This window comes from Cervus elaphus, chromosome 20 (assembly GCF_910594005.1).
Source record: "Cervus elaphus chromosome 20, mCerEla1.1, whole genome shotgun sequence".
Taxonomy (NCBI): domain Eukaryota; kingdom Metazoa; phylum Chordata; class Mammalia; order Artiodactyla; family Cervidae; genus Cervus; species Cervus elaphus.
In genome coordinates this window covers 96007341-96079429 of record NC_057834.1, presented here as the reverse complement: position 1 = coordinate 96079429, position 72089 = coordinate 96007341, and the positions used below count along the sequence as shown (strand labels likewise).

At 40.7% G+C, this 72089-nt stretch overlaps 2 protein-coding genes and 1 non-coding gene across 4 annotated transcripts; 2 read left to right on the top strand and 1 right to left on the bottom strand.

Moving 5' to 3' along the window:
• Positions 1-13854: 13854 nt before the first annotated feature.
• Positions 13855-15786, bottom strand: LOC122676781 (MLV-related proviral Env polyprotein-like). The gene is made up of 2 exons (XM_043876359.1): positions 14244-15786; positions 13855-14033 (listed from the first exon to the last, which is right to left on the bottom strand). The coding sequence occupies exons 1-2, from the start codon at positions 15784-15786 to the stop codon at positions 13855-13857; spliced, it is 1722 nt and encodes a 573-aa protein (XP_043732294.1).
• Positions 15787-34381: 18595 nt separating this feature from the next.
• LOC122678451 lies at positions 34382-34488 on the top strand. Its single transcript, XR_006336124.1, has one exon. It is a non-coding gene; the product is annotated as a U6 spliceosomal RNA (small nuclear RNA).
• A 7230-nt stretch (positions 34489-41718) lies between these two features.
• Positions 41719-64357, top strand: CTH (cystathionine gamma-lyase). 2 transcript variants are annotated; one of them, XM_043877686.1, is made up of 12 exons: positions 41721-42063; positions 45531-45612; positions 47366-47461; positions 49593-49702; positions 52133-52264; positions 55922-55979; positions 56434-56511; positions 57622-57774; positions 59250-59371; positions 60647-60699; positions 63372-63510; positions 63793-64357. In XM_043877686.1, the coding sequence occupies exons 1-12, from the start codon at positions 41896-41898 to the stop codon at positions 63817-63819; spliced, it is 1218 nt and encodes a 405-aa protein (XP_043733621.1). In that variant the 5' UTR covers positions 41721-41895; the 3' UTR covers positions 63820-64357. The 2 variants fall into 2 exon arrangements, with proteins under 2 accessions (XP_043733620.1, XP_043733621.1); XM_043877685.1 differs by having other exon boundaries at positions 41719-42063; positions 63372-64357.
• Positions 64358-72089: the final 7732 nt, after the last annotated feature.

Below are 72089 nucleotides of genomic sequence, written 5' to 3'. Positions count from 1 at the left end.
CTATTTGGAACCAGTCTGTTGTTCCATGTCCAGTTCTAACTGTTGCTTCCTGATCTGCATACAGGTTTCTCAAGAGGCAGGTCAGGTGGTCTGGTATTCCCATCTCTTTCAGATTTTCCACAGTTTATTGTGATCCACACAGTCAAAGGCTTTGGCATAGGCACTAAACAAGAAGTAGATATTTTTCTGGAACTCTCATGCTTTTTTGATGATCCAGCACATGTTGGCAATTTGATTTCTGGTTCCTCTGTCTTTCCTAAAACCAGCTTGAACATCTGGAAGTTCACGGTTCATGTACTGCTGAAGTCTGGCTTGGAGAATTTTGAGCATTACTTTACTAGCGTGTGAGATAAGTGCTATTGTGCCGTAGTTTGAGCATTCTTTGGCATTGCCTTTCTTTGGGATTGGAATGAAAACTGACCTTTTCCAGTCCTGTGGCCATGGCTGAGTTTTCCAAATTTGCTGGCATATTGAGTGCAGCACTTTCACAGCATCATCTTTCAGAATTTGAAATAGCTCAACTGGAATTCCATCACCTCCACTAGCTTTGTTCATAGTGATGCTTCTTAAAGCCCACTTGACTTCACATTCCAGGATGTCTGGCTCTAGGTGAGTGATCACACCATCGTGATTATCCGGGTAATGAATATCTTATTTGTACAGTTCTTCTGTGTATTCTTGCCACCTCTTCTTAATATCTTCTGCCTCTGTTAGGTCCATACCATTTCTGTCCTTTATTGAGCCCATCTTTGCATGAAATGTTCCCTTGGTATCTCTAATTTTCTTGAAGAGATCTCTCGTCTTTCCCATTCTGTTGTTTTCCTCTATTTCTTTGCATTGATTGCTGAAGAAGGCTTTCTTATCTCTCCTTGCTATTCTTTGGAACTCTGCATTCAAATGGAAATATCTTTCCTTTTCTCCTTTGTTTTTCGCTTCTCTTCTTTTCACAGCTATTTGTAAGTCTTCCTCAGACAGCTGCTTTGATTTTTTGCATTTCTTTTCCATGGGGATGGTCTTGATCCCTGTCTCCTATACAATGTCACAAACCTCCGTCCATAGTTCATCAAGCACTCTATCAGATCTAGTCCCTTAAATCTATTTCTCACTTCCACTGTATAGTCATAGGGAATCGATTTAGGTCATACCTGAATGGTCTAGTGGTTTTCTCCACTTTCTTCAATTTCAGTCTGAATTTGGCATAAGGAGTTCATGATCTGAGCCACAGTCAGCTCCTGGTCTTGTTTTTGCTGACTGTATAGAGCTTCTCCATCTTTGGCTGCAAAGAGTATAATCAATCTGATTTCAGTATTGACCATCTGGTGATGTCCATGTGTAGACTTCTCCTGTGTTGTTGGAAAAGGGTGTTTGCTATGATCAATGCGTTCTCTTGGCAAAGCTCTATTAGCCTTTGCCTGCTCATTCCGTACTCCAAGGCCAAATTTGCCTGTTACTCCAGGTGTTTCTTGACTTCCTACTTTTGTATTCCAGTCCCCTATAATGAAAAGAACATCTTTTTGGGGTGTTAGTTCTAGAAGGTCTGTAGGTCTTCATAGAACCATTCAATTTTAATTTCTTCAGCATTACTGGTTGGGGCATAGACTTGGATTACTGTGGTATTGAATGGTTTGCCTTGGAAACAAACAGAGATCATTCTGTCGTTTTTGAGATTGCATCTAAGTACTGCATTTTGGACTCTTTTGTTGACCATGATGGCTACTCTATTTCTTCTAAGGCATTCCTGCCCACAGTCATAGGTATAATGGTCATCTGAGTTAAATTCACCCATTCCAGTCCCTTTTAGTTCGCTGATTCCTAGAATGTCAATGTTCTCTCTTGTCATCTCCTGTTTGACCACTTCCAATTTGCCTTGATTCATGGACCTAACATTCTAGCTTCCTATGCAATATTGCTTTTTACAGCATCAGACCTTGCTTCTATCACCAGTCACATCCATAACTGGGTATTGTCTTGGCTTTGGCTCCATCCCTTCATTCTTTCTGGAGTTATTTCTCCACTGATCTCCAGCAGCATATTGGGCACCTACTGACCTGGGGAGTTCCTCTTTCAGTATCCTATCATTTTGCCTTTTCATACTGTTCATGGGGTTCTCAAGGCAAGAATACTGAAGGGGTTTGCCATTCCCTTCTCCAGTGACCACATTCTGTCAGACCTCTCCACCATGACCCGTCCATCTTGGGTGGCCCCACACAGCATGGCTTAGCCACAAGGGAAGCCAAATGCATTATTACCTTAATAAAATAATACAATTATCCTTTACTATGTAAATTTGCTTCTTTGAAAGTTTTCTCTCTCCTGTCATCTGTTTTCTGGATACAATTATTAATTTGACCAGTACTCTTCCTTCAATTCTGATTTTAAGATGCTTCTTAGAGTCTTTGCTGCTCAGCATTTTCCCATTCTCATTTATAGAAAAAAAAAAAAAAAAAAGGTTCATATTGGGAAAGCATTGAAGCAGTTGAAATTGGTGCAAGGAAAAAAAGTATGTGAAACAGGTATCAGGAGGATGCCATCTTCAGACTTCCCTGGTGCTCCAGTGATTAAGACTCTGTGCTTCCAATGCAGGGGTTTGATCTTTGGGGGGAGGGGGGGCAGGAAACTAAGATGTCACATGCCTCACAGCCAAAATTTTTTTGATTTTTTAAAAAAGGATGCCATCTTTATTCTTGCTACTCCCTCTTTATTTATTTCCACCCCTCAAACTTCATAATTTCAACTCTCAGTTAAGTCTTATCCTCACATTGTACTCTTGATACTTCTAAAATAATATCGTCTGGGTTGTTTTGAGGCAATATCAAGAGAAGAAAATTAAGTCAAGTGATCATATAATTATTGAGGATCCCCTATTGCTAAAATCCAACCTACCATGCTTCCCTGACTGTTATGAACATTTGGCCCAAGGAATGCAAAGAGTTACCTTTTGGAGAATGTTGGCTGATAATCAAGAGCCTTCGACAATGGAACATGCCACAATGGATTCACCATAGTCCATGAACTGGTCCCCAATATGACAAGTAAAGAAACCTGTTTTTGTCAGCTTCTTGAGAGTCTGTCCATTTTGCAGGAATGAACTTCAGACAGTGGAAGATAAATGGCTGATAAATCAGAATTCCAATCTAAAATTAATGATGGAGTGGGCTAGGATTACTCAACAGCACACCCCCTGTAGATAAATCTCACACAAAGCCAAAGAAGCAGAAGGCTGCTTGGTGAGCATGGAATCAGAATAAGTGGAGCCAATTATTTGATTCTAATGTTTAGTGGCATTGTGTTTTGTGAGCCTTTTGTGTTCTGTGCTGCAGGAATTAAATTTCTGTCTGTGAGGCAGATGGAGATTTACATGACCTGAGAAGCACCAGCCCATGCCTCACCAGCACACAATGCTTGGATTGCAGTACAAATTTGTGCATTTGTGATTCCTTTTTTTCCTGGAATTTCTGAATGATTAACACTGCTATCCCCTGATCTCATATGCATCCCCTTGTCACTTTTTTCTATGGATATATATTATAACATTTTATGTGATCATTGTCAAGTATAAACCTGGAAGCCATTGTTTCTTTCCCTGACTTTATACATCTCTACTCAAATTCATTATGTGATCATTTCAAATTTTAACTTTCAAATAACTCTGCTTACTTGTAACTGTAATGTTTCTTCCTGGAGGAGGCTCCTCATCATGGTTTCTATATAAGGTTAACACATAAAAGCAAAATATTTTTAATATTTCAGCTCAGGAAATAAGGATTAGGTACAATACTAATGGATGGGATCTATCAGTTGAAATTTTTGTTAGACTTTTTAAACTATTCTTCTCAATGTGTACATAAACACCTACACAATATAGGACAATTACTTTTAGTTCTTGGGCTTCCCAGGTGGCGCTAGTGGTAAAGAACCTGCCTGCCAAGCAGGAGGCATAAGAGATACAAGTTCGATCCCTAGGTCAGGAAGTTTCCCTGGAATAGGAAATGTCAACTCACTCCAGTATTCTTGCCTGGAGAATCAAATGGACAGAGAAGCCTTGTAGGCTATAGCCCACAGGGTTGCAACAAGTTGGACCCGACTGAAACAACTTAGCATGCATGCATGCACACTTAGTTCTTAAAGCTTTTCTAATTTGTTTTAAAATTACCATAGATGATTTTTAAAAGGAGGAAGAAGTGGAGGCAGAGGAGGAAGACAGAAAAGAGAAAAAAGAAGAGGAAAGGAGGCATAAGGAGAACAAGACACTCATCCAGATTAATTTTAAACAAAACGTTATGATATATTGCATCTAGCTCAGATAGTAAAGAATCTGCCTGCAATGCATGACACCTGAGTTTGATCCCTGGATTGGAACGATTCCCTGGAGATCCCCTGGCAACCCACTCCAGTATTATTGCCTAGAGAATTCCATGGACAGAGAAGCCTAGAGTGCTACCATCCATGGGGTCACAAATAGTCAGACACAGCTGAGTGACTGACACTTTTACTTTCACTTATGATATACGTACAGCTCCATTTTGATTAATCAGTCTCTAATTTTTAAACACCATCTAGCTTTTTTGCTTTTCTTTAAACTTATTTTTAATGGGAGGATAATTGCTTGACAATGTTGTGTTGGTTTCTGCCATACAACGATGTGAATCAGTCATAAGTATACCTATGTCTCCTCCCTCTTGAACCTCCCTCCCATGACCTACCCTATCCCATCCTTCTGTATTGTCACAGAGTACCAGATTGAGCTTCCAGTGTTATAAAGCAACTTTCCATTACCTATCTATTTTACATATGGTGATATATATGTTTCAATGTTATTCTCTCAATTCATTCCACCCTCTCCTTCCCCTGCCATGTCCGTAAGTCTGTTCTCTATGTCTGTGTCTCTATTCCTGCCCTGCAAATAAGTTCATCAGTACCATTTTTCTAGATTCTATATATATATATATATATATATATACACATTAATATACAATATTTGTTTTTCTCTTTCTGACTTACTGCACTCTGTATAACAGGTTCTAGGTTTTTCCACCTCCCTGGGAGTGGCTCAAATGTGTTCCTTTTTATGGCTAAGTAATATTCCATTGCATATATGTACCACCTTTGTTTTGTTTCCAATCTGTCACAGACCTGTATTTTGTAAAATATAACAAAAATAAATAGCTATAAAAATTTAAATGTCATACAAAATTTTGTTCTACTCAAAAGATATCAATTTACTCTGTAAAATTTTTATAGTAGTTTCTATTGCTCACATTTCATGTCTAATCTGCAACAAACAGTCTGCCGACAGACACTGCTATGAAGACCACACTTGGAGTAGTGCTATCCTATACTATAGGGTCTCCCCAGGTGGTGTTAGTGGTAAAGAACCTGTCCGCCAACGCAGGTGACCTAAGAAACATGGGTTCAATCACTGGTTCAGGAAGATCTCCTGGAGGAGGAAATGGCAACACCCAAGTATTCTTGCCTGGAGAATCTCATGGACAAAGGATCCTATGGGATTACAGTCCATGGGATCGCAAAGAGTCGGATATGACTGAAGCAACTTAGCGTCCTATACAAAGGGGTTTCCCTGGTAGCTGTGGAGTAAAGAATCCACCTACAATGCAGGAGATGCAGACTCACTGCAAAGATGGAGGCAAAAGGTCTAGAATGGTATCTTTATGCAGTAGAAAGAATGGCTATTATTGTGGATGTCAGTCTGGGCTTCCCAGGTGACTCAGTGGTAAAGAATTTGCCTGCTAATGCAGGAGACACAGGAGTCACGGGTTTGATACCCAGGTTGAAGTGGGAAATGCAACCCACTCCAGTATTCTTGCCTGGAAAATTCCATGGATGGAGGGGCCTGGCAGGCTGGAGTCCATGAGGTCCCAAAGAGTCAGACACGACTGAGCACACGCTCATAGCCCTATGTTTGGGCTTCCCTGTTGGCTCAGATGGTAAAGAATCTGCCTAAAATGGGGGAGACCCAGGTTCGATCCCTAGGTCGGGAAGACCCCTTGGAGATAGGAATGGAAACCCACTCCAGTATTCTTGCCTGGAGAATTCCATGGACAGAAAAGCCTGGTGGGCTACAGTCCTTGGAGTCCCAAAGAGTGGGACATGACTGAGCAGCTAACACATCCACTTTCAAGGTAATAGAAAGGATTTCTCCTTTTGGTTGCTCAGAATAGAATCCCATTGATTGATTCTGTCACTAGCTATGTCCAGGCCTATAAGTCTTTCTCTCCTTGAACAGGCATAAGGCACAATAAATTAGTCACTATGAGTTAATAGAATATATTCATTGTAATGATTGACTTTACTTTTGATTGAAGAATGTATTAACAAGGTATGTAAGGAATAAAGTTTGTTTCTGAGTGCTTAATGAAAATTGTATTTGAGTACATAAAAAGAGTACTGTATTAATAACTGAAGTTAAGCACAGAGTATTTTTAGAGTAGTAAAAAATAGTCTGTACAGTATTATAGTGATGTCAGGGATTTGTCCAAACCCATAGAATATGCAATACTGAGAGTGAATACAAATGTAAAATATGGGTTTAATATAACAAACACACCACTCTGATGAGGATGTTGATAATTTGAGAAGGCTGAACACACATAGTGCAGGAGGTAAATAAAAAATCTCTGAATCTTCCTCTTAATTTTTTAGTGAACCTAAAAGCTCTCTTGAAAATAAAATCTTAAAAAAAAAAAAAAAACAGAAAAAGAAATGATATAGATTTTCTGAATTAATGAGAAAAAAAAGGTTGTTAGCCTTTGCTCCATTTGAAATTTATATGGTTATTTGTAATATTATTTAAGAACTACTGGGTCTTAATGCAATCCTTCAGGAGTCAAGGGTTCAATCCCTGGGTTGGGAAGATCCCCTTGAGAAGGGCATAGCAACCCACCCCAGTATTCTTGCCTGGAGAATTTCATGGACCGAAGAGCCTGGTGGGCTACAACCCACAGGGTTGCAAAGAGTCAGACATCACTGAAGCGACTGAGTACAGCACAACATATCTTATACAAAATAGGGATTATTATTTCCACTTTTCTGTTAAAAAAGAAAACTTGGCTAAATAAAATAATTTACTTAATTTAATCAATGGCAAAGGCCAAATTTGTAACCAAGACTGATTCCAAATTCTGAAGTTGTAAATAAGTATGGTTTCACTGACAATTCTAAAATGGTGCCATTCAATACCATAGTAGCTAACCACGTGTGGCTATTTAAATTTAAATGAATTTTAATTATATAAAATTAACTTCATGTTTTCAGTTCTTCAGTTGTGCTAGTGACATTTCAAATACTGAAAAGCCACATATAGTTGGTTAGTGGCTACTGTATGGAAAAGTACAGACAAAATTCGCATCCTCATAGAAAATACTATTGAACTGTCTTGCTCTAGAATACCAATAATTCCACATTTGTAAGCTACTATTAGACACTTTGGGGTTACCTGCTTGACACACAATTATCCCCTCTTCTTCAAGAAGCTGCCCTCTCCTCAAAACAAGGCAATTTTTATCCTCCTTGAATTTGTCCTACCTCTCCAGTCATGGCTGACTGAACCAGCTGTGGACAATTTACAAAGAAAGAAAGTGAAGTCACTCAGTCACGTCCGACTCTTTGCGATCCCATGGACTGCAGCCCACCAGGCTCCTCCATCCATGGGATTTTCCAGGCAAGAATACTGGAGTGGGTCACTATTTTCTTCTCCAGGAGATCTTTCTGACCCAGGGATTGAACCCAGGTCCCTTGCATTGTAGACAGACGCTTTACCGTCTGAGCCACCAGGGAAGCCTCTTGACAGGTTGCTATAAACCCCTGATAGGGTTTCTACCTTAAGCTGTATTAGATCACTGTGGAACCTCAGCCAAGGCAAACACATGTGTCTTTTATCTTTAGGAGAAGTTGCATGCATCCTAAAGTGATTTACCTTGGTGAAAAGAGAACATTCACAATCTACTAATGTCAATTATTTCTCAAGAGAAAATAAAATAGTAATTAAGGCCTGAAAAGGAGAATTTGACCTAGAGTCCTGTGAAGTATCAGCTTCAAATCAAACAACTGTAGTTGTGTATTAAGACTGAATTGAACTAACATGACAGCCTTGCAGCAGAGCCTGTGGATCAATGGAAGAAAATTGCCAAGGAAGAGGAAACAGTAATGAATTTTGTATCTATAGCTATAGCCAACGTTGAGTTTACCAATCATGTTTACTGTTTACCGATCATGTTTAGGCATTTACATGCATATTTTCTTTGTTATCCAAACAAATTTTTGAATACACCAATTTTGCAAATAAGGGTATAGAGAAAACTGAGATTTACAGAGTGCGAGGGCATAGATCGGGGAAGGCAATGGCAACGCACTCCAGTACTCTTGCCTGGAAAATTCTATGGACGGAGGAGCCTGGTGGGCTGCAGTCCATGGGGTCACGAAGAGTCGGACACGACTGGGCGACTTCACTTTCACTTTTCAGTTTCATGCATTGGAGAAGGAAATGGCAATCCACTCCAGTGTTTTTGCCTGGAGAATCCCAGGGACGGGGGAGCCTGGTGGGCTGCCATCTACGGGGTCGCACCGAGTCGGACACGACTGAAGCGACTTAGCAGCAGCAGCAGGGCATAGTTAAAAGCCTTGGTGGTTGCTGCAACTTCATACAGTAATAAAAGTACTATACAACACCATAAAATATTGAATTAGAAAAATCAATGTGAATTCATAGACTTACAAAGAAATACTGGGCTCTAGTTCTCTACTAAAAGTGATCCAGCAGCAATAGTTGTAGCAGTACTTTTGCCCGCGACAAAAAGCCATGGGCAATCCTAGCAGCCCAGATTTTTATCCATAATGTTATTTTAGGAAAAAATAATAAGATTGAATAGAAAAAAAAAAAAAAAGATTGAATAGAGGGCAGTTGAAAATATTTTATCTATTATTTATTTATCTATCGTTATTAGAAAGCAAGGATGATTTCAAGAATGTCAAGGACATGGTTTAAGGACACAGGTGTCACCTTAAAGGGATTTCCATCCACCAACTTGTAACAATTTGAGCATTAGAAACTCAGTAATGATACTGAAAAAAGAAAGATTAACATACTATGTGCAAAAAGGTATTTTTAATAAGTGTGACTATAATAGTGGGTGTTAAATTATATTGACTTTAATATAAATAGAAAACATTAATATATAGGTGCATTTTCTTTATTCCATTAAGTATGTGTCTATAAAATACAGATAGGTCCTTTTTTCCAAGTATAAGCAAGATACAACATACATTGCTGTTGTTCATTGTTGTTCAGTCACCAAGTCACATCTGACTCTTTGTGACCCCATGGACCGGAGCACGCCATGCTTCCCTGTCCCTCACCATCTCCTGGAGTTTGTCCAAGTTCATGTCCATTAAATCAGTGATGCCATCCAACCATCTTATCCTCTGTCAACTTCTTCTCCTTCTGCCTTCAATATTTGAAGAAAAGACCCAGCATCAGGGTCTTTTCCAATGAGTCAGTTCTTCACATCAGGTGGCCAAAGTATTGGAGCTTTGGGTTTAGTATCAGTCTTTCCAAGAGTAGTCAGGGTTGATTTCCTTTAGGGTTGCTGGTTTGATCTCCTTGCTGTCCAAGGGATTCTCAAGAGTCTTCTCCAGCACCACCCATCAGTATCAATTTTTTGGCACTCTGCCTTCTTTATTGTCTAGCTCTCACATCCGTATATGACAACTAGAAAGACCATAGCCTTCACTAGGGAACTCTCAGTGAACCAAATGCTTCCAGGAAAAAAAAAAAAAAAAAGCAAGCTTCTGTGTCAGAATCAAATGGACTGATAAACTCCATGGGTGATATATTATAACAAAGCAGAAGGTGGATCCAGCAATTGCTCAACACTAGTGGTCATATACATAGTAACCAACTTAAAAAGAATTTAAAAATTTCTTCCAAAATAATGAATTGACAGCTATCCCACTGTAAAAATTAACTGAAAATTTGATCTCTCATCTTCTGGTAAATAAAATCTTTAGGTGTTCTCTAAATAACCATACACAATGAATTATAAATACTCTTCTGATATGACTTAGAAAGTTTCCAATATTTGTATCAGACTAGATCCAGTAACAACAAAACGGCATCATCTCAAAAAGCAGGATGGTTAGTTGCATGTGAACAATGGGGCTGAGGTCAGTTGGTTGAGGCTCAAAATGACTTCCTGCAGACATGTTATTTGATCTTTTTGTATTTTGGTTTCCTTATCTATAAATGGGAGTTGTAACATCTCCAAACAGTTTCTTACCTAGTGGGAGTTATAGTAGTTTCTATATCAATGGTTACTGTGGGAATTAAAGAATGAATATGTGTGATATTGTAGGATTGATGCTACCTGATGTCAAGACTTGATACAGACATAATACCGAAAGAGAATTCCCCAGGTCGGTAGATGCCCAATATGCTATGCTACTGGGGAACAGTGGAGAAATAGCCCCAGAAAGAATGAAGAGACGGAGCCAAAGCAAATACAACACCTATTGTGGATGTGACTGGTGATGGAAGTAAAGTCTATGCTGTAAAGAATAATATTGCATCGGAACCTGGAATGTTAGGTCCATGAATCAAGGTAAATTGGAAGTGGTCAAACAGGAAACGAGTGAACATCAACATTTTAGGAATCAGTGAACTAAAACGGACTGGAATGGGCGAATTTAACTCAGATGACCATTATATCTACTACTGTGGGCAAGAATCCCTCAGAAGAAATGGAGTAGCCTTCATAGTCAACAAAAGAGTCTGAAATGCAGTACTTGGGTACAATCTCAAAAATGAGAGAATTAAAAAAAAAAAAATGACAGAAAGATCTCTATTCATTTCCAAGGCAAACCATTCAATATCACAGTAATCCAAGTCTATGCCCCAACCAGTAATGCTGAAGAAGCTGAAATTGAATGGTTCTATGAAGACCTACAAGACCTTCTAGAACTAACACACAGAAAACAATGTCCTTTTCATTACAGGGCACTGGAATGCAAAAGTAGAAAGTCAAGAGATACCTGGAGTAACAGGCAAATTTGGCCTTGGAGTACAGAATGAAGCAGGGCAAAGGCTAAAAGTATTTTGCTAAGAGAACATACTGGTCATAGCAAACCATCTTCCAACAACACAAGAGAAGACTCTGCACATGGACATCACCAGATGATGAATACCTAAATCAGATTGATTTTATTCTTTGCAGCCAAAGATGAATAAGCTATATAAAGTCAGCAAAAACAAGACCAGAGGCTGACTGTGGCTCAGATCATGAATTGTTTATTACCAAATTCAGACTTAAATTGAAGAAAGTAGAGAAAAACACTAGATCATTCAGATACAACCTAAATTAAATCCCTTACAATTATACAGTGGACATGACAAATAGATTCAAGGGATTAGATCTGACAGATAGAGTGCCTGAAGAACTGTGGATGGAGGTTTGTGAACTGTACAGGAGGCAGTGATCAAGACCATCCCCGAGAAAAAGAAATGCAAAAAGGTAAAATGGCTGTCTGAGGAGGCCTTACAAATAGCTGAGAAATGAAGAGAAGCTAAAAGCAAAGGAGAAAAGGAAAGATATAAGCATCTGAATGCAGAGTTCCAAAGAATAGCAAGGAGAGCTAAGAAAGACTTCCTCAGCAATCAATGCAAAGAAATAGAAGAAAACAATAGAATGGGAAAGACTAGAGATCTCTTCAAGAAAATTAGAGATACCAAGGGAACATTTCATGCAAAGATGGGCTCAATAAAGGACAGAAATGGTATGAACCTAAGAGAAGCAGAAGATATTAAGAAGAGGTGGCAAGAATACACAGAAGAACCATATAAAAAAGATCTTCATGACCCAGGTAACCACGATGGTGTGATCACTCACCTAGAGCCAGACATCCTGGAATATGAAGTCATGTGGGCCTTAGGAAGTGTCACTAGGAACAAGGCTAGTGGAGGTGATGGAATTCCAGTTGAGCTATTTCAAATCCCAAAAAATGATGCTGTGAAAGTGCTGCACTCAATATGCCAGCAAATTTGGAAAACTCAGCCATGGCCACAGGACTGGGAAAGGTCAGTTTTCATTCCAATCCCAAAGAAAGGCAATCCCAAAGAATGCTCAGACTACCACACAATTGCACTCATCTCACACGCTAGCAAAGTAAAGTTCAAAATTCTCTAAGCCAGGTTTCAACAGTATGTAAACTGTGAACTTCCAGATGTTCAAGCTGGATTTAGAAAAGGCAGAGGAACCAGAGATCAAATTGCCAACATCCGTTGGATCATCGAAAAACCAAGAGAGTTCAAGAAAATAATTTACTTCTGCTTCAGTGACTACATCAAAGCCTTTGACTGTGTGCATCACAACAAACTGTGGAAAATTCTGAAAGAGATGGGAATACCAGACCACATGACCTGCTTCCTGAGAAATCTGTATGCAGGTCAAGAAGCAACAGTTACAACTGGACATGGAGCAACAGACTGGGTCCAAATCAGGAAAGGAGTACCTCACAGCTGTATATTGTCACCCTGCTTATTTAACTTATATGTAGAGTACGTCATGCGAAATGCTGGGCTGGATGAAGCACATTTGGAATCAAAATTGATGGGAGAAATATCAATAACCTAAGATACACAGATGACACAGCCCTTATGGCAGAAAGCAAAGAGGAACTAAAGAGCCTCTTGTTGAGAGTGAAAGAGGAGAGTGAAAAAGTTGGCTTAAAACTAAGATCATGGCATCTGGTCCATCAGTTCATGGCAAATAGATGGGGAAACAATAGAAACAGTGAGAGATTTTATTTTGTTGGGCTCCTAAATCACTGCTGATGGTGACTGCAGCTATGAAACAGTGTTTTAAAAGCAGAGACATTACTTTGCCAACAAAGGTCCGTTTAATCAAAGCTATGATTTTGCTCAAGTAGTCATGTATGGATGTGAGACTTGGACTATAAAGAAAGCTTAGCTCCAAAGAATTGATGCTTTTGAACTATGGTGTTAGAGAAGACTGTTGAGAGTCCCTTGGACAGCAAGGAGATTCAACCAGTCCATCCTAAAGGAAATCAGTTCTGAAAATTCATTGGAAGGGCTGATGCTGAAGCCAAAGCTCCAAAACTTTGGCCACCTGATGCGAAGAACTGACTCATTTGAAAAGACCCTGATGCTGGGAAAGATTGAAGGCAAGAAGAAGGGGAGGAGATGCTGGACGGCATCACCGACTCAATGGACATGAGTTTGAATAAGCTCCAGGAGTTGGTGATGGACAGGGAAGCCTGGCGTACTGCAGTCCACGGGGTCGCTAAGAGTCATACATGGCTGTGCGGTAGAACTGAACCGAACTGAACTGGTTTTATTAGGTGATTCATCAGTCTGGCAGCATCCCATCTGCAACTACAAAGGCAAGAGGTGATACAAAATGGAACTCTTAAAAGATGGGTGGGGCAAGATCATTAGAAAAAGAAAAGAAACTGTGATTTGAGGCTGGTGTTAGAAAACGCCGCGGGAGAAAAAAAAGCCGCCTCTAAGGACCGGTGGTAAAGGCCTTTTATTAAGCATCGCTCTCGGGCAGAACTCCCGGGGGCTGGTGAGTGAGGAGACAAAGGGAGTCTGCAAGGTATGAGGGGTGGGGAGGGGTTTTATAGTCCGGGCCGGGCGTCCAGGCCAGGTCTTTTCATATAAGGAAGAAAGCGCGGGCTACAGCGGTGGTCAGTGTCCGAGGGCTCTAAGTTGGTACCTGATTGGACCAGGCTGCAGGGGGCCAGCCCCTGGAAGTTTAGCCAGCCTCCGGAATTTGCCTTGCAGTACTTTCCCGGGGGCATGCCCCAACCTTTCATCCCGGCCTTTTAGTTATAGGACAAGGGGCGCCGGTTCTCTCTGGCTTCTTCCTGCTGAACGGGGGCGGCGAGGGGTAGGGTGTGGCCGGGATGACAGGGAGCGTCTGCCGTTAATTTTGTCACAGAGTGTCCGTTGGAAGCCCTTGGTACTGCTGTTGCAATACCATCAGCTGAACCGTGTTGAGCCGCTGTTTGACGAAGGCCAAGAGCTTATTTAAGAGACAGGGCCTGAAAGTTAAGAGCAACAAGAGGATTATGAGTGGTCCCATTAAGGTCGAGAGCAGGGTGGTCAGCCAGGGGGAGTTTTGGAACCATGATTCGAACCAACCTTGCTGGGCTTCCCGTTCCCTCTTTCTGCGCTCTAGTCCTTCTCTTACTTTAGCCATGGACTCTCTTACTACCCCTGTATGGTCTGCGTAAAAGCAACACTCTTCTTTGAGGGCTGCACAGAGGCCCCCTTGTTGTAAAAAAAATCAGGTCTAGGCCTCGTCTGTTCTGTAACACCACTTCTGACAAAGAGGTTAGGGATTTTTCCAAGGCCATCATAGACTTTTCTATTCGTGCAATGTCTTCATCAATGGCGACTCTCAGGGTGATTAGGCCCTGATGTTGTGTAGTCAGGGAAGCAATGCCCGTGCCCGTTCCGGCCGCCTCCAGGGCGAACAGTGTTGCTAGAGTAATAGCTGTAACGGGCTCCCTCTTATGTCTAGGAGCTGGGGTATCTTGGTCCCAAAAGTTGTAGAGGACCTCTTCTGGGTGGTATGTAATTTTGGGTACTACTACTACCATGACACAGAATTCTCTGCTCTGGTCGAAGACAGCCAAATGGAGACAGGGCGTCAGCCCAGTCCGTGAGCATACCCACCACCCCCCGATTTCGGGAATGACGTAGGTCTTATCGGTGAAGTTGGTGTCATTGTCAGTCTGGGCGCACAGGGTTTGTTTATCTGTAGGAACCGTGCCTAAGCAGGTCCCCGAACCCCATACTTGTTTCATGGTAAGGCCCACCTTGCGGTCTCCCCAAGAGCACTGTGGTGGGTTAGAGAGAGTGGATAAGTTGTAGGTGGCATTTAAACCCACGGCCTCGTAGTAAGGTGGGTGTGAGGTGTAGCAAAGCCAGCAGGATTGAGTCGCATTAGGATTGGAGTGGTTAAGGGCCCCGTAGATTTCTTTGATCAAGGCCCACAGGGGTTCTTGGGTTTCTGGTGGGTCTGTCTGGGTTAGCTGAAGAGAGGGGGTAGGGGTAGGCGAGGTCACAACATTTGAGGCATTTGTCCCTTGTGGTGAGGGGCGGGGGGGTGTAATAATCTGGTTGGGTCCCATAACATGGGTCTGGGCGGGTTGTAGGACTTGCTGAACATACAATGTTGCACTATTGCTTCCCGTACCATAGGTATCATATATCACTACCCCCCAGGACAGCCCGGAAATCCATCTATTTTCAGTCCGTCCCTGCTGTGTGAATGATAGTCGGATCTGGTCGCTGCATTGCCCTGGGTTGGAGGGTCGTCCCTGCCAATCTGATTTTGGAAGAGGACCCGTGAAGGACATATTGATCAGGTCTGGCCTGGTCACCGACCACTTCCGATACCCATCATTGGAAGTGACACAGCCCCAGGATTTACAGTAGCGGCTCACCATTCCCCCACAGGTTTTTATGTTTTCTCGCTGATGTCCCAGGCAGGCATAAAACCCGAGAGACCTGACCCTACACTTGGAGTATCCTGATTGTTTGATTAACTTTGTAAGGTTAAAATATAAGTCCGGCCACCACTTATCTTTCGGTTGGGTGGCTGTGGTCCGGTTTAGCTCTTCGTAGGTCTCTCCATTTTTTAAGATCCATGTGACTTGAAAAGGCTGGTGGGGGTTTTGGTAGGTGTGCCCCCCTTTTTCCAGGACCCCCAGTACCCCCAGAGTAACCCAGAGTAGAGAGTCCCACATTGTTCTGAGGTTGGGGTGAAGGGGGGTGTGGCGGACAACCAGCCCCGTGGGTCTCGTAGGGATGGAGCTGGTAACCAGGTCAGGGTGTCCAAAGGGAATAGCACCTCAGGAGTAGGAAGCAGATGGCTAGGTATGTGAGGGCCAGGGACAGTCGAAGAGTGGAGGACCAATCGCGGGGGGCCGCGGCCGCTAATCCAATGGCAAAAAGTATGGCCAGAGCTGTGATTGTTAGCAGCCACAGCGGGTGATGCCAGGTCAGCATCGGATATCGGGATGTGGTCCCCCAATTATTTTGGGATTGATGACAGAGGGGTTCGGGTGATGGTCAGTTTGGTCGGCCCCGTGAGGGTGGAGCGGTAGGAGTGACTGGGAGGAGGGGCCTGGGCCGGGGCTACCCCTGTCTCTGGGAGACCCGGGGGAGCTCGTTTGAGCCGGGTCAGGTGATACCAGGGCTCGTGTCCCAGCAGTTTGGCTGCCGTGGGAGTGGTGAGGATTACAGTATGGGGCCCCGTCCAGCGAGGTTGTAGCAGGCGGGGACTCAAGGTTTTTAGCAGTACCTGATCTCCCGGGGCCAGAGGCTGAGTTGGCCCCTCGTCGTCTGTCGGTTGTGGCAGGACCCGGTTTGCGTGTTCTCTCAGCAAGGATCGTAGGAGGGAGAAGAGGGGGAGGTACCCCGCGAGTGGGGGAGCCTCTCCCTCTGGGAGGTGAGTCAGGAGATAGGGCCTGCCGTAGAGCAGTTCAAAAGGGGTCAAACCTGTTTTGGAGTGTGGTGTGGTGTGAATGCGAGTGAGCGCCAGAGGAAGGAGGTCGACCCAAGACAGCCGCAGTTCTGAGGCAAGCTTGGTCAGGTGCGTCTTGATGATGCCGTTCACCCGTTCTACTTTGCCTGACGATTGGGGCCGATAGGGGATGTGGAGATGCCAGTCGATGCCCAGAGCAGTAGCCACCTGCTGGGAGATCTGTGAGATAAATGCAGGCCCATTGTCAGACTGGAGGGAGTTTGGCAACCCAAATCTGGGAATGAGATGGGTCGTCAAGACTTCTGCCACCGCCGCTGCCGTCTCTCGGGCAGTGGGGAAGGCCTCGACCCATCCTGAAAAGGTATCCACCAAGACCAGCAGATAGCGGTAGGTTCGATGTCTGGGCATGTGGGTGAAGTCTATCTGCCAATCTTGTCCGGGCATATGTCCCCTTAGCTGGTGAGTCTCCTGTGGGGGTCGGAGTCCTCCTTGAGGAGAGGTGGAAGCACATGTTAGGCAGGAGTGGTGGACCGCATATATGGTCTGTCTGAGATGTAGGGGAGAAAAGACAGGGCTGAGAAAAGAAAAGAGAGTCCTTGGCCCGATGTGGAGGGTATTGTGGATTTGGGATATTATGGCCTTAGCCTGGAGCTCAGGAAGCACTGGTTTATTATGGAGTAGTATCCATCCCGACGGGTGCCTCTGAGCCCCTTCCTGTGCCAGCAAGGCTCTGGCTTCTTCGCTGGAATAATCTGGGTTGAGGGTGGATCTCAAAGTCAGCAAGGGCTCAGGGGCTTGTTGTAAGGTGATTTGTAGAGCCACTTGATCTGCCATATTATTACCCAGAGCGACACTGTCATGAGTATTTTGGTGTCCCTTGCAGTGTATGATAGCGACCTCTTTGGGCAGAGATAGGGCATCTAACAGTCGAATGATGTGGGGGGCATTACAGATGGGGGATCCTTTAGTGGTCAGGAAGCCCCGCTCTTTCCAGATTGCCGCGTGAGAATGGGCAATCAAGAAGGCATATTTGGAGTCGGTGTAAATATTGGCCCTTTTTCCTTTTGCTAGGTGTAAGGCTCTAGTTAGGGCTGTTAACTCAGCCTTTTGAGAGGTCGTCCCGGGTGGCAAGGGCTGAGCCTCCAGGACTTTTCGGGTGGTTACCACAGCATAAGCAGCCCTTCGGTTTCCATCAGGATCTCGCTTTGAGCTCCCATCGATGAACAAATTTAGCTCTGGATCTGGTAGAGGTTCGGAAAACAGGTTGTGAGGTGGTTGCATAAGGGACTCAAGGACCTCTGAGCATAAGTGGGCTGGGGGTTCTGAGGAGAGGGGGAGGGAGGGCAACGAAGAAAGCGGGTTTAATTGTGGAGAGCGACTCACGGAAACTTGCGGATTGTCCAAAAATACCAGGTGAAACTGCTGGAGCCTGGATTCGCTGAGGTCAGAGAGAAATCTAGAGGCTAAAAGATCGCCAAGGCGATGAGGTGAGAAGATGGTCAGGGGCTGACCATGAATCAGCTTTTTAGCATCAGCGTACAATGTTGCCGCTGCCGCTAGTGCCCGCAGGCAGGGGAACCATCCCCTGGCTGTGGGGTCAAGTTGTTTGGATATGTAAGCAACAGGCAGCAGTTCGGGGCCAATCGGTTGCACCAGGGCTCCAAAGGCTATCCCTCCCTTTTCATCAGTGTATTTTCTACTTTATGAGAGGACGTTTCCATCCCATCGAGGAGACACTCTATCATATAGCGTACCCGCAGCTGGCCGCCACCCCCTTCCTGGTAGTTCCAATCAGGGTCGGTGCCAGGAACTGCCTGAGCTCCCGGGGGGCACTCGGGGGAGGGGTTAGCACAGTGCCGCTGGTCGGCCTGAGCCCTGGCTGCCGTCTAAACGGCCTGCCTCTCTTCGGGGGTGGTGGTAGATCCCAGGATGACATATATGTCCTGCCATGTTAAGGCATAGGCGCGGGTCAGACCAGTAAACTGCTTAATGTACTGAGTGGGGTTGGAGGAAAAGGATCCCAGCTTGGCCTCAATCTGTGCTAAGTCCTGGAGAGAGAAGGGGACGTGGACCTGGGCCAGGCCATCGGCTCCGGCTACTTGTCGCAGAGGGAGTAGCGGGGCTGGGGGAGGGGGAGGGGAGGCCCCTGGAGGGTTGCTATGGGAGCGAGTGTGGGAGCTAACCGGAGACGAGAAGGGAGTGACGGGGGGAAGAGGAGGATACAAGATAGGGTTAATGGCCGGAGAATCTGGGGCTGGCGGTGAAGCCTCAGGGGCGGGAACAGGAGCAAAAGAGGCCGGAGTAGGGTTAGAGGGGGAGAGGTTAGGAGGGGCCAGAGAGGAGGGGGAGGAGGTAGGAACCGGAGAGGAAGGGGAGGGGGCCATGGGAGAGGCGTAGGGAGGGGGGGCCACCAGATCTTCTGGGGGAACAGAGAAAGCAGAGGACTCAGAAGCAGGAGGGGTTGGCTTAGCTCGGGAGGGTGGAGTCGGGGGGGCCATGGTGAGTAGGATCTGGCTAGGAGCACACATAGTGCACAGGGTGGGGCAAGAGCGCAAAGCCCAAAACGCCTGAACATAGGGGACCTCAGACCATTTTCCCATTCTCCGGCAGTAATTATCCAAATCACGGAGGACGTCAAAGTCTAGTGTCCCTGTGGCTGGCCATTGTGAACCATTATCTAGGGAATACTGAGGCTAGGCCTGTGAGCACAGAAAAGTGAGCTGCTTAGGGCGGATATCTCTCTTTAGCCCTAGAGTCTGCAGGTTAGCTAGCAGGCACTCTAAGGGGGTGGAGTATTGGGGATCGGGTTTGGAGGCTGTCGATCTCATGGCGACCATGGGGCGTGGAGGCAACCCCCGCTGTCTGAACGTCTTCGGACGAGTCGAGGGGAGCCGGAGGTCCGTGTAGTCGCGGGGAAGGTCTTCCTCACGACCGCAGGGACCCGGAAAGGCCGAAGCCGGAGGCCTACTCAGCCGCTGGGGACGTCTCCCCACCAGCTGGGGACCGGGAAGGCCGGAGCTGGAGGCCGAAGCCGGAGGCCGAAGCCGGAGGTCTACTCAGCCGCTGGGGATGTCTCCCCACCAGCTGGTGACCGGGAGGGCCCAGTAAGTGCGCACTGGTTACGGAGCCCTAGGATGTGATCGCCAGGGAGGGCAGGCCCCAAAGCCGAAGGGACTTACCCCGTATCCTGCCATCCGGGGGGTTGGTCAGCCGCCTGGGTCCGGGGCTACCGCGGCAGTGGAGCTCGAGGGGGGCCTCAACGGCGAGTGCCGGGGGCCCTCACCTCGGGCCCCACGTTGGGCGCCAGATGTTAGAAAACGCCGCGGGAGAAAAAAAAGCCGCCTCTAAGGACCGGTGGTAAAGGCCTTTTATTAAGCATCGCTCTCGGGCAGAACTCCCGGGGGCTGGTGAGTGAGGAGACAAAGGGAGTCTGCAAGGTATGAGGGGTGGGGAGGGGTTTTATAGTCTGGGCCGGGCGTCCAGGCCAGGTCTTTTCATATAAGGAAGAAAGCGCGGGCTACAGCGGTGGTGAGTGTCCGAGGGCTCTAAGTTGGTACCTGATTGGACCAGGCTGCAGGGGGCCAGCCCCTGGAAGTTTAGCCAGCCTCCAGAATTTGCCTTGCAGCACTTTCCCGGGGGCATGCCCCGACCTTTCAGCTGGCACATCTTTTTTTATGGGGAAGAAAATGCAAGGGTTTTATCGTACAGATTTCCTCTTCTTCCCTTGGGGAAGGGAATTGGGATGCAAAGGGTCCACGTGACAGATTACTTCTTTGGTGTTGTTATTCAGTCATTAAGTCATATCTGACTCTCTGGGACCCCATGGACTGCAGCTCCCAGGCTTTCCTGTCCTTCACTATCTCCCAGAATTTGCTCAAACTCATGTCCATTGAGTTGGTGATGCCATCCAACCATCTGATTCTCTGTTGCCCACTTCTCCTGCCCTCAATCTCTCCCAGCATCAGGGTCTTTTCCGATGAGTTGGCTCTTTGCATCAGGTGGCCAAAGTATTGGAGCTTCAGCTTCAGCTTCAGCATCAGTCCTTCCAATGAATATTCAAGGTCGATTTTCTTTAGGATTTACTGGTTCAAGACTCTCAAGAGTCTTCTCCAGCAGCGCAATTTAAAAGCATCAATTCTTCAATGCTCAGAGCTCAAAGATACTGTTATGTATATCCCTTGAGGCTTTCCAGGTAGCTCAGCGGTAAAGAATTCACCTGCCAATGTAGGATATGCATGTTTGATCCCTGGTTTGGGAGGATGCCCTGAAGAAGGGAATGGCAACTCACTCCAGTATTCTTGCCTGGAAAATCCCATGGACAGAGGAGCCTGGCAGGCTCCAGCCCATGGCATTGCAAAGACCTGGACAGGATTTAGTGACTGAACAACTTGAGGTGGAACCAGGACCCTGCCCTAGGGTTGCACTATTGTTTCTTGACTGCTCCTCCCTTGTCTCTGCAGCCCCTCCCTTCCCTGATTGTCGTTCATTCAGTCCTATCTGACTCTTTGTGACAGCATGAACTATAGAAGGCTAGGCTTCCCTGTCCTTCACTATCTCCCAGAGTTTGCTCAAACTCTTGTCCATTGAGTTATCAATGCCATCCAACCATCTCATCCTTTGTTGTTCCCTTCTCCTCCTGCCTTCAATTTTTCCTGGCATCAGGGTATTTTCCTTTTCCTGATTAGCAACTGCTTGAAAGTTTCCTGTGCCCAGAAGCCCCACCAGGGTCCTGCTCAGTTTCAGGAGTTTCCTATGAACATTAATGTTTTAGAAGCATTGTTTAAAGTAAAATTGAAATCATCTGAGCTGTTAGGTGTGTGATCAATTCAATGTTAGAACCTTTGTCACTTTTCTAATCTCTATTTAATTTGCTCTCTTTCTTAAGTCAATTTTGGTAATGCTTATTTTTCTAGAATATTATCCTTTTCCTGTCTTATCAAATCCATTGTCATAGTTACATAATTATTTTAACATCTCTTACCTTTGTAGTTATATCTCTGTCATTTAAGTTGATGTCTAGCTTTGAAGGAGGGAAGGGGGCAGGGTATAATTGTCAAAAGAACCACAGCTATTGAGGATACAACATAAACTGAGTAGAAACAATTACGCCCAAGTTGGTGGAAGATTCAACTTCCAGTCGACCTTGGACTTTATTGCATCCTAAATGATGCACCCACAGGCACCATGACAGTTCCAAGGTTGATCATAAAAGACTAAAAAGTGGGCAGTGCCCCAATTCCTGGAAATCCCCACCTCTTCCTCAAAATAGTTGGAATAGGAGAAGGAAATGGCAACCCACTCCAGTATTCTTGCCTGGAAAAGTCCATGGACAGAGGAGCCTGGCAGACTGCAGTCCATGGGGTTACATGACTGAGCATGTGTGCACGAGGGTGGAGGGAGATGGGTTGGTAGCAATAAAGTGATAGAACTAAAAAAAAAAAAAAAAAAAAAAGTTGGAATAATCCTCTCATTCTTTAGCCTATGAAATTACCCAGCCCATAAACAGTAACCGCCACTGCACCCCAGAGCTCCTCTCGCCTTCTGAGAAGGCCTGCTTTTGGCCTATGGAATGTGTATCTCTGCTTTCACTTTACTATTGCTTGCTCTTGAATATTTTCCTGCACAAACCAAAGACCCTCCCTTGATAGCCTGTCTCAGGAACTTGTCTGAGACCTGGGACAGGACCATCCTCTCAAATCCCACTTCCCTGCAACCTCTTTACAAAAGATGTTAATAAATCTATTTCTTACTTATCACTTCACTTCCTGCTGAATTCCTTCTGCACTGAGACATAAAGAACATGAGCTTCATTAGGTCCTGAGACAAGTTGTGCAGTTTCAGTAGGAAAATTGTTGGTTTGAGTCTCACCTGAGTTATGGCATCAGCTTCTCTAACAGTTCTTTCTCACTGAGTGGTTATTCTATTTGACCAGTCTAATTTTTCTGTTGTTTAGTCCCAGGCCCTGGTTGGTGAAAGGTCGGGGCATGCCCCCGGGAAAGTGCTGCAAGGCAAATTCCGGAGGCTGGCTAAACTTCCAGGGGCTGGCCCCCTGCAGCCTGGCCCAATCAGGTACCAACATAAAGCCCTCGGACACTGACCACCGCTGTAGCCCGCGCTTTCTTCCTTATATGAAAAGACCTGGCCTGAATGCCTGCCCGGACTATAAAACCCCTCCCCACCCCTCATACCTTGCAGACTCCCTTTGTCTCCTCACTCACCAGCCCCCGGGAGTTCTGCCCGAGAGCGATGCTTAATAAAAGGCCTTTACCACCGGTCCTTAGAGGCGGCTTTTTCCTCCCGCGGCATTTTTCCTAACAGTTGGATGCTGCAGTAAGCCACCTGGATTCCCAGTTCTCAGGCACTCATTCTCCCAGCTGCTTGTGAAACAGGAAGGAAGGGAGCAGGGCACAATTTTGAAAGGATGACATAGCCTAAGGATACAGCAAACTGATTAGAATCAAATGGGCCCAAGATGGCAGACAAGTCAACTTTGACTAAACCTTGATCTTCCATATATGCTCATTATACCACATCAGGAAGCTACATGACACACCCAGAGGTGCCAAGACTGTTCCAAGGCTGACCATTAAAGACAAAAAGTGGGCAGTGGCTCAACTCCTGGAAATCTCTTCTTCTCCCAAACAGTTGGAATAATTCTCCCACTCATTAGCCTATGAAATTGCCCATCCCATAAAAGCTAACCACACCACATTTTGAGGCCGCTCTTGTCTTCTGCCATGCCCCACACTCTGTGGAGTATGTTTCTTCCAAGGCCACACTCACCCTCTGAGATCTGTGGAGTATGTTTCTCTCTAAATAAATCCATTTCTTCTTTTTTTTTAAAAATAAATCCATTTCTTACCTATCACTTTGTCTCTCACTGAATTTTTTTCTGCAATGAGACATCAAGAATATGAGCTTCATTAGGTCCTGAAACCAGGTCTGTGATCTCAGTTGGAAAATCATGGGTTGTTGCTGGGTTCAAGTACCAGTCATGTGAGTTAGAGTCCCAAGCAGGGTTTTGTTGAAGTTCAAGTCCACACTTCATGGGTTCAAGTCCCAAACTGGGTTTTGGCTGGGTTTGAGTCCCAATCTGAGATGAATGGTTTCACTTTGAATGTTGGAGACTGATGACTTGCAATTATCTCTCTTTCTGGGGATTGTCTTAGCAAAAGCAAATAATCTTACCCAAGGATATAACTCTCTCCTCAGGATAGCCCACACCCCACTGCTCATCGCCCTGGCCGCAAGGTAGGACAATTCTGAAGGGTCATTCCAGATCCCAAGCATCCCATGGTTACTCCTAAAGCCTCTGTTGCAACTGCACAAGGATCAAATTTTCCTTCTGCCCAGTTCTCTCTACTTCACCCATCATAAATATTGTTTCCAAGAACACTCCCTAAAAACCTCCCTGTACACAAATCTTACAGTTGCTAAGATTGTTTCTAGGGGAAACTGACATACCATATTCCCTTGAAAGTGCTGTATTTTCCTTTGTCAGCTTTTGAGTCTTAAGTCTGATTGTAATGTCAGCCTGAGCTTTGGCAGTGCTGCAGATGAAGGAAGCAATTCTCTCTTTTTCTGCATGAACTAGAGGTAATCCACCAGTCAATGATGGTTTAAGCAGATAGGGTATGAGGTCCCTGGAATAAAGGGAACTAAGCATATCTTTGACTTAAGAGAAGCCATTTTTGGCCAAGCCATTTTGTGATCTAAGCCTGGCCACAATGTTTGTCCACAAACAGGTCTCAGTGATTAATGATCTTAAGGGAGGCAAGAGAATGAAGGAGTAAAGAAAAAACAGTCAAGAAACAATTTTTCAGTGATAAAGTAATCCTAGTTTTGGAATATATGTAACAATTTGATACATGTCTTTGGGTTCTGCAGGACCTAAGGCCCTCACTCGGGTGAAGGATGGAAGACTGATGTTAATTCTGACTTCAGTCAACTAAAGCTTGGACTCCGTGGACATTTGCCTCAACTACATGCTGAATTCTCTCCCCTGCTGAAGCCCCTTCATGGGCTTCCCAGGTGGTGCTAGTGGTAACGATTCTACCTCCCAATGGAAGAGACTTAAGAGGCCCTGGTTCAATCCCTGGGTTGGGAAGATCACCTTCTTCCTAAGGAGGAGGACATGGCAATCCACTCCAGTATTCTTGCCTGGAGAATCCATGAGCAAAGGAGTCTGGTGGGCTATAATCCATAGGGTTGCAAAGAAAGCTACTTAGCCCTCATGCATGCACACAAGCCCCTTCATGAATATGCATATGTCTTTAGCTTAAAACTTCCCCCATTTTGCTGTTCAGGGAGACACTGCTTTGGGAAAAATTCTCACTGCTCTCTTTACTTGCTGCAAGTAATAAATCATTTCTTTTCCAGCTTTTGCCTTGGTTGGGTCTATTTATTGCAAGAGAATGGGGGAGAGAGAAAATGGTCACATCCCAGGTCTTGGGTTAAATCCTGGATGGGCTGCCATGTTTGGGTCCTTATCTTCATGTAAGGAAGAACTCAAAATTGAGCCATACTGAAATGAAAGCAAGTTTATTTTAGAGAGATACACATTCCATAGGCAGAAAGGAGACTGTCTCAGAAGGTGAGAGTGGCCCTAGGGTATGGGGTGGAGTAATTTCACAGGCGTGGGAAGATTATTCCAACTACTTTGGGGAAAGGTTGGAGATTTACAGGAATAAGGCCACTGCCCATTTTTGGGTCTTTGTACAGTCATGATGGGTGTGTCATTTGCCATGCTAATTATTACTATGAACCTATAATGAGGTTCAAGGCTTATAAGAAGTCAAATCTTCCACTATCTTGGGTATAGTTGGTTCTAACTAGTTTTTGTCATCTCCTCAATGGCTGTGTCACTCTTTTAAAGGTTGCGCCTTGCCTTCACATCATTTAATTTTGGCTTGATACCTTTAATATGTGAGTCCTGTTTCCTGGGTAACAGTGAGGTCTTACTGCTTCCATGATCCCTAATCTCACCATACTTTCCCTATCATAGGATAGAGAGCTCTGGAGGACCAGGCATCCCCACTGGGGGCTGATATTGTCTCCTGTTTTTCTTCCAGGCTCAAGAGGGGAATGTGGATAGGATCAGAAGTGGAGGTCAAGAAATCTCATTCAGAGTACCAGATTTCCAGGATCTTACCCCGTTTAATTTTTAAAATTCTTTCAATACAAGTAATCAAAAACTTTTCAGATGTCAGATATTTTAATTAAATTATGTCCTTTAATTTTTATTATACAATTTTCATTTAGAAGTTCTCTGAAATTCACAAGAGGAGGGGAAATGAGGATGAACAGGAAGAAGGGAAGGGGAGATGAAGAGCTGATGTTTTAAACACTTGGATGTACATATTATTGTAGTTTTTGTTTTGTTATTATTTTAGCTGCTGTTCTAGCAAGTTGATTCTTACTATATCTTGCCACAGATTTCTAGGACATCTCCTCAAGGAGCTGGGGGAGAAACTAGGAGTCATCTGTGAAACTAATAATGACTATTTTAAAATTTAAAGTGAAAGCTTTTGATTCTCAAAACTTTACGTTCTGAAGTTGTATACATTTAACAGCATGATATCTAGCATTTAACATTATGATACTTGGTAATTCACATGAAAGAATCCATAGGATAAGTGCCTCCCAGAATTCAGTGCCTAGAATAAAACTTTTCTATCAAAGAAGTTTTTTTTCCTTTTTTTTTTTTTTTTGCCAAACTTGTATGTTCTATCAAAAGAAATACAAGTTTCATTTAAACTGATATGAAGATTTATATGGCCTTTTTACATGGATATTTATTTTCTCAGTTTCCAGGAAATCTATAGTAAAATGGTTATTATAAACAGTGATTGTAATACTTCCAGTTCGTTGTACAATTATCTTCTCCACATGTCTTAGCTTGGCTTGGATTCTGAGCACTGTGGATTTTGATGTGGTTGAATATCTAGATTTTGTTTCCTTTAGAGAATGTTGAAGTTTACTGTGGAAATGATAAAATTACCTCTGATTCAGCTTGTCCCTTTAAAGGCTTGTTTTTAAGCTTTGTTAGGTTGGTCATAAAGTATCCTTTACTTTGTGGCTGGTTTTTACTGATTCAGCATTGACTGTCCCAGAAGTTTGAGTTCTATCCTGTGGTTCTACCCTGAGGTCTCCCAGCCTCGTGTGAACTCTGGGAATTGTTTTCAGTTATCCAGTAGTTGTACTCTTCCCAGTCTTGTGGAGTTTCACTTACAAACTTGTAGCTTAATTTTCATGCAAAAACACAAAGCAATTACCCATACAGATTTCTAGATCTCTTTCCCTGAATAATTCCCTCCCCTCTCTAACACTTTGCCTTGGCCCTCCGAACCTCTGTCTTCTCAGCTAAATGAAGCCATCATGTTCTGCTTGAGAGTCCTCTCTCTTTGGTCCAGAAAGTTCCTCCAGGTTTCCTGCTGGGATGACATTATAGTTCATCTTGTTTGTTTCCTTTCTCCAAGATATCATAGTTCTGCAGTGCCTGTTATCGGATAATAGCTTTAAAAAATCATAATTTATTCAATTTTTTAGCTGTCTATGTCAAGAGAGGAAGTCAGGGAGCAGTTACTACTCTGTCATTGCTAGACATCCAATTCTCTTATTTGAAAATGTCATATTTATCACTGTCTATTAATGTAAGCAGCATCTAGCACAGTGCTTGACACAGCTGTCATTCAATAAATGATATTCAATGAATGACTAGATGGTGATATTATTCACCCTAATGATTGTGACTCAAAGCTTTTGCTTGAGGCTCTGTTAATAAGTGAACATTTAGCAGGAGAAAAATAAATAAACTTGGAATTTCTGCTTATGAAAGAAATATCTCAATGGATGCATTTAGTCTTGAACATGTTTTGTAAAGACTGAAGGAATTTTAAATCAGTGACCATGGAAATCAGATTCTTGGAGGGCACAAACAAAACCTTGGGTACACCAGGACCCAGAGACCCCACAGAAACTGAGCCAGAACTGCATTTGAGTGTCTTCTGCAGAAGTATGGGTCAGCAGTGGCTTGCCAAAGGGATATGGGCTCTGGGTGCAGCAGACTTGGCTATGGCATAAGCCCTCTTGGAGGAAGTCACCATTAACCCAACCATAGAACCACCAGAACTTTACCAGGAATGGGGAAACAGACCCTTGAGGGCACAAACAAAACCTTGTGTGCACCAGGACCCAGGAGAAAGGAGTAGTGACCCCACAAGAGATGACCCAGACTTGCCCATGAGTGTCCAGGAGTCTCTGGTGGAGGTGTGGGTCAGCAGTGGCCAGGTGCAGGGTCGGGGGCACTGGGTGTGGCAGTTCTGACTAAACATGGTCCACTGAAGAAGGGAATGGCAAACCCCTTCAGTATTCTTGCCTATAGAACCCCATGAACAGCATGAAAAGGTAAAAAGATAGGACACTGAAAGATGAATTCCCCACGTTGGTAGGTGCCCAATATGCTACCGGAAATCAGGGAGAAATAACTCCAGAAAGAATGAAGAGACGGAGCCAAAGCAAATACAACAGCCAGTTGTGGATGTGATGGGTGATGGAAGTAAAGTCCGATGCTGTAAAGAACAATATTGCATAGGAACCTGGAATGATAGGTCCATGAATCAAGGTAAATTGGAGGTGGTCAAACAGGAGAGTGAACATCAACATTTTAGGAATCAGCGAACTAAAATGGACTGGAATGGGTGAATTTAACTCAGATGACCATTATATCTACTACTGTGAGCAAGAATCCCTTAGAAGAAATGGAGTAGCCCTCATAGTCAACAAAAGAGTCTGAAATGCAGTACTTGAGTGCATTCTCAAAGATGACAAAATGATCTCTGTTCATTTCCAAGGCAAACCCATTCAATATCAGTAATCCAAGTCCATGAAAGTGAAAGTGAACTCACCCAGTTGTGTCCAACTCTTTGCAACCCCATGGACTATAGCCTACCAAGCTCCTCCATCCATGGGATTTTCCAGGCAAGAATACTGGAATGGGTTGCCATCCTTCTCTAGGAGATCTTCCCAACCTAGGAATTGAACCTGGGTCTCCTGCATTGTAGGCAGATGCTTTACCATCTGAGGCACCAGGGAAGTCAAATATTTATTTATCGGTCTTCCTTGCTGCTCAAGGGTTTTCCTCTAGTTGTGGAGAGCAGGGGCTTCTCATTGCAGTGGCTTCTCTTGTTGCAGCTCCCAGGCTCAGTAGTTGTGGCACATGAGCCCAGTTGCCCTGAGGCATGTGGGATCTTCCCAGAGAAAGGATCGGACCCGTGAACCCCAAATCACAAGGCAGATTCTCAACCATAAGTCTATGCCCCAACCAGTAATGCTGAAGAAGCTGAAGTTGAATGGTTCTGTGAAGACCTACAAGACCTTCTAGAACTAACACCCCAAAAAAACAATGTCCTTTTCATTATAGGGGACTGGAATACAAAAGTAGGAAGTCAAGAGATACCTGGAGTAACAGGAAAATTTGGTCTTGGAGTACAGAATGAAGCAGAGCAAAGGCTATCAGAGTTTTGCCAAGAGAATACACTGGTCATAGAAACACTGTCTTCCAACCACACAAGAGAAGACTCTACATACGGACATCACCAGATGGTCAACACTGAAATCAGACTGATTATATTCTTTGCAGCCAAAGATGGAGAAGCTCTATACAGTCAGCAAAAACAAGACCAGGAGCTCACTGTGGCTCAGATAATGAACTCCTTGTTGCCAAATTCAGACTCAAACTGAAGAAAGTAGGGAAAACCACTAGACAATTCAGGTATGACCTAAATCAAATCACTTACTATTATACAGTGACATTTTTATATTTACATATTTACAGTAAGTGACATTATTATACAGTAAGTGACAAACAGATTCAAGGAGTAGATCTGATAGACAGAGTGCTTGAAGAACTATGGATAGAGGCAGTGATCAAGACTGTCCCTAAGAAAAAGAAACACAAAAAGACAAAATGGTTGTCTGAGGAGGCCTTAAAAATAAATAGCTGAGAGAAGAAAAGCTAAAGGCAAAGGAGAAAAGGAAAGATATAAGCATCTGAATGAAGAGTTCCAAGTACTAATGTATGGATGTGAGAGTTGGACTATAAAGAAAGCTGAGCACTGAAGAATTGATGCTTTTGAACTGTAGTGTTGGAGAAGACTCTTAAGATCCACTTGGACTTCAAGAAGATCCAATCAGTCAATCCTAAAGAAAATGAGTCCTGAATACTAATTAGAAGGTCTGATGCTGAAGCTGAAACTCCAGTACTTTGGCCACCTGATGCAAAGAGCTGACTCATTGGAAAAGACCCTGATGCTGGGAAAGATTGAAGGTAGGAGAAGGGGACGACAGAGGATAAGATAGTTGGATGGCATCACTGACTCAATGGATATGAGTTTGAGTAAACTCCAGGAGTTGGTGGTGGACAGGAGACCTGGCGTGCTGCAGTCCATGGGGTCGCAAAGAGTCAGACATGACTGTGCAAATGAACTGAATTGAACTGAAAGAATAGCAAGGAGAAATAGGAAAGCCTTTCTCAGTGATCAGTGCAAAGAAATAGAGGAAAACAATAGAATGGGAAAGACTAGAGATCTCTTCAAGAAAATTAGAGATACCAAGGGAACTTTTCATGCAAAGGTGGGCACAAGAAAGGACAGAAATGGTATGGATCTAAAAGAAGCAGAAGATATTAAGAAGAGATGGCAAGAATAAAGAAGAACTGTACAAAAAAGATCTTCATGACTCAGATAACCACGATGGTGTGATCACTCACCTACAGCCAGACATCCTGGAATGCAAAATCAAGTGGACCTTAGGAAATATCACTATGAACAAAGCTAGTGGAGGTGATGGAATTCCCACTTTGAGCTATTTCAAATCCTAAAAGATGATGCTGTAAAAGTACTGCAGTCAACATGCCAGCAAATTTGGAAAACTCAGCAGTGGCCACAGGACTAGAAAAGGTCTGTTTTCATCCCAATCCCAAAGAAAGGCAATGCCAAAGAATGTTCAAACTACCGCACAAGTGCACTCATTTCACATGCTAGCAAAGTAGTGATCAAATTCCTCCAAGCCAGGCTTCAACAGTACATGAACCGTGAACTTCCAGATGTTCAAGCTGGTTTTAGAAAAGGCAGAGGAACCAGAGATCAAATTGCCAACATCAGCTGGATCATAGAAAAAGTAAGAGAGTTCCAGAAAAATATCTACTTCTTGTTTAGTGACTATGTCAAAGCCTTTGACTGTGTGGATCACAACAAACTGTGGAAAATTCTTCAAGAGGTGGGAATACCAGGTCCCCTGACCTGTCTCCTGAGAAATCTGCATGCAGGTCAAGAAGTAACAGAACTGGGCATGGAACAACAGACTGGTTCCAAATCAGGAAAGGAGTTCGTCAAGGCTGTCTGTTGTCACCCTGCTTATTTAACTTATATGCAGAGTACATCATGTGAAATGCCAGGCTGGATGAAGCACAGTTGTAATCAAGATTGCCAGGAGAAATATCAATAACCTCAGATATGAATATGATACCACCCTTATGGCAGAAAGTGAAGAACTAAAGAACCTCTTGATGAAAGTGAAAGCAGAGAGTGAAAAAGCTGGCTTAAAAGTCAAATTCAGAAAGTTAAGATCATGGTATCTGGTCCCATCACTTCATGTCAAATAGATGGGGAAGCAACAGAAACAGTGACTGTATTTTCTTGGACTCCAAAATCACTGCAGATGGTGACTGCAGCCATGAAATTAAGACACTAGCTCCTTGGAAGAAAAGCTATGACCAACCTAGACAGCGTGTTAGAAAGCAGAGACATTACTTTGCAAACAAAGGCTCATCTAGTCAAAGCTATGGTTTTTCCAGTAGTCATGTATGGATGTGAGAGTTGGACTATGAAGAAAGCTGAGCACCGAAAAATTGACGCTTTTGAACTGTGGTGTTGGAGAAGACTCTTGAAAGTCCCTTGGACAGCAAGGAGATCCAACCAGTCAACCCTAAAGGAAATCAGTGCTGAATATTCATTGGAATGACTGATGCTGAAGCTGAAACTCCAGTACTTTGGCCCCTTGATTCAAAAAACTGACTTATTTGAAAAGACCCTGATGCTGGGAAAGATTGAAGGTCGGAGAAGGGGATGACAGAGGATGTGATGGTTGGATGACATCACTGATCAATGGACATGAGTTTGAGCAAGCTCCAGGAGTTGGTGATGGACAGGGAAGCCTGGCATGCTGCAGTCCATGGGTCAAAAATATCCGACACGACTGAGTGACTGAACTGAACTGACCATGGAATTATAAATGAGAGACCTTCACTTTAGGGCCTATTTCTTATTCATGTTATCTTTTGGCTGTGAAGCATGCGAAATGTTAGCTCCTTGACCAGGGATCAAACTGTACCCCCTGCATTTGCAGGGGAGAATCTTAACCACTGGACTTCTGGGGAAGTCCTCAAGACTATTTCTAATGAAAAGTATTATAATAGGAGCTCAACAGTGCCTACATATAACTGAATATATTTACTCAACCATCTTAAAGCTTGAATCATTTCATTTTTGAGGATTGGATAAGGTAGTCCATGTAGAAGATGAAGTATTTTTTATCTATGAGTAAAAATCTGAATACAGAAGACTTAGGGGTAGCTGCTGATATTATATTTTTCTCCTCTTCTTCAACTGCAGCAATAGGCAGAACACCTTAACTTGCTAATTTCCTTTTCCTACTCTTCCATTTTCCCTTACTTCTTAACAACTATCCCTCCATCTTCATATTCCCTTCTTTCTAAGGTCAGATTTATCCTTCAGAAAAATCACTGTAGTAGTTGGCCTCAAGAGATTTATGGATATATCAATAGATTTCTTATAATACACTGGTTAATAATTCATCTGGGAACAAAGTTATTTTATAAAGAAGTTCTCTTCACTTGAAACAAATAAATGACACAATAAATAGTATGACAGTACTGATGTGCTTCCACTACTTACATTTTTTAGACTTCTTGAAGGGGAGGATGAAATCTTGGTATTCCCTCAATTGCCTAACGTTTATTCAGTCATTTAACAAATATTCATTGAACGCTTTCTGTATACCAGATTCAAAGCTAGGAGCTGGTGACATGAAGATACTGCTGCCTTCCTTCTAGGAACATATAACCCAGCAAAAGACATTTAAACAAACAATTTGAAATACAAACAATAAGAATTGTTATAGAACTCACATCTGTGAGATGGAAACCAATTCTGGGGACAGTAACCTCAGATAAATCTTGCCAGAAGAGGGAAAGCTTGAGCTGAGATTTATAGAACCTAAAGCAGCTAGCTCATCTGGTGAAGAAGGGGGAATATAATTCCAGGATAACAATAGGCATGTGTGTATGTGTGTGTGTTAGTGGCTCAGTCGTGTCTGACTCTTTGTGAGCCCATGGACTGTAGCTCACCAGACTCCTCTCTCCATGGAATTCTCCAGGCAAGAATACTGGAGCAGGTAGTCATTCCCTTCTCCAGGGGATCTTCCTGACCCAGGGTTGGAACTCGAGTCTCCTGCATTGCAGGCAGATTATTTACCAACTGAGAAACTAGAGAAACAATATGTATAAAACCCCATAATCGTGAAAGTGTATTGGCATATTCAAGGAACTGGACGTGGCTTGGTGTGGCTGGGGAGCAGTAAGGACTGGCCAGATACAAGAGTTATAGATGCCAGGTGAAGGAATTTAAACACCTTCTAGTCAGGACATATAATAATCAGTTTTGCATCTTCATTTTCAAAGTTATTCCTGCTAGAATGGAGGATAGAATGTATAGAATAGATAGCCTAGGTAACACATAATAAGAGACTTAAGCAAAGACAAAGCATTATGCTTGCACATAATTGTCACTGAATGGCTGTTTGTCGAATGAATTTATCAGTGAAGAATGAATATAGCTCAGTGTTGTTCATTGTCACACATGTATGTACAGCTCTAGGAACAAAGTGCAGATAGAAGTCCTTTCTTGAGAGAAGGGACTTGAGAGTGCTGACATGATCAAAATTGCATTTTAGAAGAATAATTCTGCCTGTAAAGCACAAGGTGAACTGAAAAGGGAACAGGCAGGAGCATGCAGTAGCAGCTGATCAAGGATACTGCAGTGGGCCTGCAGAAGAGAGACTGTAGCCCACCAGGCTCGTCTGTCCTTGGAATTTTCCAGGCAAGAATACTGGCATGGTTAGCCATTCTCTTCTCCAGGACATCTCCCCCACCCAGGGATCAAACCCAGGTTTCCTGCATTGCAGGCAGATTCTTTATGTCTGAGCCACCAGAGAAAGACCCTAACTCTCTTCAAGGTCTTAACTCTCTTCAATTCTGTGAAGGTTGAGAGAGCTGAGGAAGCTGCAGAGGAAAAGTTTGAAGCTTGTAGAGGTTAATTCATGAGGTTTAAGGGAAAAAGCCATCTCCACAATATAACAGTGCAAGGGAAGCAACAAGTGCAGATGTAGAAGCTGCAACAAGTTATCTGGAAGCTCTAGCTAAAATAATTATAAAAGTGGCAACACTAAATAGCAGATTTTCAATGTAGATGAAACAGCCTTATATTTCTATGTAGACTGAGACAGCCTATATTGAAAGATGTTGGCATCTGGGCTTTTACATAGGTAAAGAGGAGAAGTCAATGCCTGGCTGCAGAGCTTCAAATGTCAGGCTGACTCTTTTTAGGGCCAACTGTGGTCCCATCACTTCATGGGAAATAGATGGGGAAACAGTATCAGACTTTATTTTTTGGGGCTCCAAAATCACTGCAGATGGTACAGCCATGAAATTAAAAGACGCTTACTGCTTGGAAGGAAAGTTATGACCAACCTAGATAGTATATTAAAAAGCAGAGACAGTGCTCGCTTCGGCAGCACATATACTGAAATTGGAACGATACAGAGAAGATTAGCATGGCCCCTGCGCAAGGATGACACGCAAATTCGTGAAGCGTTCCATATTTTAAAAAAAAAAAGAAAAGAAAGAAGAAAAAAGAAGGAAAAAAAAAAAAAGAAAAAGAAAAAAAAAAAAAAAGCAGAGACATTACTTTGCCAACAAAGGTCCATCTAGACAAGGCTATGGTTTTTCCAGTGGACATGTATGGATGTGAGAGTTGGACTGTGAGGAAAGCTGAGCGCTGAAAAATTGATGCTTTTGAACTATGGTGTTGGAGAAGACTGTTGAGAGTCCCTTGGACTGCAAGGAGATCCAACCAGTCCATCCTAAAGCAGATCAGTCCTGGGTGTTCATTGGAAGGACTGATGCTGAAGCTGAAACTCCAATACTTTGGCCACCTCATAAGAAGAGCTGACTCATTGGAAAAGACCCTGATGCTGGGAGGGATTGGGGGCGGGAGGAGAAGGGGACGACAGAGGATGAGATGGCTGGATGGCATCACCGACTCGATGGGCATGAGTTTGAGCAAACTCCGGGAGTTGGTGATGGACAGGGAGGCCTGGCGTGCTGCGATTCATGGGGTCGCAGAGTCGGACACGACTGAGCGACTGAACTGAACTGAACTGAATGTAGTTGGTGACTTGAAGAAGTCGATGCTCATTTACCAAAAATCCTAGGCCCATAAGAATTATGCTAAAGCTGCTCCCAGTGTTCTATAAATGGAACAACAAAGCCTAGATGCTTAGCATATCTATTTATGACATAGTTTACTGAATGTTTTAAGCCCACTTTTTGAGACTTACTGCTTAGGGAAAAAAAGGATTATTCCAAAATAATGCTGTTCGTAGACAATGCACCTGGTAATCTAAGAACCCTGATGGAGCCATGCAGCAAGATTTGTGTTGTTTTGTGCCTGCTAACACAGCATCCTTTCTGAAGCCCATAGATCAAGGAGTAATTTTGTATTTAAAGTCTTATTATTTAAGAAACGGAACCATAGAAGACAGACTTGTTTTTGCCTACGGGTTGGAGTTGGGGGAGAGATAATTTGGGAGTTTGGGGTTAGCAGATGCAAACTATTATGTATAGAATGGATGTAATTTTTTGAAAAATATTATTTATTTATTTTTGGCCACATTGCATAGCATGTGGGATCTTAGTTCTCAGACCAAGGATCAAACCTGTGTCCCTGCAATGGAAGCATGGGTCTTGGCCACTGGACCACTATGGAAGTCCCAGAATGGATGTCATTAGCAGCATTAATGATCCATGAGAAGGGGTCAAAATGCAAATGTTAACAGGACTGTGAAAGAAGTTGATGCCAACTCTCACAGTTGACTTTGAGATTGCTCAGGGTTTGAGAGAATTGGCTCCAGTTTTGAAAGAATTTTTGCTGTGGGTAAGATGCTATCAAATAGCAGTGTACACTTCAGAGAAATCATTCACAAAAGAAAGGGTTAATCAATACAGCAAACTTCATTGCTGTCTTGTTTTAAGAAATTGCCACAGCCATCCTAACTTCAGTAACCCACACCATGACTAGTTGGCAGCCATCAACCTCAAGACAAGATCCTCTACCAGCAAAAAGATTGTATCTCATTGAAGGCTTGGATGATGATCAGCATATTTCAGCAATAAGGTATTTTAAATCAAGTATGTACATTATTTTTTAGATATAATACTTTTCCACATGTAACAGATTATAGTATAGTGTAAGTAAAAGTTTTATATTTATCAGGAAGTCAAAAATTTTGTGTGACTTACTTTACTGTGGTATTCACTTTATCCTGGTGGTCTAGAACTGAACCCGCAGTACCTCTGAGGTATGTATGTAGTTTAAAGCCTATTCCGAGAAGCTCTTATTTATTTTTAAATTTAAATTTTTATTTTTTTATCTTTTAAAATTACTGTTGAGAAAACTATTACAGTAGAAATGGAAGATATGCCAGAGGAAGAGAGCATATTAATAGATGTATAGAGAAGAGTCATCTCTTCTGAAATGTTTGATACTTGGTTTCCTATTCTAAGATTTCTCTGACCCTTTATTATGCTAATAGTATGTATTATAACTCTAAAGATGGCTGATTAAGTGTGTAGTGTTTACAAAACATTTTTCTTTCAGCCACAAGCCATTTGTTTTATATAGACATTCTTACGGACATAGTTTGGGGAGATTTGGTCTAGGAAGTATATATTAAATATCTTGCTTTCCATTTCTTAGATAACAGAATTTTCAGGATAACAGGTCATTTTCTCCCAAAGTTCTCTGTATGTCTTCATTACAAATCCATTCTCCTGTTGATATGATTAAATTCAGAGCAGTCCCTTGGTTCCTCTAGTCATAGTTCTCAATTGGGGTTAGTCTTTCCATGTTTGGAAATCTGTGGAAATACGTAGGGGTGTGTCATCAGCCGCCAGTGAACCAGACAGTCCTGAAACTTGAAGAACTCCCCCTAAAATGTTTTCCCTATGACATAAAATTGCTAGGAAGAAAGTCAAGAGCTCTTTAACTGCTATATTATCAGTTGAACAAGACTTTGGCCCATCTGAATAGTTCAAGTCACCTATCGCTCTTATCTTATCTCTGTGAGCTGTGCAAAAAAACATCATCAACTTTCTCCACTGGAATACATGGCCTATGTATAGTATACCTCTGCAAAGAAGCTGAAATATCAAAACATGAAAACGTAGCTTTCTGACCTAAGTGCTACCCACTTGGTCTACTTGCCACACATTCTACCCTGGTCTGCCATGAACTTCTAGCTTTTGAAAACTGTGAAATGTTATTATTTTTCTCATTTTTACAAAGCAGGAACCTGCAATTTAGAGGTTCAGTAAATTGACTCTTTAAGTTTACATAGATAGCAGGTGCTAGAACTAAGCTTCAAACTCAAGCATTCTGACTCCCATACTCAGGAACTTCACTGTTAAAATGCTTTCATTACATTTTTCAGTCATATTCTATTCATTTTATATTATTGTGGAATGCATCTTAATGATTTATAGGCTACTTTATTACCCCAAATATCTGAGACTCTGTTTATTATCAGATTAGATACTCACTCACTGTACATGTCAGCAAGAGCAAGCCACAACTTTTTTCATCTCATCACTAAAACAAAGAAATTGTATTAGAAACTCAATCTCCAGTGTTTCTCTTGATACAAAATTTAATAATTTTATCAAGAATATTTAGACTTTTACTCTCAAGACTTATCACTTTCAATTATTTCATATCTAAACCAGACTAAGGGGTTTTCTGTTACTATTTTGAAAAAAGTATTTTTACCAGCAAACAAACGTAGGTGTCCTAAGTGATATCCTCAGGCCTTTAGCCCCCTGTAGTGATCTACAAAACCCAAATTAAGGACTTGTAATGTCTTTCTCCTCTCCCTGAGCCCCAAATTGCCTTCTCATAAACTTATTGTCAAAAGTCAAGGAAGAGTAATTTTGTTTCCTTTGAGGTAAAACAAAACAGATGTTGTCAGTCAGTCAGTCAGTTTAGTCGCTCAGTCGTGTCCGACTCTTTGCGACCCCATGAATCGCAGCACGCCAGGCCTCCCTGTCCATCACAAACTCCCGGAGTTTGCTCAAACTCATGCCCATCGAGTCGGTGATACCATCCAGCCATCTCATCCTCTGTCGTCCCCTTCTCCTCCTGCCCACCAATCCCTCCCAGCATCAGGGTCTTTTCCAATGAGTCAACTCTTCTCATGAGGTGGCCAAAGTATTGGAGTTTCACCTTCAGCATCAGTCCTTGCAATGAACACCCAGGATTGATCTCCTTTAGGATGGACTGGTTGGATCTCCTTGCAGTCCAAGGGACTCTCAAGAGTCTTCTCCAACACCATAGTTCAAAAGCATCAATTTTTCAGTGCTCGGCTTTCCTCATAGTCCAACTCTCACATCCATACATGACCACTGAAAAAACCATAGCCTTGAGTAGATGGACCTTTGTTGGCAAAGTAATGTCTCTGCTTTTTAATATACTATCTAGGTTGGTCATAGCTTTTCTTCCAAGGAGCTAGTGTCTTAATTTCATGGCTGCAGTCACCATCTGCAGTGATTTTAGGGCCCAAAAACATAAAGTCTGACACTGTTTCCACTGTCTCCCCATCTATTTCCCATGAGGTGATGGGACCAGATGCCATGATCTTAGTTTTCTGAATGTTGAGCTTTAAGCCAATTTTTTCACTCTCCTCTTTCACTTTCATCAAGAGGCTTTTTAGTTCCTCTTCACTTTCTGCCATAGGGTGGTGTCATCTGCATATCTGAGGTTATTGATATTTCTCCTGGCAATCTTAATTCCAGCTTGTGCTTCTTCCAGCCCAGCGTTTCTCATGATGTATTCTGCATATAAGTTAAATAAGCAGGGTGACAATAAACAGCCTTGACATACTCCTTTTCCTATTTGGAACCAGTCTGTTGTTCCATGTCCAGTTCAAACTGTTGCTTCCTGACCTGCATACAGGTTTCTCAAGAGGCAGGTCAGGTGGTCTGGTATTCCCATCTCCTTCAGAATTTCCCACAGCTTATTGTGATCCACACAGTCGAAGGCTTTTGCGTAGTCAATAAGCATTGCCTATATTTATGCTTTACAGTCAGAAACATCCCTCCCAGGTCTTTACTGTTTTCACTGTTCCATCACAATATCTTTATCCATAGCCTGACTTTAATGACAATGCTATTTTCATGGTGTGTAAAAAGTAGTTATTATAAAAATATTAGTGAACTTTGTGTAATGAAAGAAATGTAAAAAATAAGGAATCTCCCATTTCCTCCAAAAAAACACATTCATGTAGAATCCCACTCCAAGAGGAATTAATCTTTTTTTCAGTGTTATAATGCTGTTTTGCTGTTCATGAGCTAATTTACATGAAAAATTTACACGCTCCAAACTATATAGCATTTACTATATTTAAAGTAGCTGTCTTCTTTTCACTTAAGAAGTTTTTTTCTAAATTACTTGCTTAACTGCCATTTTCAAATTAGGATGCCTGGTATTAATTTTATTATTAAGAGGTAGAATATGCCCATGGTATAAAACTTAAACACAAAAGCTAATAAAATGTAATCCTTAGATATAAAACTTTATCTTTAGACAGTTATCTTTTTACTGCAGATCCATGATTTAAACTACCAGAATGATTTTTACACATATTAAATTACACGCTAAGTAACTTTAGTCCTGTCTGACTCTATGTGATCCCATGGATTGTAGCCCACTAGGCTCCTTTGTCCATGGATTCTCCAGGCAAAAATACTGGAGTGGGTTGCCATGCTCTCCTCCAGGGGATCCTCCTGACCCAGGGATAGAACCCTCGTCTCCTGCACCTCCTGCACTGCAGGTGGATTCTTTACCACTGAGCCACCTGGGAAGCCCATTAAATTATGTATGTTCCTCTAAAAATAATGCACCATGGTATAAACTCTCTTGAAAAAGTGGGAGCATAACATACGCATTGCTTTGCACCTTGCTTTGCTGTCTCAGAAGTTAGAAATCATGACACACCAACTCAGATCAATCTCCTGCTTCTCAACTATACCATACCCCTCACAGAATTGTGTCATTAACACACCAGTCTCCTGTGGATGGATACATAAGCTGTTTTCCATTCTTTTGCTTTTAAAATAGCAAAAATAGGTATGAATAACATCCTTATTCATCCTTACACACATACGGGAATACGTTTGAAGGATAAATTCCTACAAGTAAAGTTACTAAGTCATGGGAATCCTTGATACAGAATACTGAGCTGCTGCCTATTAAAGTTTTCTCAACTTATGACAGTGAAAAAGGCTTGATTTACAGCATTTATATTAATGTCATTTTAAAAAGAAGCTTTTGTTATGGTAATACTAAATACAATATCCATATTTATGAAACTCAGTGTTTGTTCACAGACATTAGGAGGTATGCTCATTTAGGAGATAAACTAATTAGGACCCTCCTGGTCACTAAGCTTCATATCACATAAAAACATACCCACGTACAGCTATATATAACTCTTGAGATGAGTTGCAGTTGATATATTTTTAACAGAAAAATGTTAATTAAATATACATTAATATTTATTAGTGCTTTGGAGTCCATTCATTTTTTCCCCAGGGCTAAAAATTTTGCCTGGTTTCTTAAAAATTTGCAGGTCCTTAGGCACTGCTCGCAGGGCTTAATGGCTGTATCCAAGTAGTTAATTTGAAAAGCAAATTGCCTCAGTCCTTTCAGTAAAATTTTAAGAGCCATTTATTCTGTATTCTCTTCTTCCTTAATTAGTTTAATAAAGTTTCAGATATTTAGCTAACACTTTGCAGGAACAGAAGTATTCCCAAATTCCCTAGTCCTAGAAAATAGTAGCCACACTAAATAGGTCAAGTCTGTATTGTTTAGGGAACAAGGAGACTTTTGTTGTTTTTTAGGGGAGTGATCCTTGTGAGAGTAGGGCTGTGGATACAGGTGAATAAATTGCGACCCAGGACAACTTCCATTCCTACCAGGATGTTGCTGTCAATTGTGTAACAACGAAGGCATTCTGTCTAAGGATTTAAGCCTCCAATAAGTTTTTCAAAGCCACACTTTGTTTTGCATTTCATCAGAGAGAGATTTCTCTGGGTACTTCAAAAGATAATGATGTTTGAATAGCTCTTAGAAAGCTGCCAAGAGTTTTCCTTAGAGATCCTCTTTACAGTAGCTTTACTATTACTTAAAAATACGACTCTCACTCCGATTTCAATCAACGTTAAGTACTGGGTCATTACAGAAAGCGTACTTCTAAAGGCAGGCTGCCCGCTGTTAACGAGAATCCGAACTGCGCATTTGGCAGCTTGGGCCGCCGTTTTCGTCACCGATCTCCACTTTGTCGCTTGCGTCCTTCGGAACCGCCCTCGGGACAAAGGGTGGTAGGTGCCACGGAAGGGTCCAGGCAAGGGCTGCTGTTAAGAGGAGGCTATCTGTGTGGCCTCTTTTCAGGTTACTGGGTTTCAACGTCAAGCCAGTTTTTCTCCTCGTCTCCCGTGAACCTCCGGTCTGAGGTCACATAGACGCCCGGGTGGCTCACAGGAGCCAGCAAGGAAGTTTTCCTAGGGTCAGGACTCAGGAATTTCACCCGCAGGAACCAACACCAAGCGGGTAACCGAGACTCCATCCAGCCTCACTGCACAGCCAGTACCGGGAAGAGCTTTGGCGGTGACGCTCCAGGCTACGCCTCTGCTGCCAGCCAATGAGAAGCGGGGGCCGCTTTGGGGCCTGCGCTCATTGGGTCGTGCTGGCTCCGCCCCGGGGTGAAGCAACGCTACCGGCCGGTTAATAAAGTCCCAGCTACAGCGGGGTAGGGTTCGGCTCTAGTGCACTCGCAGCTGAATCCCCCTGCGTGCCTTTACCTCCCATTCACCTGATTCTTCTTTTTCAAGTTCTGACGCATCCGTTTCATAGTTTTATCTTCCTCGCTCTTTTACTCTTTCCTTTCTTCGCAGCTCAGCATGCAGGAAAAAGAAGCCTCCCCACACGGATTCCTGCCTAGGTTCCAGCATTTCGCCACGCAGGCCATCCACGTGGGCCAAGAACCGGAGCAATGGACCTCCCAGGCTGTAGTGCCCCCCATCTCGCTGTCCACCACGTTCAAGCAAGGGGCTCCTGGCCAGCACTCGGTGAGCTGGGTGTGTCTGGGGCGGTCCAGTGTTGGGCGGTAAAAGAGAGATGAGATGGCTTGTAAATGAAGAAGCACGCAAGTAATTTGTAAGGTGTAATTTGTGTATTATCACGAAAGATGTTTACTGTAAGGATGATACCTGTAAACCTCCTTGTAGTAAAGCTTTGTATTGGATGGTTCCGTGATCACATTTCTTTTGATAAGCAGGACTAGAGGGAACAGTTTGTCTAACTTGCTGTATAGATTTGGACTGATACTCATGTGATTAGGGCAGATTTGCAGGTCAAAATTGTCATAACTTCCTTGAGTTACCGTGAGCAACAAAAATTATAAAGATATAGTAAGAAGTCAACTTAAAAAACTAAGTCATAACTCACCTGGAATCAAGATCCTTCCCAATAGCTATTAATTCCCAATATTATTCCAATAGTTATTATAGTATTGTATGCCAGACACATGTATGTATGTCTTTCATACTGCTTGTATGCCAGATATGAGTACATACCTACATTATATCATATGTATTACATGTATTACCTCAGATAATCCTTACAGCAATTCTATTCTGAACTAAGTTCTCATTTCTCTCATGAAAAACCTGAGGTTTAGGGACATCAAGCATCTATTGCAAAGGCCACTGTAATGGCGCTGGGATTCATTCTTGCTCTAGAACACCGTCTACTCTTGGGCTTTAATCCACACTGTGCTGTACTAACAGTTATGTTAGCAACAATCTTACCCATTGCATCAGTGTGGCTTAGTGATTAAGAGCATAAATCTTGTAGTCAGAGGCCCTAGGTTTGAATTCTAACAGCTCCTCTTCTGAGCTGGGCAGTCTTGAGGAAGTAATTTAACTTATCTACTTACTTATAAGTAATTTAACTTATCCTGTGTAAATAAATGTTTTAATAATAGTACTTGCCATGTAAGTTGTTGATATGTAAGTTAAGCTATATGGTATGATACATTATAATTGCTTAGTAGTTTCACAGTGTTCACATGTACCTCAGATATGGAGGGCCGACTGTAAGTTGTACATGGATTTTCCACTGAGCAGAGGGTTGGCACCCTAACTCAAGAGTTGTTCAGGTGTCAAATGTAACTAAATAAACTCTGTAGATCTAAAACCTTGGTTGTATCAATACTTCAAACACCTCTTCAGGGTGTTATATAAGCTGAGGAAGTTCTTTTAGACGTGACCCTTTGTTTTGTGAGGTGGAGTTCTAAGGGCATTTTTACAACTGGTTTAGGATACTTTGAGCTATTGTAACTTGTAATCAAAATGTGTACACATCTGTCTTTCAAGCTTCTTCCCAGTGTAAGCCTTCATGAACGTGTAGCTGCCCAAGCTTTAATATTTAATGCAAAAGTTAATAATTTAGCTATGATATTAATAACTAAATGTTTTCAGAGAGCCAACCAGGTGATAAAATCCACAAACTCCTCTTTTTTTTTCCGCCATGCCGTGCTGCTTGTGGGATCTTATTAATAGTTCCCCAACCAGGGACCAAACCTGTGCCCCCTGCAGTGGAAGCAGGGAGTCCTAACCACTGAAACACCAGAGAAGTCCCTCCAAACTCCTTTTACTGCCTTTAATGTATCAGTTAAGAGCACTAAAGAGAATCAAGGAACTGAAATGAGAAGCATCTAATTCTTCAGTTCCATTTGGAAAACCATTGAATGAGTGATAGTGTGGGAATTTGCCACTGAAATATGCTTCTTTTCTCTCCACAAATTAAAATCTTTGCCATGAATATTTAGGAAGATATGGGTTACCTTTCCATGGCAGTAGCCACATGATTCCAGACAGTTTTTTTGCATCTGGAGTACACCTGCAGGTCTCATCAAGGAGGCGATGGTGGAGAGTGATGAGGATATCCTGGAGCCCTATAAAATATGCCTACTCAGTTTGTCAAAAACATGGCAACAAACAAGGCCACAAAACTAAATAAATTGCAGATTATATATGCATTTATGTAATATATGTGTTTTTGTTGGGAAGATCCTCAGGAGGAGAGTATGGCAAACCACTCCAGTATTCTTTCCTGGAAAATCCCCATGGACAGAGGAGCCTGGCGGGCTACAGTCCATAGGATCATAAAGGGTTGGGCATGACTGAAGTGACTTAGCACACATGCACGCACATGTGTGTGTAACTAGTACTGGGAGCTCCTGAATCAGAACCAGGTGTAAAAAGTGGTTATGTTTTGTTATGTGCTGTATGAAGCAGGAGGAGAAAAGTATGTATAGGATTTTTAGTCAGTGTTTAAATCCTGGTTTTGAATTCTGGCTCTGACATACCTGGTAACATTTGGCTTTAGTTTCTTCAGAGCAGGTTGTGAGGATTAAATAAAATGACTGGATACAGACAGAGACTGACAAATACTATATGATATCACTTACATGTGAAAGCTAAAAAATAAAACTAACTAGTCACTATAGCAACAACAAGAAAAAACCATACTCACAGATATAGAGAACCTCGTGGTTACCAGTGGGGAGAGGAAAGGGGGAGGGGGAAGTTAGGGCAGGAGATTAAGAGGTTAAAAACTACAATATGAAATAAATAAGCTATAAGAATACTTAGTACCAACATGGGGAATATAGTCAATACTTTATAATGACTATAAATGGAATATAACCTTTAAAAATTGTGAATCACTATGTTGTACACCTGAAACAAGGTAATATTGTACATCAACTATACCTCAATAAAAATAAATATCAAATAAAATGACTGGATGACTTCAGCTAGTATAGTACCATATGTGTAAAAGGAATATAATGCAAATTTTAAAAAAGGATTGTGTAGAGCTGTTTTGCTGAGAATGACTCCCTTTTCTGAGTCACTTTTGTAGAACTAAGACCTGAACTTCAGGCATTTGTAAGCATATCTTCCTGCTGGATGCTAAACAGAATTTGCATCACTTATTTTTTAGGAAATGATATGCAGGTTATAAATAGGTTTACTTTGTTGATTCAGGTGATTCCTGTTTCCTAATACCCCTAGATTAATGGGTAGAGGTGAGTCTAACATAATAATAATGCTAATAATAAAAACTACCATTTATTCCAGTGGTTAGCACATGCCAGGCATCATGCAGAGAAGTTATTATACATTATCTCATTTTATCTTCATGTCAATTTTATGAACTAGATACCTGTATTTTATTCCCATTTTACAGGTCTAGAGATTGATTCTGGAAAATATTAAGTAACTTATCTATTGGCATATAGCTCCTAAGTGGCAGACACAGAATTCTAATCCAGTTTGGCTGACTTCAGAGCTTCTCCTTACCACTATAGCCATAACACTCATTCTTGTGTCTAATGGCAAGACATGTCATAGATAAACAACAGAAAGTCCTTATGGTAGGATGCCCCTGTAGTTGTGGAAATGTTCGTGTTAAGACTCTGATAATAAATTTAAATCTCTTAGGGTGAACTCTGACTTCTTTCCTTCAGGGTTTTGAGTATAGCCGTTCTGGAAATCCCACCCGAAATTGCTTGGAAAAAGCAGTGGCGGCACTGGATGGGGCTAAGTACAGTAAGTGATTTTCATTTCAAAGTTTGTAAAATCTAGAATTCATTCTTACTTATATAGAGAAAATCATAGAGGCATGGAATGTAGAATTGGAAAGAAATAAGGAAATCAGCTAGTTCAAAACTCTTATTTTTCTAAGACATTGATTATTTGCCCAAGGTTGCACGGTGGACTTCATATGTATACGTGTAGCTACAAAGTGAAAGTAAATCTGAATAGAGGCAAAGTGGCAGAATGTGTCACTTAGTATTCATGTAAATTCACTCTTCACTTGGAGCTGTCAATATAAATAGATACAAATTAACCAAGTTTTATAACACCATGCATGAGAACATAAACCTTTTAATGCTCTGGTTCATTCACCTGCTGTTGTGTGTGTGTGTGTGTGTGTGTGTGTGTGTGTTTTAAGCAGAGGGCTACTTTTTCAATATATAAAAATCTCTTACAAGTTAATGGGAAGGTAACCAATATAAATATTAACACAAGATTTGAATAGTCATTCCATAGGAAAAAAAGTATAAATGGCTTTTAAAAATATGAGAAATTGATGAGTAAGTTCTAGGGAATCTCATATCAGCTGCTGTTGGGGCCCGAGAATAGGACCAAGGGACATTTGCAATAGCCAGGTGCCCTTGATACTGTGCTTTCAGAGATTATGAATTAACGCCTCAGATCTTGTATTCTTTCAGTGAATAGAATGGATGGCTGTTAAATCATCTTTGTATTTTTTATACCAATGATACTAAATGAGGGCAGAATAATGAGTTAGAAAATAAGAGTCTTAGGAATTTTCTCACAGCAAGAGTGTAGGAATTAGATATATTAACATAAGTTGTTGAGGTTTCTTTTTTTTAGATGAGAGAATGTTTTAAATACCAAATTTCTGAAATTTAATACTGTGTGAGGAATATTTCCCACAGAGGGTATAAAAGCTGATGGTTCATATGCTAGACACTTTACAGGTGGACTGCAGAAAACATGGTTGTTTTGAATTGGATTTTAAGGTTAGCTTTCTATATGAATTCGTGGTTGGACTGTGAATCTGCCTAGTAGAAAACTGCAATACCAACCTCAACTTTTCTGAGAAAATTTTGAAATAATTACCTTTTTCAAGTTAACTGGATATCCCATCTATCAGTCATAGGTGATTTTTTTTATCATCAAGGTGATATACTGATGTTTTGTAGGATGTTTTCCTTTACAGGGTCTAATGTACAATGCCAGTTATTTTTTTTTTTTACTGTTCAATTTCACTATTTTTATTCAATATGTGATTCCAGATCACGTATGTTTATAAGAGAATCCACATTAAAAAATTTTTTTAAATTAAATTTGTCAGATATCTCAGGTATGATTTTGAATTTTGTTAAAATGTTTGCTCAATTGAATATCATATAGTTAAAGAATGAATCACATCTTAGCTCTGTTCCTAAAATTTGAAACTTCTTTAGAGTTTGATATTTTTAAACTGTAATTTAATTGGCAATTGATCTTTTGACTCAGAAAAACAATTATTTCTTTGAAGCTTTTCAGAGAGATGTTGTTATAACCAAAGCAGAATTAGGTATTTTTTATTTTTGAAATAGAAGGGAGGATTTTGTAATGGTATTAATCAGGGGATTTCTGATGACTCAGTAGTGATAGTTGTCCTTCAGTCAGCAGAGAGAGGGATTTAAGCAACGCAAATAAATACTGTAGGTGTTTTTAACCTATGGGTCTAGCATTTTGGCTTACTCTAGCTTGGTTTTTATTTTAGGTTTGGCCTTTGCTTCAGGTTTAGCAGCCACTGTGACTATTACCCATCTCTTAAAAGCAGGAGACCAAATTATTTGTATGGATGATGTGTATGGAGGTAGGTGACCTCTCATTCATGCTGTTTCAGCTGTTATTTAAGACAATAAACTGGGTCCTGAATTATATTAACATTGCTACTTGGGTTATTGTTTATCTTTTCAAAATATGATGAACACCTCCATGCTGTTCCACATTTGATAGAGGAGCAGAAACACCGGGGGTCTATGCTCTAGAACTGCTTATAAGACTGATTGTTTAATAACAATTTTATTTAAGTTACTGCATGCATGCTCAGTCACTGAATTGTGTGCAACTCTTTATAATCCCATGGACTATAGCCCACCAGGCTCCTCTGTCCATGGGATTCTCCAGGCAATAATACTGGAGTGGGTTGCCATTTTTTCCTCCAGGGAATCTTCCTTACCCAGAGGTCAAACCCACATCTTTTGTATCTCCTGCATTGGCAGGTGAATTCCTTACTGTTGCGCCACCTGGGAAGCCCATTTAAGCTGCTGGGATGAACCTATTTGAGACATACACTGCTCGAGAGAAGATAGTATTTAGAGAGAGAGTGTTCTACTATAATTTAAAATTTTTGCCTGCAGTGAAAATGTCTATAGTCCAGGTCATTCTCAAAGGGCTTAACCCTAACCAACTCTTAAGCACCTTGCCCCCTGATTTTTTTTAGGGACCCTTTTGAAAACCCTTTGAAAGCTATGGACCTTTTTCTCCAAAAAATGTGCTTAAGACTATACTCAACATTTATCATTTTAATTTTAAGGTCCAAGGGCCTTACTCTTTGTAGCCTATCTGTGGATACAAATTTAAGAACTTTTATTCCAAATTGTTTAAATGCTAGTTATATAAAGTGGTAAGTGGGAAGGTAAGGAAAACAAGTTGCCCTTATCTTTAAGTAAGACTGATTTTTGCGTTCAAAACAGCAGCAAAAAAAATTTTTTAATGTACATGTATATTCCAAATGCTTCCAGATAATTAAAAGATCACTTCTAGAATATTATCACTTTATCTATGTCCTATTTGAACAACAAGTTAAATCTGTGAGTTCTTTGAAGGAAGAGACTTACTCTTAGTAATCAAAAAGCTTTATATTTTATCATAGCTCCCTATGATAGTTTGATGAATTGAAATTATAGAAAAATCAAACCTTTAGATGCTATTATAATGCACTATTAAAACCTCTTGATAAACCTAGGTACAAAATCTTGAAAATTGCTGTTGATTTTTTTTTTTTAACAATTCTTTACATTCTTTTTCAATCTTAAATTACCTAGGGACAGTCTACCAAAGGTCTAGTGAGTCTTTGATGATAAAATTCTTTTTCCTTTTTTGGTTCACTGTCAATAATGGTAAACTTTTCTTTAATTTTGCATATGTAAACCTTAAATCCAGACCAGTATTTATAAAATTAACTATTCTGAATGGAATGATTTATCTTCTTTCACTATAAAACTCTAGTTGTTTGGTTTACATGATCTCATTTTTCTATTAAAGCTTTCAGAACCATATAACAAAAAGATTGAGAAAGTACAAAGGATAATAACTAGTGCTTTTCTATTACCAAAGTATAATCAGTCTGAAAATTTACTTTGAACATTTCATTGACTTTGGTTCATTTATTTTAGATTTAAGTACTAGGAAGGAATTGTTAGAAAGAAATATTGATGTTTTAGGGAGCATACCACTTTATGTTTGAAGAGTAGAGACTGTTAAACATTTTCTGCTTCATGCCACTTGGTGTGGGTATCAAGTGTGTTTTATTTGACTCTTATACTTTTAATTTAAAATATAAGCCCTATATTTTTTAGGTGGTTCAGTGGTAAAGAATCCACCTGCCAATGCAGAAGATGCAGGTTCAATCCCCGGGTCAGGAAGATCCACTAGAGGAGAAAATGGCAACCCACTCCAGTATTCTTGCCTGGAAAATCCCATGAGCCTAGGAGCCTGGAGGGCTGTAGTCCCTGGGATCGCATGGACCCAACTGAGCCACTGAGTACATTCTTTAGCATACAGGGAGGTCCAGCTGTTCAAATAAAGTAGACTTGCTTTTGGTTGTTTCTATCTTGGTGATTGACACGTCCTCATATTTTTAAAGTGTTTATACTTTTAAGGAATGAATATTTCTGAATACAGTATTCTTTTTCATTTTATCTGATTCTCTTCTGCCTCAGGTACAAACAGGTACTTCAGGCAGGTGGCAACTGAATTTGGATTAAAGATTTCTTTTGTTGATTGTTCCAAAACCAAATTGCTAGAGGCAGCTATTACACCAGAAACCAAGGTAACTCAGTTTTCAGTTTGTCTGTTTTCCTTGTGATTTTTAAATTTTCATCATTTCTGTTTACTTGAGGGCATAATTTAAATCTGAATAACCGGTTTTCCTGCATTGGAAGCCATCAAGATTCGGATAGGTCTGACTTCTGTTGGGTACTGTAGCCTAATGATTAGGTACATGCATTCGGTAGTGGGATTCAAATTCTAATTCTATGTCATAGTTGGTGTATTATCATGGGCAAATTATCTAATCAAAATCTCATTTCTTTCATTTACTAAATAGGGGTAATTTACCTGCTTTATTAAAAGGTAGTTGGGTGAATTAAATGAGATAAGGCATATGCTGTGCTTAGTCGCTCAATTGTGTCCAACTCTGTGACCCCATGGACTGTAGCCGGCCAGGATCCTTTGCCCATGGGTTCTCCAGGCAAGAATACTGGAGTGGGTTGCCATGCCCTCCTCCAGAGATAATAAGGCATGGGAAATCCTTATTATGGTACTCAATACATGATGACAGTTAAAAAATTTGTTAGCAAAAGCAGACAATTCTTAACTGCATTACCAAGCTAGTTTTGGTAACAGAAGTCATCTCAGAGTTTGGATTACAGAAAGGAAGCTTGTAAACTCCCAAATCCTAATAAGCATAGCTTTAAGGGATCTGAAGGATACTTCAGCAAAATAATAGAAGCACAGAAGGGCCACAAGCGATCCTCAGCCTCCGTCCTAGGAAGGCTTGTATGCCACTGGAAGGTGTTTTGTGCTGGAATGAATGGCATTTGTGATCTTCTTTCTTGGCACCTCATTGAAATTCTGCATGGGGAAAAGAAGGACCAGCGTCTTTTATAACTGTCAGCCTTTTCCAACTTTTTACTAATGATTAAAAGGTTTGTACTCAAGATTATGTTGCTGTGAATGCTAAAAAAGAGAAAACTTTTTCTCATACAAATTACTTTGAAGATTAACTCCAGGGTGCTCTTTGAGTGATTAAGGTTTGTTTTCAAAGGAACTTATTTTTTTTTTCTTTTTCTTTTTTTTCTTCTTTGGGAGAAAAGATATTAGAATAGATGGTCTGAGTCTTTCTAAGGGAGGAAAGCAAATTGTGTGTATATTAATTCTTGTCAGCAGAACTTTATGTAGTGGTTCCTTACCAACTTGAATTAATACATTTCCCCCCCCTGATATATCTGCCTCATCATTTAAAGTAGATTTTTTAAGTCTAGGTAAAATCTACTTTGTATTTATTTACTTATTTTTATTTTAATTACTTTTAAAAATTATGAATGGGAATGATAAATTCTTACCCAGGAATAAATTTTTATAGGTTCTCAAATAATTCTGCTCTTGTAGAATATGCATTATTTTAACTACCCTATCTTTTCTATGGTAAAACTCTAAAATAGGATGCGTGTTAAACCAGATCACTTGCTCATTTATATAAGCAATGAAGAAAGAATCATCAACCCTTTTAAAAAGAAAGCTGTAGATAATGTCAGGTTTCCCTGGTGGCTCAGACAGTAAAGAATCTGCCTGCAATGCGGAAGACCTGAATTTGATCCCTGGGTTGGGAAGATCCCCTGGAGGAGGGCATGGCAACCCACTCCAGTATTCTTGCCTGGAGAATTCCCATGGACAGAAGAGCCTGGCGGGCTACAGTCCGTGGGGTCGCCAAGTGTTGGACACGACTGAGCAATGAAGCAAAGCAAAGCACAGTAGATAATATCAATCAAAATAGTAGCAGCTTGTTTTAACAAATAGAATTCTGTTCTTTGGTCTTTTCAATAACTATCAAACATACATGATGTGGGGATTGTGCTAGGTTTTGGAATAGACAGATAATATGATACCATCTCTTAAGTGAGCTGTGGCCACGTTTTTTGTTGTGTATGTATCACTTCTCTTCCTCACTCAAAAACCTATGCTCTTCTTCAGGTTCTGGGGACTTATTTTGTAGTTTCGAGTGCATCTGACATTATTTAAGTTACGAGTCATAATATTTTTTGGCATCAAATAGTTCTCTTTACTGAAAATTCCAGAATGTAATCTTACACAATCTTTTGTTTATCTTTGAGAGCAAAATTCCCAGACTTTGAAATATGTCTTTGGAATTCATCCTCTTTTTAATGGAAGATAATTATAGTGATTAACTTGAGTGCTCTTCTGCTTATATGTACATTATCTCATTTGATCCTTATGACTACTGTATAAAGTAAATGATATCAATCTTATTGTATAGATGAAAAATTGGGAGCACATAGAGGGTTAGTTACTTAGGTGTGATGACCTTTCAGAAATTCATGGGGCTAGGATTCAGATTCAGACCTTTAAACTTCATCCTCCATGGTCTTCCCGTGTAGCCTCCCAGATGGTTACAGTGCATGAGATATATGTTTGTGCAGTGTATTTTTGCAAACTGTTGTCATTTACTGAATTGTTTTAGCTTGTTTGGATTGAAACCCCCACAAACCCTAGCTTGAAGATGATTGACATTGAAGCCTGTGCACATACGGTCCATAAACATGGAGACATCATTTTGGTTGTGGATAACACTTTTATGTCAGCATATTTCCAGGTAAATGAAAGTAATATTTTTGGCATAATTGGTAGACTACACAGGTACTTGTAATTAGGAGAGGAAGGACTTCTTTATATTAAGTTACATGAAACCTAATCACAATTATTGATTAGACAAAGAATTGAAATTGGATCTTTCCTACCATTAGTTGATATTTTTTCAACCCTAGGCTAGTATATTGTATGGGACTTTGTATTTTTTAAATATTATCTTCATTAAAGCTTTTCGGTTATCTGTAAACTCTCTGAAGACCTGCCCTTATTATATGATTGTATATGTCAGTGCCTGACACATAGTAGGGACTTCAACGTTTATGTGTTGGTTCTAAGTCAGTTTTGTGTATATATTTACATACATACATGTCATTGTAAGTCCTGCAGATGTCCATCGTATACCGAAATGTCATTGAGTATAGCTTTTCTTTTCCTTTATTTGCAAGGGTAGCTAGGTAAAACAGATGTTATTTCTCCATTTTCCTTTTGTTATTTCTCCATTTTCCTTCCTTCTTTCTAGTTTGTCTTCTCTCCGTGTTTCATAGACCATTCCTGGCCTTATGTATCTTTACCTGACTTGCATCATAAATTCCTATTCTATGTATCACCTTGTATCTCTGCAGCTCCTTTATCATTCTCCTTTTAAACTCTTTTCCTACTTATCCCTCTTCATACACCTCTTCCCAACTCAAACCCTGCCATCCATCCTCAATCCCTTTCTTTTTTTCCTTGTACTTTTTCCTTTCTGTTTTGCTCCTTTTGGTAGATCATCTTGGGAATCTTTCTATAATTGCCTACTTGTCTGCCATTTCCACATGTTCTACCTCTCTTTCCCTGAGTAACTTAATTATTTCCTTTCCTTATTAGGAGTTACCATCTCCCTGCTCTTTACTTTCTGTCTGTACCTTGTGGTCCTTCTTACTGCACTTCCTGTAGTTCACCTGTATTCTGTAGAGTTCCTAAAACCCCAGCTCATTTTCTTCAGCTCTTCAATTAGGCGGATGTTTACAAGCTCAGCAGTTTACATTGCCTTCTTCTGTTATGGGTCCCTGAAGTTGGCCCAGGCTGCTGCCTCCATGTGAGGGACTGACTCCCTGGGAGTTTGCACAAAGCTGTTTTCACCTTCAGTTCTGTTCAGTCTCTCAGTTGTGTCCGACTCTTTGTGACCCCATGAATCGCAGCATGCCAGGCCTCCCTATCCATCACCAACTCCTGGAGTTTACTCAAACTCACATCCATCAAGTCGGTGATGCCATCCAGCCATCTCATTCTCTGTCGTCCCCTTCTCCTCCTGCCCCCCAATCCCTCCCAGCATCAGGGTCTTTTCCAATGACAGCTGTTCGCATGAGGCGGCCAAAGTATTGGAGTTTCAGCTTCAGCATCACTCCTTCCAATGAATACCCAGGACTGATCTTTCGGATGGACTAGTTGGATCTCCTTGCAGTCCAAGGGACTCTCAAGAGTCTTCTCCAACACCACAGTTCAAAAGCATCAGTTCTTCGGCACTCAGCTTTCTTCACAGTCCAACTCTCACATCCATACATGACCACTGGAAAAACCATAGCCTTAGCTAGGCAGACCTTTGTTGGCAAAGTAATGTCTCTGCTTTTTAATATGCTGTCTAGGTTGGTCATAACTTTCCTTCCAAGGAGTAAGCGTCTTTTAATTTCATGGCTGCAGTTACCATCTGCAGTGATTTTGGAGCCCCCCCAAAATAAAGTCTGACACTGTTTCCACTGTTTCCCCATCTATTTCCCATGAAGTGATGGGACCAGATGCTTTAGTCCGTTTTATTCAGAAGGCACTACTGTGTTTTGTCTTTCTTTCCTGAAACACATTTCCTGGTTGCGTTGTATTCGGACAGTTTCATGTGCCCTCTTCCTCCCTGTGGCTTGTGATACCGCTTCAGCTGAGTCTTATCTCAAGTAAAGCAGTCTGTTTCCAAGTAAAAATCTCCTGGCATCATCTGTTTGTCCCAGGTGATTTTCACTCTGGGAGTTTTTATACCCGCTCCTTACTCCATCTACCACTTGGAGTAGGGCAGTTAATATAGCAGGGGATTGCTCTGGCTGAGTCATCCTAAGTCCTGTATATTCTCAAAGAGATTGCATGAATTGTTTTAGCTTGAGCCGGTCCAGGTTACTCATCAGGCCTGGCCCTTTTTCTCATATTACTGTCACTAAAATAGGTCCAGTTTTTCCACTTTTCTGAAGCTCACATCATATTCCACTTGCCAGGGACTGCAATTGACTTCATTTCAATCTGGATTCATTCCAGTTGAATTAGTCAGAGTCACATTGTCCCTAGGCAACCGCATGCATTGGTTCTACAAAGCAAATCTTCTGAAAAGATCCTCTCTTTGTTTTACCCTCATGAAAACTGGGTATGTTCTTTCTTTTCCTGACTTTTGTCTTCTTGATCTTCTGCAAGTCTCACAAAAGGCAAAGTGGACATACCAGCATAAAGTTTCAGAGTAGAATCTCTGGATTCTGGTAGTCTGAGTTCTGACTCTACCAGTTTTTAAAATCTGAGTGATCTATTTTATTTTTCTCAGTTCCTTTTCCTTCTCTGTACAATTAGAGTCATAAACATACTGATTTTAGTGAGTTGAAGTATTTTTGAACACTGCTTCACTAAGTTATGTGAAATACTTAACATGATCTTTGGAGCATAATGAGATCAACAGATGTTAGTTACAGGCTTTTATTTTTCGTTTTAACCATAGGATTTACAGAATGTTAGCCCTGGAACAGTCTTCACACATCGTCTAATTTGACCCATCACTTTGGAGATGAGCAAACACATATGTACAGAGTGCTTTGAGCCGTACTTTACTTAAAGTGTCCTGTTTTTGAGACCTTAAATGAAAAGTCCCCCAGCCTCCAAGTGGTGAGGTTAAACACACACACATACACACACCTGCACATACACACACCTGCACATACACACACTTTATTTTCAAGAAATTTTAAATGAAAAGATGTTGATGTTATATTGGTTAGTGAATAACTTGGTTATTAATTTTCACTGTAAACAAAGACGTCTAAGACTAAAGAACTACTTTGCAGGAAAATTGGGTAAGGGAAACCAATCTAAACACATTTCTGTACAAGTGATTTTACACTTGACAAAACTAGAATAATAAAAGAGTAATTAAGAGTCAAGATCATGACAAATAAATGAATAACCACAGCATACAGTGTAAGGTTTTAATGATTAAAAACCCAAGCAAATTAGTTTTACATTTACTTGACATAACAATTGCTAAGTGTTTGTGTTAACCATTCTGTGCATTTACTGAGTCATAAAATGCCAGCGTGTCTTCTGTAGGTAATAAATTTAGGGGTTAGTCAGCAACTGCGCTAAAGAGACAAGTTCAGATGGCCTGTTGACCTGAGTTATCTGCTGTTTCCAGAAAATGTCTGCCTTTGGATTGAATAATGAATCCAATACTTTTGTAGTTTTATTTGGTGTGAGGGAGGAAAGGGAAAGATGATATCGAGGGAAAGGTAAATAGAGGTCCTGGAAAATTTTAAGATGTACGTATTTTTGAAAAATTAAAATAGGGGTGGAACTTACAATAGTAAATAGATAAGTAATGCAGGATATTTTCAAGTGATTTCCCATTTAAAATAAAAACCTTTTTTTAATTCCTTTTTAGCGGCCTTTGTCTCTGGGAGCTGATATTTGTATGTATTCAGCAACAAAATACATGAATGGTAAGACACACATAGTCTACACTTCATTCTTTTCCATGGATAGATGATAATAGCATAAGGCTTTATCCTTTTGTCCTTTTTCTTCTACTATTATACAAATTTTCTCTGACACATGTAGAAAGTTAGAGAATTATCCTTTGATTAAATATAGGACTTCATTTATAGCAGACAAAACTATGCTAATGATATATCAGCAAAGGATTAAAATTTACTGTAAAAGATTTTATCCTGCTGACAGCTTTCAAAGAAACACATATTTTTTAAGAGTTTAATTTTATTGTTTTAGATATAGTCTTTGTTACTATCAAATTGAGTAAAGTGTATTTAAACTTATTCTATCAGGCTTTTTCCCAGAGATTTTTTTCAAGTGAAAGTCTAATTTTAGAAATTATAAACTGAGGAATAATGTTTATACATTGTTTTTTAACTTAAAGCTTTTTGGTTTTGTTTTAAGGCCACAGTGATGTTGTAATGGGCTTAGTGTCGCTGAATTCTGAGAGCCTTCATAATAGGCTCCGTTTCTTGCAAAACTGTAAGTATTAAAAAGCCTGAATTTCCCCTTGTGCTCTCAAAGTGACTACATTTGATATTGTATTTCCACTAAGTGTTGTGAAGTGATAGCATTCCACTAATTTACGAAGAAATGGGGAATAGAAGGAAAATTCTGATTTTTTTTTTAGAGGAAAGGAAAATTGGGTTATAAAAATGCAACTATAGCATAATAGAGCATTACAACATGGCCAAGGGATGTTTTCTTATTTTTCAAATCCATGTCAATTTTGATCACAATTTGGTAAAGCCCAAGTGAATTTTTAGTTTTAAGACAATGGATTTTTTTTTTAAACATTTGGAATAATGGCTTTCTTATACTATACCTTTTATATATGGAATGATATCTAATTTTAAATGGTACTTAAGATATAAACTTGTATTTTTCAACAGATATCTAAATATCTGTTTTCTGTTTAGATTGTTTATATCTCAGGTGTTGATAAGGGTTTATTGAAAAAGACTTGATTTTAACCAATGTGATTTGACAGAGATCAGTATAATTAGGAATAAAAATCCCCTTCTAGGAAATAAATGTTAGAGCAACAAAAGGGGGCACTGAGGAAGGAAACCAGAATTTATTGTGTGCTAAGTTCCTTTCATTTATGAAAAGAAGGAATGAGGCATGTATCCTGGAGGCCTGGGAAACCACAGGCTGACTTAGACAGAAGCTAAATATTAGTAGAATGTTGGTAGAACACCCAGGAATAATAGGGGCTGAACTGCTATTTTCTCTCTGTGTTTTAATACTATTTTAAAGAAATACAAGATTAAGCTATGTGCAGTGCGTCCTTTTATTAAAATCATGGAAAGGACTATTGATGCTCATATTTGAAAAATTTATGTGATTGTGTTTATACTTCGTTTTTAGGATATTCAGTTCCCTTCTCATTTTAAAGCCCATTTCTCTAAGCATGTTTTTTATGCCTCATTATCATACTTCTTATTTGATATATTAATTTTTCCCACTAAAACTCAAATATTGGGCTTTGTCGTTAGCTTCCTATAGTCACTATGATGAATAAGAGTGGTGAGAGGCTTTTCTGGGTCCATCTTCACCTTCAAACTAACCCAGGACATATTCATTTTGCAGCTCTTGGAGCAGTTCCATCTCCTATTGACTGTTACCTCTGCAATCGAGGTCTGAAGACTCTACAGGTCCGCATGGAGAAGCATTTCGAAAATGGAATGGCAGTTGCTCAGTTTTTGGAGTCGAATCCTCAGGTGGAAAAGGTTATTTATCCCGGTATGTTAATCTGCTTTCTAAGCACATGTGGTTACTCTAGGATTTTACATGTTATCCCTTGCATTCTGTTTATGTAACATTTGCAAATTAGGTGCTTTCATGTATTTTTTTTTGTTTTCCACTTATCATTGAGTGCTGCTTTATGTGTGTCTGATGGTAAAGAAGATAGATGTGCTTTTTAGCCTAGAGTTGTCTAATAGTCTAGTGGATGCTTGGACTCTGCTTGAAAAGAGTTGAACTCGACTTAGTGATTGAACAACAACATTCCAGGATTACAACCTTGCACTTTCCGGTTGATTTGCTTATAATCTTATCAATCTGCTGTTCTGTACTAGCTCTAACTTTTATCTGATATACACTGAGTCTTCATGCTTACCAAGTTAAAACTTGATACCAAAATTCCCCTGAAATTCTCTTACCTTTTTTGGAATTCCTTCACTTCTCACAACATCTGTAAGTGCTAATGTGAGTTAGCAGACTTACATGTTACTCTTTGAATTTATTTTATCAGACTTTTATATTGTCATGGTCATAAGTAAATAGTTATTTTAAACCCTTTTGAGGTGTGCATTCATGGAGTCTTGGGTGTAAAGGAAAATTATGCTTGATCCCTACCTTTAAGGCATTTAGGTAAGTCAAGGCAGAAATACAAATGAGACTAAATGCCCTAATATATACACTAGGTAAAGAGTTGTTGACTGGTGTGTGTTTTGAATGGAGAGAGGGAGAAAAGTTTTGGACTGTGCCCTGAGGAAATCGGTTAGCATTTGTTAAAAGGGTCTGGACAAGGCAATTCAGATTTCTTCAATAAATGTTTATCAATTGCGAACCATGGGGCAGGCTTTGTACAGGGATCTGGGATCCAATTATTAACAAAAGAAATATCTTTCTCTTCATGGAGCCAGCCTGATGGATAAGACAGATATTAAGCAAGAAATTACAGAGGATATAATTAACAATGGGAAGGGGAAGTGAGCAGGAGAATGTTCCAGGCTAAAGGGATAGCATGTGCAAAAGTCCCAAGATTAAAGAAGAGTACAGTGCTGCTGGTGTAAAGAAAGCTGGCATGGCTAGAGTGAGGAGAGACTAGAAAAGATAGGTCAAAATGAAGGCAGTTTGGTTTTCCCTTGTGGCTCAGCTGGTAAAGAATCTGCCTGCAATGCGGGAGACCTGGGTTCAATCCCTGGGTTGGGAAGATCCCCTGGAGAAGTGAAAGGCTACCCACTCCAGTATTCTGGTCTGGAGAATTCCATGGACTGTATAGTCCATGGAGTTGCAAAGAGTTGAATACGACTGAACCACTTTCACAAGATAGACAGGGGCCAGAACAAGAGGTCAGATGTGAACATGGCATAAAGCCTGTTATTAGCCTTATTTGTAGTTGACTTAAATGAACAGTGATTTTTTGTTGTTGTTGTCCTGAAATTACATGTTTGACTCTGAAATAAGACATTCATTATACCTTATGACTACAGGGCTGCCTTCTCATCCTCAGCATGAGCTAGCCAAGCGTCAGTGCACAGGTTGCCCGGGGATGATCACCTTTTATATCAAGGGCTCTCTTCAACATGCTGAAACTTTCCTCAAGAACCTAAAGGTAACTTTACAAAATCGTTTTTTAATTTATAGACATTAAGGCCTTCTTATAGCATTATGATATTCATTATTTCTCACTTATACCCAACTCAGATTAATGTGTTTATATCTGCAGGTCACACCCACAAGCCTCTTTGGCATGAAATGCATTGGGTTAGAAAATCACTTGAAGCAAGAGTGATGTGATAGCAGATAGAACATGTTCATTTTCTTAACTCTGCAGAGGCTTTCATCCATTTGAAAGAGACAGAATGTTCTAAGCCATTTGTTTTTAAATTTTTAGTGAACTAACTGCTTTTTCAAATGAAATGTTATGAAAAACCTCAGTACTGTGTCAATGCACTGCTGAAAACTGTACTGAAATCCAGCCTAGGAATGACTTCGTGAACCCTGTGCCTCTCAGGCTGTGTCTGCCTGGAGTGAGGGAAAGGTGGCCTTTGTTTAAAGTTCACAGAGGTAGGAGTCTCCAGAGCCCTGGGAGAGAGGCCTGTGTAATTGCATGCTTTGGGCTTACTTTGAGTTCATGCAGTCATGTATTTAAGACTCTGAGTTTTAAATGCTGCAGATCTAAAGAAAAGAAGAGGATGCTGCCAGATTAGTCAAAGTCTTACTGGTTCTAAAAGTTGTCCACTTCTAAAATCAGAAATATAGTAGTGTACATTTAATTGCATACAGTTGTGAAAGTAACTTTTAACATGTTTGTAAAATTCTGTAATACACAGTAACACTAAATGCAACAGCTGAGTTTTTTTCCCTTCTACTCCAGGATGGGGTTAAATGGGTATATTCATTTGATAAACGGTACATATTAATGAGTAAGTTTGTATAACTTAATAGACATTAAGAGATTTTTATATATAACGGGTAACCACAGAGCTGGGTCTCAAATGTAATAATTCTGAGGTTTGAGAGCTCATGTTAAGGTTTACTTTTGTATGAGGTCAAATGAGGAAGGTATAGAAGATTCACTTTGATCAACTTTTAACGTTTTAAAAGTTAACACACAGTATGTCTAATTGATGAGATCAATTGTTAATGGCTTCATTGTTATGGATTTTATTTTCATTTTTTCTCCAAGGTTTTATCCAGTTTGTAGTTTTTGTAATAATTATTTTGTAGTAATTATTCATAATTGCCACAATTTTCCATCTCGCATTGCAGGGTCATTGTATTAAAAACATTTATTTTTAGTTTTTTTTTAGTATCTTTACTTTAGTGGAAGATCTAAATTGATATATATATATATATATATATTTTTTTTTTTTTTTTGCCATAGTTATTTACTCTGGCTGAGAGCTTGGGAGGATATGAAAGTCTTGCTGAGCTTCCGTAAGTATATTTCTGTTTTTCTCAATATTTTACCTTTGGTATCAGCTGTAATGATTGTTTGAGAAAGGATTAGGATAAAATCAATGATTGTTCAGGTTATTTAGCAATAAGGGCAGCATGGCCTTGTCCAGTTGGAGTGGACTCTTAACTCAAGAGAATGGAGACCCTGTTAAAAATCTACTGGGATCAGTAAGCTGTGTTTTCCCAAGTTTTGTTTTCTTCTCTGTTTGCCTGAAGAAGATTTCAGCAGTGGTTCTCTGACTTCTGAACCAGGGCTACTTATTCTACCCGATTCTGCCCTAGAAGGGAGATTGAAGACTTTGAACTGGAAGGGCTGATTTCAAAGCTCCCAGGGAAATGGAAAATGTGTTTCCAATAAAATACCTCCACATTCTTATCTGTCAGAGGAGAGCCCTACTAGTTACCATCAGGTCCATTTATTTTCTTTTCTTTGGGGTAAAAGGCTCTACAAGATAAACCCCCAAATCTAACTTAGTATTCCTGGTCCTTCACTATCTAACCTAGCTAATTCATCTAATTTTATCAAAGCACCAGAGGATATTAGAACACAGAAACCTAAGATCAGGGAGTCCAGCAACTTATCTTACAGACAAAGAAACAAAAATTCAGAAAGTTTTGCTGATTGATCAAATGTCACACAGAAATATGTTAGCAACTTCACTCTCAAGGCTTTGCCTCTAAAACAGTGAGCAGGGAGGTAAATTTCTGTGAACATATATTATAATTATTGCAGGGATAAATCAACATCATTAGCTATTAATTTTCAGCTGTATTAGATGCATGGTATATTTCTATGTTTTAATTTTCATAAACATTTCTGAAATAACTATGTGTTGAGGAATGTCAGGGATTAAGAATGTAGGCACATTTTCTGTCCTGTTATAGTAGTTTACAGTTCATGGGGAGATTCAGGCAATTTCATAATCTTAAAAAGATGATGCCCAAATAATGATTCAAATGGTTAAGGTAAGACAGAGAAGTTTTTGTTAGTCTCTCAGGAAGATGCCTGCTAGTAAGTCTGGATGCACAAGAGGGCACACTCAGCATATGAAATTGGCTTATTTTTCGTAGTAATACAGTGTGTTTTAGTTTAAGACTCTTAAAAGTAGACCTCACCTGATTTATTTAGGGATTTGGTTTAAAGTTGCTAGGCCGTCGGGCACTCCAGCTAGGCTGTAACCCCAGTGCCAGTGGAAGAATAAATTTAGGTCAGAGCTTGCCTGTTCTGTCCTCCCCATTTCGAGTCTCCCAACAATGCTGCAACCAGTGCAGCATTGCAATCAGCGAGAGAGAAGCAGAGCCGACGGGGACGGGGTCGGTCTCGCAGCCTAACAACATGTGTTAGCTCAGTGGCCTTAGGAAACTCACTTACCCACTCTCCATTTTAGTTTCCTTGGTTGTAAAATGTCCATAACACTGTACCAGATGAGGAAATTGACTTGAGGACTGGTAACTTACAAGTCCAACACAGCCAGTATGTGGATGGGCTGAGATTCACATACTCAAGTCTTTTGCTCCCAGAGGCCTAAGTTCTTGTTTCTGAGTATTCACTCTCTTTCAGGGAGTTAAAAACCTAAAAAGGCAGAAATTTTTAAGGAGCACATTTGCATGTAAAACTTCATTAGAGTGATAGAAGAGGATATTCATTTACTATGAGCATCACTTCTTAGAGTCATAAAAGAGGTTATTCATTTAATATTCATTTACTAAGATTTTCTTTCCATGGGCCTGAAGCGGGTTGGAGAAAGTAACTCCTTCTGCTGGATGTGGGAAGGGAGGGTTGAGTGTGGGGGCAGCGTATTCAAGTGCTCAGTAAGACTGTAAGCCTTTCCTCCAGGATGCCTCAGCCCACAGAGATTCAGCCTCCACTGAATTCCAGCAACCCTTGTTGTCCATACTTGTTTAACACTCACCGTAGACTGTTCTGTTTTGTGAATTGTCACAGTGTTTAGCTTCTGCTTTGTTACCTAGAGTAAAGATAATATCTCCTTCTTCTTGGTTTCCCAGCTTCACTGTAGTGCCTGACCCACAGTAGGTGCTCTACCCTTACACAGGTTGATGTTGACAGTGAGTTGCTAGACGGTTTTAAACATCCTCTGAGGCCTCTGTGTCATGAATTGTGAATTGAAATTAATTCCTAGTGCTTAGTGATTGCTACTAGCAATCCTAGGTTGTCTTTTCCCTGATCTGTCTCAGAAGGTCCAGTTCTGGACTGATCCTTTGCTCCAAACAGAATTAATTCTGACCAGCTCTTGGTCCAAGAGGCCTCTATAAGTACAGCTGGATGGTCACGGGGTGTTGACTTCCAGCCAGGGCCTCATTCAGGTAGGTGTTAAAATTCACACACCGAAAGCTGTGTCTTTCCCTCCTGTATGCGATCACTTGACTGGCACTTTCAGTTTCTGATTGAGTATACCTCACTGATGGTATAAAAACAACAAAAGATCATGGTTTTCATTTAAAAACATAACCAGAAAAGATAATTTTCACAATTCCTTAATCTTTTGTTTACAAAACATTGCAGGTGTATGTATGAAGGATTTGATATTTAGACTAGAAAAAAAATTGAAAATAATTGCAATTTATGAGACGGAAACATGCCTCCACTGCTACAGTATAGTGATCAGAAATTTGCTCACTCTTTCTTCCAGGGCAATCATGACCCATGCATCAGTGCCTAAGAGCGACAGAGAAGTCCTTGGAATTAGTGATACACTTATTCGACTCTCGGTGGGCTTAGAGGATAAACAAGACCTACTGGATGATCTAGATCAAGCTTTGAAGGCAGCTGTAAGTTTTGTTTTAGTTATGTGTGTGTTTGTGTGTGCATGTGTGTGTGTGCTTAATCTTGATGGTGGTGGGGGGGGGGAGTCACTATGTTTATAGAGTGTCCTCACTGTTCTCTCTGTAAAGGTTTTTTCTTCTCTTATTACAATAATGTGTATAAATGTGCAAGGAACTCAGTCCAAAGTGCAGATTTAAAAGAAGGTAGTCATCAGAAAAGAATTCTTGGAGGAGGTGAAGTCTTCTGGAGGTTTAATAACATACTTTTCTTGTGCACCATTAATACAGCACCCTCCAAATGCAAGCTGCAACTAGCATCCCAGAACTGCTGTTGGTGATTGCTTCCTGAGACGATCAAATCTGAATAATTGAATGGATCATTAATGAGCCTCCACAGAATTTTCAAATGAAAATTTTAAGGCACCTCATTACCTTTCACAGCTATAATCTTCTTGGATCATCCCTGTTTAAAAAATCTCCTCTTTCCTTTATTGTAGTTGACAGGTCAATTCTGTTCAGATCTTTTTATTAATTTTGATATACATGTGCCTCTGAAGGAGGTGAGATTTGTGCTGCTACTGGGGATTGTGTTCTTTTTTTCAAGTTGAAGATTTATATTGATCATGTTTACAATATAATGGTAATGCATTTTTGATGTTTTCTGAGGAATTTAAATTATTGAATAAATGTTCTTAAGTCAAGTGTGATTTTTGTATTGTTGAAAATAGCACTCAAAGCAATGGTTTACACTTATCATAAGCCAAAAATCAAATATCTGAAAAGTCTGTGAAATTCTACTGATTTAAGGTTGTACTTACTATTTTTTTAAGAATAAATCTAATTGCCACATGTATCTAATTGTGATATTTCTGTACTATATGACATTAAATTATATCCCTGGGCCCTTTTAATTCCCAACTCTTAGAGATCTCAGCCACTTAATTTATAAGCTTAATTGTGTAACAATCATGCTCAAATCTTAGTGTTTGCAGATTAGTTGTAAAAAATTCATATATGGCAGGTCAAAAGCCACATTTTTAGAGAAATATTACCCTTTTCTGAAAATTTTATCTGAAACAGTTAATTTGTTGAGGCTAAAATAAGAAATACTTAAAATCTTTCATAGTTAGGGGCATCATTGTCAATAAGTCATAAGTCAAATAATTGGATTTTTTAAATTATTTGTACTAAAGCCTTTCAGTCATGTTTGCTATCACCATATGTTTCAGTAAAAACAACAACAACAACAACAACAACTTATCATTGAGACTTCCCTGGCAGTCTGGTGATTAAGTTTCCATGCTTTTATTGCAGGGGCCATGGGTTCGATTCCTGGTTAGGGAACTGAGATTCTCACATGCCACAGAGCATAGTAAAAAAATAAATAAATAAATAAAAATACATATTTTTATGTACTGTGCACATTCCGAATAATGTATTATGTACTGTTCACATTCCAAATTATGTACATGGAACCTGAAAATTCTGTCTCTGGGGGTAGCAGAATTTTGAGGCTGGTTATATCCATTTGCGGTTTCTGAAAGATTAACTTCTTTCTATTTCAGTACCTTATGGCTGTGGGGATAAACAAATGACCATTTGAATGAGAAAAGCAAAGGCTCTTTATTCTAAGCTTGCAAGGGAGTCCGTTACTGTCACGTGTTTTTTAGCAGACTCAAAGGAAGGCAGAGCATAGAAATTGTAGAAAGATTAATATCTGTTAATGTGGATAAGAAACAAATGTTATATTTAAAGCTGATAGATAACTTTTGAATGAATAACATTAAATTACTGTCATAAATAGTAAAAAAAAAGCAACAACCAAAAACAACAACAAAAAAAATGGCTACAAAAAACAAAGGCAGGCAGAAGAATGGAAAAGCTTTGTGGTGTAAAGAGAGAAGATTTTACCTGTGCCCTGATTAGAGGCTACTGGCCTAGGAAAGCTTGGGCTGGTTGACTTAATGTGGGCATCCTGTGTGATTGGGTGGTGGTTGTGGTTTAGTTGGTAAATGGTGTCCAACTCTTGAGACCGCATGAACTGTAGCCCCCCAGGCTGCTCTGTCCATGGGATTTCCCAGGGAAGAATGGAGAGCATATCTGACTTTCTAGGATTAGTCCTCAGTTAAAAGCAGGGACAAAAATTAGGGAAGCAATCAGTTATTAATCAAGTCTTAATCATTTGGGGCTGATTATTACAGAAGGAATTGTTTAGCTTCCTGGATTGTCACTCAAGATAATAATCAGATTTCCTATAAAACTGACTTATAGCAGCTGGCTTCCTAGGTTGTTTATTGTAGAAAAGGAGTTGGTTTCTGAGGGGGTTGCTGCAGATGGTAGGTCAAAGTTCTGTTTTTATATATGGTCTCTCCTTTGCCCATTTGTGTATTCAGTCCTGTGGAGTTTCTGATGAGCAATAAGTAACTACCATTTTATTAAAGTTCTCCAGAGAAACAGAATCAACAGTGTGTGTGTGTGTGTGTGTGTGTGCGTGCGTGCATGCGTGCGTGCATATGTAGTGAGAGAGATTTAGAGAGATCTATCTCAAGAAATTTGATCATGTGATGGTGGGATAGGGTAAGTCTGAAATGTGTGTGGGGCAGGCTGGGAGATTCATCTAAGAGTTGATGCAACCTCGAGTTCAAAATCTGTAGGGCTGGCCGACAAGTTAGAATCTCAGGCAAGGTTTCTGTGTTGCTGTTTTTGAGCAGAATTGCTTAGCCTTTGACTGATAGAGTCAGGGCTACCCACATTACAGAGACTGCTGTAATCCTTTACTTAAAGGCTACTGATTTAAGTGTTAATCACTAAAGAAATATCTTCACAGCACCATCTGGGTGAGGCTCACCATCTGGCGAAGGCACCGTTATATTTATTGGGGTTTAAGAAGCTTATCTACACTTTTGGTTAACTGCAAGTATGTCTCCATTAGCACAGTTCACACTGAGATGATGACTCGGTGTTTAAACACTGCACCCCACTTCATAGTACATCTGGCTTTATAACATAACCAGACAGCCACATGTTGGTCAAGTTGGATGAGGTCAGGCTTCTAGGATACAAATATTCAGAGTTGCTTTATAAGGCATGTTAGTCAAAATTCAATCCTGCCTTATACGTTTTTGTTAGATTTTTAGTGAATTCTATTATAGGTAAGGGTCATAAAGTGGTCCATTATTTTGGAATATTGTGCCAAAGATGGCCAGTTCTGAGATGTGAGGGGTAAATAAGAGAGTAATGCAATCTGACATTAAAAAAAAAAAAAAAAAATTAAGACATTCCTTTTAGCAACAGCATAGCCTTAAATGACCTGAATTCCACAGAGGAGCCAGAAAGCAGTTGGGAACGACAAATTGATTTTACACAAAAATAGAAATCTCACACCCTGTATTTTTGTAAAGTAAAAATAATACAATCAATTACTCAGGTGAACCTAAAGAAAGTTTCAGGGAAAAGGAAATAAGGTTTGTAATGCACTTTAGAAATGCACAAAAGGGAACACAAATGCTTCGTAAGAAATCTCTCTTAGGAGGCCAGTATCAAAAGAAATAAGAAATATGGCAAACATGATTAAACCAAAGTCATCAAGGGATAACAAAAGTCTTATTATTAAAAATATGAAAACTTCTCTTAGTAATTATCCAAAGATAAGTAAATATTTAAAAAAGAATTCTCATCTCCACAACTAAAGAAACCCCGATTCCGCTTGGTTCATAATACAACTACAAACTTTGAATAAAATTATGCAATGTAATTGCTTTGGGATAGAAAGTGAAGGTTTGTTGAAGAACAGATTGCAGTATTTCTTTTTTTAATAACCGCACTTGATTAAATGTCGACATGGCTCACAAAATCAATTTAAATTTGTTCCCATGAGAATGGTCAGATACTGCAAATGGTCCTATCTTTTGAGTAGTATGCCTCTCATAGAACGCATACAGCACCGCACTGGGGAATGAGAGATTTCTGAGTTCATTACTAATTTTATAGTATTTAATTTTTTTATAATAAAATTTTATTTTGGACTTTGCTGGGTCTCCCTTGCTATATGGGCTTTTCTCTAGTTGTGGCTAGTGGGGGCTACTCTCTAGTTGCAATGCTTGGGCTTCTCGCTGTGGTAGCTTCCTTTGTGGAGAACAGGCTCTAGGGCACTTGGGCTTCAGTAGTTGTGTACGTGAGCTCAGCAGTTGCGGTTCTCTGCCTCTAGGGCACAGGCTCAGAAGTTGTGGCACATGAGCTTAACTCCTCTGCGGCATGTAGAATCCCCCTGGAGCAGGGATCAAACCTGTATCCCGTGTTGGCAGGTGAACTCTTAACCGCTGGACCACCAGAGGAGTCCTTAATTTATTTTGAATAAGAGTTTGGCAAGGTCTTGCCTTGGCCAGCTCCTCAAGGGACATTCTCTGAAATAAATGCCCTGTAGATGTGGGTTTGGAGTTTTATAGTCCTGTATTATTCAATCATTAGTTGTGGCCTGGGGATGGGAAGGGGCAGGGAGGTTGATGGGGGGTGATGGTGGGTGTTGGGTTACCACCCTATGTGGCTCTACCCCACAGACGGCAATTCTATAGACAAGGGTGGGTGGGCCTGGTACTCTAACACCCACTGCAAGTAACGTCATGCCTCGTCCATTTACATTTTTGATGCAGTTAATCAATAACCAAAGTATAATATGAATAAAAGAGAGTTTTATTTGAGCCAAATTGAGGACTATAGCCTTAGAGACAGCCTCTTAGATAAGTCTGAGGAATTGCTCCACTGAAGCATGGTTTTCACACAGCTTTATATCTTGTCACAACAAAGAACGTCAAAAAAGTCAGCAATACCTTCCTTCAACATTTCCAAAAAACAAACAAACAAGCAAATAAATAGATCACATGAACCCAGTGAGTCAGTATGACCTTGACACCTGGGGAAAGGGTCTCATCCTTGAAGGAGTACCAGCACTGGTGTCCCAGGACTGGAGGGATTTAATCTTTATTTTTAACAGAGCCATTCTTTCCTTATGGTCAATACCTTGTCTTTAATGACTAAAGCAGATGTACAATATATGTTTTACATATATTATATATAGGCCACACACAGGCTGTTTTAGTTAGTATAAAATTCAAGTTAAATCATATAGAAGCCAGAATGACTTTCCTGAAACTCAATATTTGAAAATTTCTTCCATTAACATCAAACAACCTCCAAGTTACGTTGTTGCTTAGTTGCTCAGTCGTGTCTGATTCTTTTGAGACCCATGGACTGCAGCCCGCCAGGCTCCTCTGTCCATGGGATTTCTTAAGCAAGAATAGTGGAGTGGGTTGCCATTTCCTCCTCCAGGGGATCTTCCTGACCCAGGGATGGAATCACTGATTCCTGCACTGGCAGGTGGATTCTTCACCACTGATCCACCTGGGAAGCCCCCTGTAGCTATAATGTGATTATTACACTATGATGAAATTGTTGCCTGACTTCTCTCCTTACTTTCTTCCTCCTTCCTTCTACAATATTTTTTCTTTTGTGGAAAAATGATTTTTTTCTAAAGAATTTAGGGTTTTAGAGGGAAAAGGAAATTTTTAAAAACAGGCTTCCATAATGGAAAAGTAAAAAGTAGACTTTCTGAGTTCAAAACCAAGGTCAGATGTTTAACCAGCTATTTAACTTTGATTTGAACAACTTATTTAAACACTCTAAGATTCAATATTTGTCTTCATCAGTAAAATGGAGATTAGTGGTAATGTTTGCTTCATAGAGTTGTTATGAGAATGAGGTTAAATAATGCTTGTAAAACACACATACAGTAGGTGCCCAGGAATTGTTAGCTATCCCTTTGGCTCAGTAATAACCATTGTAAAATTTCTGGGTGTATGCCTTTGGGTTCTTCCTCTAAGTTAGTGTTTTGAATATTGGAATAATGGCAGATAAAAACTAACCACCTAACTCCTGTTGTGGTTTAGATTTAGAAACTTTGCTGTTGTTACTAAGTAACAGACTTGTTATCCTGGTTGTATGAAGGAGGGGATATAGTTTTCATTTTAGCTTAGCCACAGCTTGCTTCAACCAACTGAGTGAAAATTTTTTGTTTTTGTCTTTGTTTTAAAAATTGAATATTGCAGAAATGCCAGAGGATCTGGCTCACCCATATGTGATAGCTAATACAAAAGATAACAGGATATTATGAAAATATAAGGTAAGCCTAGAAGTTTAACCATCACCAAATTGCAACAATGATAACTGTAATGTGGTGGAAAAGTTTGAAATTGTTTTTGTTTTAAAAGAGCCAAGAAAAGAAATTCACTGTTACAAATTTTCCATGTTGGATGAGTTTATAGCATGAATGTTTCAAAAAGATTTAATTCCAGGTGTCCTCTTGTGTTTTTGATCCTCAGAAATCGAATAGTTTTTGTAAAAGGCAAAATAACCACAATTGTAAAGAGTGATTTTGTTAAGCAAATGGAGTGGCCACTTCTTGGTTTTGACTACCTGGCATTCATCTACTAAAAACTTCTTTAGGCAATGTATACCCTGTGGAAAGCTTCCCTGTCCCCATGATTGATAACTGGTTTAGTGAGGAGTTCTAGCAGAGAGCACAGACTACTTTAAACCAATGCACACCTCTGGTTTCCTGCCCACAGTGATGGTTCCAGATGAACACTTGATCTAAGGAAGAGACTTAGACTGGATCTCGGAAACTTTATGGGAATTATTAGAAAAGCTGCATTCTCATTCCCTTGTGACTTGAGCCTGGATGTGTGTAATGCGGAGCTGCTGCAGCCGTCTCACCACCTTGAGGGGAACACCTATCTGAGAATGAAACCCCCTGGAGAAGCCATCTCTGAGAGATGGACAGAAACTGGGCTACAGCAATATTTTTGAAATGTGTACACACCAGTCACAGGAGTCAAGCCATTTATTCTCCTCCACTCCCTCTTTCTCCCTCCCCCCTTCCTCTTCCTCCTCCCCCCTCCCTGTTTTGGATTAAGCCAGCTTCCCTTTCATTGTCTTCTTACTGTTACTCTTCTTAACAGAAAGAGTCCCATCTGATATTGAAATGAAGGAAATTTTACTTATAATGGGTAATGTGAGTCTTACCTATCCTTACATATTTATTTTTACATGTTGTACATAGTGATATTACCATATTTACAGGTTACAGATTTGATATTGTATAAGTGAGTGTTCTTCAAAAAAGCAGTGTGTATGTGTGCATATGTGAGTATGGCCCAGGGAAAGCCAATGTTGCCATTCAACTCAAAGGCCATCTGCTGGCTAATCTTTCTTTTTTTGGAGGAGGTCAGTTGTTTGTTCTATTCAGGACTTCATCTGTTTGGATGAGGCCCACCCCCTGCACATTATAAAGAGTAATCTGCTTTACTCAGAGCACACCCCTTTATTTATTTATTTTTTGTCATACATTGATATGAATCAGCCATAGATTTACACGTATTAGAGCACACCCCTTTAAATGTCAGTCTCAAAAAAAAAAAAAAAAGCCAGTCTCATCCATAATACCCTCACAGAAACATTCAGAATAATATTTGATCAAATATCTGGACACTGTGGCTCAGCCAAGTTAACACAAAATTGACAACCTCGTGCGTGCATGCTAAGTCACTTCAGTCGTGTCTGACTCTTTGTGACCCTGTGGGCTGTAGCCTGCTAGGCTCCTCTGTCCATGGATTCTCCAAGCAAGAATACTGGAGTGAGTTGCCTTGCCCTCCTCCAGGGGATCTTCCCAACCCAGGGATCAAACCCACATCTCCTATGTCTCCTGAATTGTGGGCAGATTCTGTACCACTGAGCCACCAGGGAAGCCCTTAACCATCACAGATACCTAATGATAATACAGATACCTAATAATAATAATGACCAACATTTATTTAGCTCTTCATATGCAGCAAGTATCTGGCTAAGATTTTTACAAGCATTATTTCAATGAATTCTCATAATAATTGTTTGAGCCAGGTGCTGCTACTATCTTTCTTTTTACGAGAAAATAACAGTGAAGGAAATTAAACATTAAAGAAAGTATTTAAGGTCATACAGCTAATAGATATTGGAGCCAGGACACGAACCTGGCTTGTATGATTCTAAAGGCCATGCTTTTAACAGATGAGACAGACTGCCCTTCAAGGCTACCAATTTGTTTGCCACACTCTGGTCATTTTCAACAAAATACTCTAGCAGCATGTTGAGTAAAACAAAGCCCTTGTCCTAAAAAATGTAGTAGGAGTACCGAGAGGTAGACAGTGTGCTAAATTACACATGGAGTGCTATGTGTCCTGGAGGGCCAGGAAGAATTTCCCTGGAAGGAAAAGAGTTCAAGTTGAATCCTGAGGTGTTAGCCAGATGGACAGAATTGGAAGAGTATTTTACAGCACAGGTAGAACTCAGTTTTATCACTGGTCAATATTGTGTGGTGCTGGTTTAGTTACTAAGTCATGTCCGACTCTTGTGACCCCATGGACTGTAGCCTGCCAGGGTCCTCTGTCCATGGAATTCTTTAGGCAAGAATACTGGAGTGGGTTACCATTTCTTTTTCCAGGGGAATCTTCCTGACCCAGAGATTGAAACTGGGACTCCTGCATTGTAGACAGATT

Excerpts from the sequence above, each read along its gene's own strand:
- LOC122676781 (XM_043876359.1), bottom strand. The coding sequence starts at position 15,786 with ATGTGGGACTCTCTACTCTGGGTTACTCTGGGGGTACTGGGGGTCCTG. Across the intron at positions 14,034-14,243 it reads ACGCAGACCATACAGGGGTA|CGGCTCAACACGGTTCAGCT; the intron begins GTAAGAGAGTCC and ends TTCGTCAAACAG.
- CTH (XM_043877685.1), top strand. The coding sequence starts at position 41,896 with ATGCAGGAAAAAGAAGCCTCCCCACACGGATTCCTGCCTAGGTTCCAG. Across the intron at positions 47,462-49,592 it reads TATGGATGATGTGTATGGAG|GTACAAACAGGTACTTCAGG; the intron begins GTAGGTGACCTC and ends CTTCTGCCTCAG. Across the intron at positions 60,700-63,371 it reads GAAAGTCTTGCTGAGCTTCC|GGCAATCATGACCCATGCAT; the intron begins GTAAGTATATTT and ends TCTTTCTTCCAG.